General features: G+C 40.1%; 1 protein-coding gene, 1 long non-coding RNA gene and 1 pseudogene across 2 annotated transcripts; 2 read left to right on the plus strand and 1 right to left on the minus strand.

Annotated features, from left to right (window-relative positions):
• Window positions 1-8,297: 8,297 nt before the first annotated feature.
• Window positions 8,298-35,074, plus strand: LOC126617078 (isoeugenol synthase 1-like; annotated as a pseudogene).
• Window positions 35,075-43,101: 8,027 nt separating this feature from the next.
• Window positions 43,102-46,106, plus strand: LOC126615812 (isoeugenol synthase 1-like). The gene is made up of 6 exons (XM_050283719.1): window positions 43,102-43,384; window positions 43,540-43,674; window positions 43,828-44,056; window positions 44,677-44,880; window positions 45,248-45,437; window positions 45,809-46,106. Exons 1-6 carry the CDS (start codon window positions 43,184-43,186, stop codon window positions 45,813-45,815), a joined length of 966 nt encoding a protein of 321 aa, XP_050139676.1. The 5' UTR covers window positions 43,102-43,183; the 3' UTR covers window positions 45,816-46,106.
• Window positions 46,107-52,825: 6,719 nt separating this feature from the next.
• LOC126615813 (uncharacterized) lies at window positions 52,826-53,595 on the minus strand. The gene is made up of 3 exons (XR_007620908.1): window positions 53,187-53,595; window positions 52,980-53,055; window positions 52,826-52,895 (listed from the first exon to the last, which is right to left on the minus strand). It is a non-coding gene; the product is annotated as an uncharacterized LOC126615813 (long non-coding RNA).
• Window positions 53,596-72,089: the final 18,494 nt, after the last annotated feature.

The following is a 72,089-nucleotide window of genomic DNA, read 5'->3' on the forward strand; positions in this document are numbered from 1 at the left end:
TGACGAGGCATTCGTTACTATGATGAGCATGAAACTAGTGCCAAGAATTCATTCAACGCGATCGTTTTCAAGCGACCTTCACTACTTGTGATTATAAGATTGTAACTATTAGGTGAAACTCCCTCATAATCTAGCATCATATTCATGCATGAAAACTAAGCGTGCACTCTCAATCACCATACACAAATAAGTTATCAATCAAGTAGATGAACGAATTGAATCCGCAACTTATGAAATAACAACTGAATGTAATCAAATCATATTGCAAGCATGTACATGGTTTCGAATCACCCCCCAACTAAAGGGGTTTAGTTCCTCATTCTTGCAATACAAAGATACATAAAATTTGACATTAAAATCAAAGGAAAGAAAACACCTAAAATGCTCCAACTTGGAAAGCAAGTGCATCAATGGATCTCCCTTCCTCCTTGTTGCGGCATGAAGCTTGTGGACAGATTTTTGGGTGGATTTATGGTGTAGAATGGATGGGGAATGATATGGAGGGGTTTAGGGTGAGTGTGGAAGAGTGTTTGATGGTTGGAAGGTGGTGGAGAACTAGGCAAAGAGGGTGGAAGAAGGTGGAGTGGCTGTTATGTTTTCTAGGCACTAGAATGGTGTTTTTGGGGTGTTTTGCTTCCTAGGGTGTGTATGGACGAATTTCTGTGATAAAATGATGAATATGGGGGATTGTCCTTTGGCCAAGGGGTGTAAACATGTATTTATAGGCCCCAAAAACCTTAGAAAATCAGGTTAGGCTAGGGATGAAATGCATGGCAAGTTGGTGTGTGTGGTGTGCAATGGTCCAAGGGTGAAAATGAAGTGATGATGCAAAGTGTGAAGGGTAAAATGGAGTGGTGTTGTAGCTAGGGAGCATGAATGATTGTGTACATTGCATAGAGATGGAAAGGGAGGTGAAAATGTGTCAATAAATGGGTCAAAGGTGCAGCAACATGTGGTACACAAGGCATGGGATTCCAAATGTGAATGATGGAGCATCAATTGGTGCATGTTATGGTTGTGAAAATTGTATAAAATTTTGTGGGTGAAGGGAACAAGAGGTATCAAGCAATTAAGTGTAATAATTAAATGAATTGAAGCATGAAATCAGAAATTATGTAGGGGACAAGAGTGATCAAGCATGGCATGGAATCCAAAGGGAATTCTATGTGGTTTGCATGGCAAGGAATGCAAGTTGGGGTGACAGATTTTTGGGCTGTTTTCTTCATCTTTTGGACCATAATTCTTCACATTCTTGGCCTCTTTAGTTCTCAAATTCGTCCATCCACTTTGGCCCATGCATTTGCTATCCATTCCAAGCCCGAAACATGCTCCAAAGGCCTCCAAAATGCATCTTCTTGCATACTTTGTACTTAGAGTCTTTCACTTTGCATGTGGGCTTCTTTGCATGTGTATGAGTTGTCATTGTTTATCCTTGCAATTACACACACACACACTTGCACACACATATGCCCAAAACGTCCATCCTCATGCATGCAATCCATTTGAGCCCAATATTGATCCAACATGCACCAAAATGCACTTTTCTTGCCAAGGTTGTTATTAAGACCTATAAACAAATGAAAATGGCTTTAAACACTAAAATAACTAAAGAAACACTACGTAAACGCACAAGAACAAGCCAATTAAGTCGCATAAATATGCTCCTATCAAGTCTTCACTTCGACCGTTGGGGGCATACTCCAAGTCAAGTGAACTTGAAGGATGGAGTTATGTCACTCCGAAGAAACTGCACGAGAAGTATACGTTTTCTTCACAAGTGCACCAATCGGAAAGGGGGTAAAGCAGCTTTCGCCAACCTCCAAAGCAATGTGAAAGTGTTGAGGATAAGGAAATTTTGGCACAAAGATCGTTCATGCACGATCTCTTCTTCCTCGAAGATTTATTCAAATACTCGACCAAGGTTCCTTGCTATGAAGATTGCGAGGAGCGCCTCTCCAAGATCGCTTTGAAGAAATTGGACAAGCAGCAACCATCTCGTTCACAAGTTCATCAGTCGAAAAGGAGGCAAAACAGTTCTTGTCAACCTCTAGAACAATGTGAAAGTGTTGGAGATAATGAAATTTCGACACAAAGATCGTCCACCCCCATCATAATGCTTGATTTCTTTCCAGAAGACTTATTCAATTACTCAGTCAAGGCTCCTTGCTATGAGGATTGTGAGGAACGCCTCTCCCAAGTCGCTTGACAAATCCACAACAACCAAATGCTCCTTGTTCGCACGAGCCTAAGCTGCACGAACCAAAGCGTCTGGCCCGCAAGAGCATAAACTATGTACGGAAAAACCATCATCAAAATCACCATTAAAACCATAAAAAAAGAAGTATCTGAACTATGTTGTGACTTGATCTCTTCCTTGGAAGAGTATGGAGGCAACTTGAAACTTCAAAACTTCAAGTACAGTCATATCATCAACAAAAACACAAAAACTTTGAAGAATAAAAACAAAAATTCAAAATATGAATACTTTATTTCTTTAAAGGAATGATTTGGTTACAAAGCCGTATTACAAAGGTGAGCATTACGCCAACATCACCACCGAGGAAAGTTATGACCAAAAGGCACTATACATCATAAACTCGTTGCAGTCTTTTGTACAACCCCACAAGGTAAAGGTGACACATTGGAACAAGCTCCAAGCAGCAGCGGCAAAAAGCCCATGGCAAGCAGCAAGGTCAATGTGCACGGCAACGTCCCCACCGAGGAAAGTTATGACCAAAATGCACTACACAGCATAAACTCGTTGCAGTCTTTTGCATAACCCCACAAGGTAAAGGCGATGCACTGGAACAAGCTCCAAGCAGCAGTAGCAAAGAGCCCATGGCAAGCAGCAAGGTTAATGTGCACGGCAACGTCCCCACCAAGGAAAGTTGTGACCAAAAGGCACTACACAGCATAAACTCGCTGTAGTCTTTTGCACAACCCCACAAGGTAAAGGACACACTAGAACAAGCTCCAAGCAACACGGCAAATAGGACAGCTACAAGACGATCCTTCAAAGCACGCTACAGTAGCAAAGAAACCAAAATGTCACGCAATCGCACTACGCAAACCAGCATCGATTACACAAGCAGTTTCTTACACCGCATTATGACGTCACCACCAAGGGAAAAATGTGACCAAAAGGCATTACACAGTGAAGCCCCGTTGCAATCTTTTGCACAGCACCACACGGCAGCGCACCACCGAGGGAAAACTGTGATCAAAAGGCACTACACAACGAAACCCCGTTGCAGTCTCTTGCACAAACCCTAGGCAGCAGAAAGCACAGATATGCCCACGTCCTACTCACTCATAATACCACGTCTCTGAAAGCTTCGTGAGGGTTCCAGCATCATGCTCTGCCTTCTTCAAAATTAAAGATTCCTAGCATCACATCAAAATAAAAATAAATAAATGTTCTATTAAAGAAAGTCAATTTACACTAAAAATAACATAAAATAAAATTGTTTCATACAAAAACATAAGTAAACCATTAAAAAAAAAATCAGGCCCGTTTCCATTTCTTTTCGGCCCACAGTATGGCCCAGCAGCACATGCTCTCCCTTAACTCTGCCCTTTGTCCTCCTGACCCGAGCCTATCATCGGCAAACCCAAGAATATGGGCCCATCATCTTCCCTATTCGATTTCAAGCCTTCATCTCCGCTGGTCTCTCATGCTCATCGTCAACAGCTGTAAGATCACTTCAGGTCAGGCCCAAAACCACAGCCTCAATCCCCCATTCTTCCACTTCATTCCGTGACCTGCATCTCAACGTCGACTCTCCCTTCACTCATTAGATTACGGAGGTCATAAATAAGGGGAAATTGGTGTCTGATGAGATTCATCGAGCGATTCTGAATCACCCACATGATCTGTGCCCCATCGATGGTCGTGACTTTGTTGAAACACGAGGACAAAAACGAGATGGACGTAGAGCCATAGTTGCAAGAGATGAATCCACATCAGACAGGACCCAACTGTAGTGCACCTCTCTGCTACAAGGCTTCCATTAACAAACAGCAACCTCTTCACTGCGTTCCACTTTCTTTCTTCGTCTCTCTTAGACGCACAACAATGGCGTTGCTCACTTCAGGACCAGCTGCTCTTACACCTCCCGCGGTAGCACTGTCAGCCGCAGTACGTAATCTTCCTCCACCATAATCATTGTACCTCTCCCAGCTCGCCTTCGAAAAGTCAAAGGGTTGGGTCGCTTTTGGTTCTCCCCAGTCAACGCTCTACGTAGTGGTTGCGGTTGTAGACAGAGCTTGAGCCATGGAAGCCCAAACACTCAGTCGCCGCTGGCCATCTAAGATCTGTTGCAGGCAGCAAGCAAGTCTCTTTGGTCACGTGCGTTTCCTCTCCAACGTCTCTCTTCACAAACAGCGACAACAGTAGCAGTTGCACGGAAGTTCACAATCATCATCATATGTAGGTTGAACTTGATTTCGAGAGTTTTGGTTGGCTTTTTAAACCGATGCTATTTTCGAACAACTTCACAGGCGGCCTCTTCACTTCTTTGTCAAAATGTTCGTCTCTGACCAACAAGACAATAACTTGCTTCAAATTATGTACGACATGGAAGTTGCACAGGTACAAGCTCCAGCACACTCCGACCGAGACTGTGTCAGATGGTCAACTGGGTGAAGGTAGTTGTGTCTCGCAAATGGCTAATGCAATGAAGAAATTGGAAGCTCTTGAGAGCTTTGTGACCCAGGCTAATCATCTCCAACGGCAAAATTACGTCGTGGTCACTGGTTCTTCATGCTTGTCAATCAACCACTCCGCCTCCTCTTCGCCTTTCATCCTCCATAGCAAGGCATACATCCAAAATGCTTGACTCATCTCCATTGCCAAGAATACATCTGTAACCAAACCTCTCAACATACTCAGTTTTCTTCCTCCCTGAAAATACAAACGCCTGACTCTTCTTCCTTGCCAAGAATACATCTGCAACCAAACCTCTCGACATACTCAGTTTTCTTCCTCCCTGAAAATACAAACGCCTGACTCTTCTTCCTTGCCAAGAATACATCTGTAACTAAGCCTCTCAACATACTCAGTTTTCTTCCTCCTTGGAAACACCTCTTTAACCAAATCACACCAGAGCAAAGGTATCTCATATCATGCTTTTCCTTTATCATTTCCTGTGCCCTTGCTTTTGCCTGCAGAACAAGGAGAAAGGAAGCAATAAGTCGGAACCTGAAATTAAACGTCCGATCGGGAACTGATTGCCCGGAACCTTTGCCTAGTTGCTTACCTAGCATTGCTCTTGAGTGCTCATCTTCAACTGTCGACGGGTCTCGAATTTCCTCAACGAATACTTCAGGATAGTTGATATGATGTTGGCTCTTTACACTGAAGCTGCTAAGCATGGATGAATCGCTGAGAAGTGATGCTCCGAATAACCATTGAAAGGCAAAAAGTTGCGCACCACTTCTGCCAGGTGAAAGAAACAAGCAGAAGAGAACGTAGCACGATGAGCTGGAACAAAGCATTATAACAGGACACCTTTCTTGGCAGAACTGTATAATATAGAAAAATGAGTCTAAGTCAAATCCAAGCCCGCCATCGTTGCTATAGTAAAAAAGCTCGATAAGCTTCAACAACCTTTCGCTGGCACTATCGCTGAAGAGCAAAGTCTCGATAACTCTTGAAGATCATACCGTTCACCAAACTGCTCCGGGTTCATATGAAAATGCTGTGAACTTTTTTGCTCTTTCAAAGCAAATTCTTTGCAGCATCTGACCTTATTCCCTGACCTTCTTTAATATGAATTGGAAAGATTGAACAAATAAACAGACCATCACCTCCATCTTGTGCTTACTTGCCATGTGTCCAAATCCTGAAACCGCTCGTGGTCATGTTTAAGTTCAAGATCAAGCCCCGACGGCCCTTGAAGAAATCACAAGTCCGATTCAAGATTAAGTGTCCACCACTCTTGAGTTAAATCCTTCGAGATCAAGCCCCAACGGCTCTTGAAGAAATCATAAGCCAGATTCAAGATCAAGTGTCCACCACCCTTGAATCAAATCTAGTTCAAGATTAAGTCTGTGGAAAGTCCTTTGGAAGAAACCAGAAAATCCTCCAACCTAGTTCAAGATCAAAGCTATGGAAAGTCAATAAGCGTAACAAAATACGTGCCGATTCATCCATTACCAAAGCCAAAAATCATCTACCACATGAAGCTTATTGTGGTCCAAATTTCATCCAAGATCAAGCCTCAACGGCTCTTGAAGAAATTTCAAACAAAATTCAAGAACAAGCCTCAACGGCACTTAAAGAAACTCCCAGCCCAATTCAAGATTAAGCCTCAACGGCCCTTGGATCGACATCTACATTAAGGGACTTCAAAATGCATCTTCTACACGTGACAAGCTCATGTATACAACGCGCCTTGAAGTGGGGGCATTTGTAGACATTGAAATTTCGGTGAAATAAATATTGACAATTGTATTAAAATTACAACCTCCATTCATTTCACCTACATCATACACTCACCTCACCTACAATATCCACTCAATTCACCTACAACAATCCACCCAATCCACTTACAACATCCACCAAAACAAAAGGATGGTGGTAATTCATTCTCAAAGCCTATAAATAGGCCTCCCCATCAAAGGATCAAGGGAGGATTTTACATACATTTCTCTACTCCCAAATTGGAAGAGAATTCACATCACACCAAAGCCTTGAACCCTCGAAACTCTAAAGCTCTCAAGCAAATCCTGAAGAATCAAGAAAGCCCTCTTCGTTCTTCATCAAAATCCTCTTTCAAGATCAAGCCCCAACGGCCCTTGAAGAAACTTCAACTAATTCAAGATCAAATCCCGACGGCCCTTGAAGAAAGTGTTCATCATTCATCATCCATTCATCCTAAAGATTAAGCCCCGACGACCCTTTGGATCAACAACATCAACAAATCTACCCATTACATAGATAGAATCAGAGGATCAAATTGTAAAAGAGATTGTAACCCACAAAATCAATACAAAATATTATTTTGTACACGTGTTCTTGTCTCGTTCATCATGGGAATTCCCGTGTTTACAATGGTATAATGATGTTTGAGTGAAAAGAATAAACATTAGGCTCATTCATATCTCTATCAGTACAATTAATTTGATTAAATTGTCCACAACTTTCTTACAATAAAGCTCTATATTTCTGTTTAACCGCACTAAAAAGCCTGTTTTTCACTCAAGAATCCTGTCGAACCATCTCAGCAGTAATTTTTCGAAAAAATCACACACATTTTAATCTAACACCAACCAAGGAGTTGTCAAATCAGGAAAAATCAAAAAGAGAAAAAACTTACCCAAAAATAACAGGACCGCCGGAACCGTCGGTAAATCTGTGACTGACCAAGCAAGGAACCAAACCGCAAAATATCCTCTTAGCCAGGAAAACTCTAGCACAGGAACAGAGCCAACCCAAAACCAAACAGTTACAATTCCATCCAAAATTAATCAAAACACATAATAAAAATCAAAACACAACAATTAGAAAACATACCTCAGTTGTAACTTCCCAGCGATGCAAAAACAACCGGTGCTCAAACGGAAAACAAAATCAGAAATAGATCCGACCAAAATCGGTGCAAATCAGACATAAACAAACGCAAAAAATCTCTTGACTAGTCTTGGAAGCTACGAAATTGAAGAATCTATTCCTCATATTGATTCTACTTGATATATCATTAGTAGGATCGTGAAATCATGAAATTATCCAAAAATCCTATATCGTAGAAAATTGAAAATTGCAGGTAATCAAAAGCTCAAGAATTTTACATAGAAGAACTAACTTTCAAATAATTAAATATATAATTACGAGAGAAATGATACCTGTGTATAGAGGTGTTTCAATGGAGGGGAGAGAGAGAGAAGCTCCGAAATCGGGAGGAAGAAGCCGCGAGTAGGTTTTTTATTTTTAGTTGCTTCGGCAAACGAAGAGGTGGAAGAAAAGAAGAAAAAAGAGAGAAACGAAATGGAGGGTGAATCGGTGTTGTAGTTGGTTGCAAGATAGTGACAGAGAAGTCGATGGAAAAGATGAGTCTAGAAGAGGAAAAGAATAGCAAGGAAGCAGGTGGAACACCCTAGATTTTTCAGCCTGCTTCCATTTCACCGATGACAAACACATGTAAAACATGCCGCAATTGAAATTAAACAAACCAAGCAGAGGCAATTTCGTTAGATCACTGTTACTTTCACTGTTCATGAACAGTGTTCCACCAATTTGGGTTTTATAGAATAAATTTAACGTTTAGGAGAACGATTTTGATATGGTGTGAACTCGACATGGTGAACTCGATGAGCACGAAAAGCTAGTCGTAGTGCTTCGACAAGTTGACATTGTAATATCTACATTGTCTATTCCTCAGCTTATTCAACAGTTCAAAATTATCAACGCCATCAAAGATGCTGGCAATATAAAGGTGAAAATATATGTGAGAAATGGTCTTTCGGTTTGAATGTGAATCGGAACCATACAACAACAACAACAACAAAGCCTTTTCCCACTAAGTGGGGCCGGCTATATGAATCCTAGAACGCCATTGCGCTCGGTTTTGTGTCATGTCCTCCGTTAGATCTAAGTACTCTAAGTCTTTTCTTAGGGTCTCTTTCAAAGTTTTCCTAGGTCTTCCTCTACCCCTTCGACCCTGAACCTCTATCACGTAGTCACATCTTCGAACCGGAGCGTCAGTAGGCCTTCTTTGCACATGTCCAAACCCATTTTGTGTACGTGTTGGTGCTTCACCGCCCAACATTCTGTGCCATACAGCATCAGAACCATGATGTGGATATTCTTGGCTACATTACTCAGTCAAGTTCATTTTATATATATGCTCATGTCTAACTACGTACAATATATACATATTGCGATTGTAAAATCAGAGATTTATTCCGGCAGAGTTTTGAGATGATCCAGAAAAAGCAAGCGCGCTGTCGCCTTTTGAGGCGATACATGAAAATAGAAGGGTTAGAGAGGTGACTGAAGCAGCAGGACTTCCGTACACTTATGTGTGTGCAAGCATATTTGCTGCATATTTTGTTGATTATTTGCTTCATCCTCATGAAGAACCTGCGGAAGTCGTTGTTCATGGGCTGGTGAAGTCAAGGATAAGCATGCACGTGGTGCACTACTTTACTTCTGAACCACAAACACACTATTTTCCTAGTAGAATGTTACAAATTTTTCTTTTATTTTATTTTTTTAATATTTATATAAAAATAATTTACACCGATTACGTGGCTTGAGAAATGAAATGAAAAATATTTTTCCCCTGTGAAGTCACCTTCAGCTACAACAAATATTGATCGCTAAGGACTTGTTTGATAAATATTTTGTATTTAGTATCTTTAGTTCACATTTTTTTGGCTAGAAATTGCATGAAAGTGTATGAAAATAATAAGGTACGAAGAAAAGAGGAAGGAGGTGTTAGGATTTTGGCTCGTCAAATATGTCCTAGTTGGTTTAGGATTGTTTTAGGAGACCTAGAGGTATACCGATTCTTGTCCTAGAGGGATTAGGAAAGAATTTCAGTTTCCTTATTCAATTTAGGTTTGGATTTCTAGAAGTCTATTTGGATTTGGATAAGTGTAATTTCCTAATCCACTTAGAAATAGGAATTCAATCAGCTTTGGAACGTGTAAGCCAACCCTATGTCTATAAATAGGGTGCGGCAAGGCTGATTTTTTAAGAGAGAAAGAAAACAGCCAGACAACCAAGAGTTTTGAGATTAGTTCTAGGGTTTGCAAAAGTTCTGTAATCTATATTATTAATCAAAGGAGCGGTGATTTCTCTACCTAGAGAAATCACAACTGGACGTAGGTAAAAGTTCTGCTGAACCAGTATAATTCTTGTGTGTTTCTAAGTTTTCTAATATTTGCTAGTTTAGTCTATTGCCATTGGTTACATTAAAGAACAAGGTCTAATGTGCGGGTTTTTCAACAATTGGTATCAAGAGCTAGGATCAAGGTGTTCTACGATGTCAAAAGGGAAGATGAATGCGGATCAAGGACCTGCGTTAAAGCCCTTTGACGGCAAGGATGACTTCACGGACTGGCAAATGATGATGAAGAACGTACTGATACAACAGGATTTGGTTGATGCACTCGATGGTAAGAAGCCGGAAAATATGACCAAGGCAGCATGGACTAAGGTTCTGAAGAAGGCCCAGAGTTCCATCGAGATCCATCTCACAAGATCAGTTCAGTCACACATCACCGAAAAGATGACTGCCCAGGAAGCATGGGAAAAGTTGGAGAATGTTTATATGGGCAAAACCGTGTCTAATAAACTTTTTCTAAAGGATGAACTATTCGGGCTTCGACTAGAAGAAGGAGGTGATATTGAAGATCATGTATGCAGGTTCCAAAATTGCATAGCTAATCTTCAGAAGGTCGAATAAACTTACAAAGATGATGATATGGCTATCATCTTGCTGAGGTCTCTACCTTCGTCTTTCAAGCACTTTCGAACAACTCTAATGTTTGGAAAAGAGTCCCTGAAGCTTGAAGACGTAATTCAAGCTCTTTAGTCATATGCTAAATTGGATGATATAACTAAAAGCTCTTAAGGCCTTTATGCCAAAGGTAAGGAGAGAGGGCGGGAAAAGACAAAGGAAGAGAAAATCGGCAATAGAGGTAGGTCAAAATCCAAGAAGAAAAAAGAAAAAAGGAAGGTTGCTTCGAATGTGGTTTAGCTGATCATTGGAAGAGGAACTGCAAGATTTGGAAAGAGAAAAAAGCCAAGATGGAATGAAGCTTAGGTTCAGCTAGTGCAGTCACTGAGCATGAGAGTGACGGAGAGCTTCTTTCAATAACATCAGGCTTCAAAGCTTTCACCAATTGGATTTTGGATACCGGATGTACTTTTCATATGTGTGCAGTAAAGGAATGGTTTGATACTTATAAAGAAGTCAGCAGCTGGGAAGTCTTAATGGGGGACGATTCTTCATGTCCTGTACGAGGAATCAGCACTGTTCGAATCAGAATGTTCGATAGAATGATACGAGCTTTGGGGAACATTAGGTATGTCCCTAGACTAAGAAAGAATTTGATTTCCTTGGGTACTTTAGATCAGGCCGATTATGAGTACAAGTCTAAAAAAGGAAGACTCAGGGTAACCAAAGGATCGCTAGTGGTAATGCAGGGTAACCTACAACCTAATAAGTTGTATAAGTTAATTGGGACCACTTGAAGGAAGATTTTGTGAAAACATGTTCATTTAAGCAACATCTATTAGCATGCAATTAACAATTAAAGGCGGAATCATGCTAGCATGCACTTAAAAACAAAACATTAACCAAGAAATTCAAAGCCTAGTAGATTGGTGAACCAAGACTCAACTCAAATCAAAGTGAGTTGAGAAATTTATACCTTTGTAGATTCCTCTTTGCATAAGCAAAGGCTAATCACCCAAAGAGAGGGCCTTTATTCCTTTCTTCTTAGATCCATGGATTTGGATGGAAGAATAGATTCTCCAAGTTCCCAAAATTGAGAACCTCTAAGTTTCCACACCAAGGATGGATTGATGAAGAAATGAGTGACCTAGAGGAAGCAAGATTGCTAGTTAATTTCCTCTAGGGTGGCCGGCCTCTTTAGAGAGAAAAGAGAGCTTTGTGTTCTCATATTTTCTCCAAAAGAAACCCTTTAATGAATTTAGGCTATAAAGTCCTTTATATAGTCCCTTCAAATAAGTGACCTAAAGAACCAAAAAGCCATTCTTCTAACATGGCCGGCCACAAGGGTTTTATTAGGCTTTTGGGCCTTTGTGAATTAAGTTGTCATACAACTTAAGTCAACGGGCTTGACGTTCGAAGCCCATTGGGCCTTGAGGCCCAAAACTAACCCGTGGTCTTTTAACGAACTTATTCGTTTGATTAATTAACATATTAATTAATCCTTGCCATAAATAATTAAACCATTTAATTATTCTTACTCATCTCCGTTGTTTCTTCAATCTTTACCTTACACGGTGTACGATCCATTAGGTTCCTTTTAGCGAGGCAGTGGGCGATTAGAACTCTTTCAAACTGATTGTGAATTGAAACTTACTTTCAATTCTCCCTTTAGTGATTATACACGTTTAGGGCTTCCACAAACCATGAGTGACACCTAGCAGCATATCATGGTTACCCAAGCTAATCAGAAGAGGTGGAGAACCTATTCAGTTTAGGATTACAAATGCAATACGGTCTTTCTCTAATACAATACTCTTGACCACATTGTTTGGTTTGATAGTTTATTCATGTCTACTATCCAATGTGATTCGTTTACTTATATGATTACCTTGAATATGATTTGGAACGCCTTTCTAAATCTCATTCATACTTTGATCAGAGATTTTCAATCATATCACAGAGTATTCTCCCTCAAACGGTTTGAAGGTTAGAGATCCCTTGTTGCGCATTCAATTGCCTCCATGGCTAAGTGGCTTAACCCCAACGATGCCGTGGACACCCGCAGATGGGGTGACTTTGACATAATCAAAGATCAAGGACTTAACCACAAGACGACTGTGATGCCTCAGGTCAAAGGACTACTTTGCATTATCCCAACCATGAGTTCTCATGTGACATGAATATGAGAACTCTTCGTTGATCGTGTTCAGTGAACTCATTCTCTATTGAGCACCTACGTACTTGTCTTGATGTCACACACACCAATGACTCGAGACTAGTCACTCTCCCTGAGAGAAGACACAGCACGTACTGATCTTAACGGACTGTCAATGCCCAATTGACAATCCTGTTGGAAATATGCCCTGAAAGTCAATCTTTGGAAGAAATCTTTCAGGACAAATGAATCGATGTATGGATGATTCTTATACATCAAATGGCAAAGATACTAATTAGGACTATCTCAATAAACGAAATATGTCCTGAATAGTGAATCCATGGACAATGGATCGATTGAAGAAGTAATCTAATGATGTTAGACTACAGAGACCTTCTTCACATAAACAGATGTCCAAAAAGGTTCCTGGTCATTGGATTGTCGGAGGGATACTGACAATGCGTAGACCGGTACATACTATGTCTGCTTCAATTGGAAGGATGGAAAGTCTCATCCCATTCGTGTTGTGACACTAAGACAAGTATGTAGGTGCTCATTAAGGGAATGAGTTCACTGAACACAATCGAACAGGAGTACTTGCATGGAGGTCTACTCACATGTCAAGCAAGTAACTCTAATGGTTGGAAAGATGTAAGTAATCCTTAGACCTGAGGCATCATCGTTGTCTTATGGTTAAGTACTTAATCTTTGACTATGTCAAAGTCTCCCCATTCGAGGGTGTCCACGGCATAATTGGGGTTAAGCCACTTAGTCATGAAGGCAAGTGTATGCGCAACAAGGAATCTCTAATCCTCGATAAGAGAGGAAGAATACTCTAAGATATGATTCGGGAATCTTCGGCCGAAGTATCGAGCGTAATAAAGGAAAGCGTTCCTAAACGACTCAATTGGATCATATAAGAAGGAATAATCACATTAGGGGTTTGACATGATATATCCATACCCTAATGATGTGATTGAGAGTATTGTATTAGAGAAGGATTGAATTACATTGTAATTCCAACTGACTAGGTTCTTTGAATAAACTTCTACATTAGCTTGGGTAGCTATGACATATGGTTAGATGTCACTCATAACTTGTGAGTTCTTCTAGATGATTAGATGTAGTCGTCAAAGAAGAAAGGTGAATTAAAATGAGGTTTTAATTCACTAAGTGATTGAATTAAATATAAGCAATTGGATTAATGCCAATCACCTCACTGCCTTGCTAATTAGAACCTAAAAGATTGTTCACCACAACACTATTGTAGTGAGTAACTAATGGATGATGGAAACAATTAATTGGATTAATTATGTGTTGTGATTAATTTAGAAAAGTCTAAAGAAATCATAAAAGCGATAAAGATCGTTTTGGGCTTAAAGAAACGTTCGGGTTTAATTAGGCCCATTGGGCCTAAACCCATTGGGCTTTTATTCAAGCATTGGATGACTTGAAATAATAAAAGCCCAAAGCCCAAAAAGAACACAAGAGGGCCGGCCATATTATGTGGGTTTTGGAGAGATATTTAGTCAAGTGTTGACTAGGTTTTCTTTTTGTCTATATAAGCAACTTTATAAGATATTGTTCATTAAAGGGTTTTTGTGAGTTTTGAACAACAAAAGAGGCAAAAGAAAATAGCCATCTTGAACCACAAAGGCCGGCCACCAAAAGGGGTTTTTTACTAACATCTCTTACACCCTTTTGGTTATTCCTTCATCCTTCTCACTACACTAGTGGGTGAGGATCTTTAGAGGTTTCCTACTTTGGGAACTTGAAGAGAACCTAGGAGCACTCATTGTAACAAAGTGGAGGAGGCAAGGAGGGAAGCTAGGCTCAAGGATTTCAAGGAGCAAAGGCCTTGGAGGTGGTCCATCCTTGGTCTTAAGTCTAGATCAAGAGGTATAAGACTAACCTTCACTTTGTTCTTGATTCTAAAATTGTTTTGATGCATTATATATAAACCTATGAACCTTGAAGGGGATTTGCATGACTATAGCTTTGATAATATGTTATAAATGCTTCCGCTGCTTTCGTATATTAAATTTGATTTGTATATGCATGATAGTCATTATGAAATCCCATTCTAGAATCTCATAATTTTCCCTTCAAATCCTATGATCAGGAACGTTTAGGATGTGTCTACGAAAGAATGGTCTCATGAATCTAACTTCTTTAGATTGCATTCTCCCAATCACATATTCCTTGGACTTATCGTTTAAGCATATAGCCTTTATATGAGACGGCTCAAACAATAATCTTTGCCCTTTATATTTAAACTACATTAGTTTAACATGTGAAATGTCCGTAAAGTATCATCATATGATTGGTTTTAGGGCACATTTCCAACACCACTATAGTCGGGGGAGCAGTTGTTTCTATAAATCAGAGTGTAGAAGACAAGACTGAACTCTGACATCATAGGCTCGGGCACATAAGCCTAAAAGGGTTGCAAGAATTACACAAGCAAGGCCTGTTGGAAGGCATGTCATCTTGCAAACTAGACTTTTGTGAATACTGTGTTCTCAGAAAGCAAAGAAAGGTATCATTCGCAAGTAGCAGTGTAGATAACCGAAGCAAGGAGCAACTCAGTTATATTCACTTAGATGTTTAGGGCCCTGCACCAACTAAATCAAATGGTGGAGCTAGGTATTTTGTTACTTTCATGGATGATTTTTCTAGGAAGGTTTGGGTTTATTTCATGAAGCAGAAATTCGAGGTTTTTGCAAAGTTCAAGGATTGGAAAACAGAAACCGAGAATCAAACTGGAAGAAAGATCAAGTACCTGAGAAGTGATAATGGAGGTGAATATACAAGTAATGAGTTCACCGATTACTGCAAGCAGGAAGGCATCATAAGGCACTTCACAGTAAAGAAGAATCCCCAACAAAATGGAGCTGCTAAGAGGATGAATCGAACTCTCATAAAGATAGAGATGAGCATGCGATTTGATTAACAGGTCACCATCTACAGTTCTTGGGCAAAGGTTGTTAATCATGCAAGTTATTTGATTAACAGGTCACCATCTACAGTTCTTGGTTTTAAAGAGTGCATAAGAGGTATGGTCTGAGAAGCCGGTGGACTATTCCAAGCTCAGGGTGTTCGGCTGTAGTGCTTATGCACATATTCCAAGTGATGAAAGGTCCAAGCTCAAACCGAAGTCTACACATTGCATATTATTAGGTTTTGAGAAATGAGTTAAGGGTTTCAAGCTTTGGGATTTCAACAACAGGAAAAAGGTTGTAAGTCGAGATGTTGTCTTTTATGAGACAACCATGCCCTTAATAAAGTTGAGAGCAGTAGGGAGAAGATGGATGATGCTGAAATTGAAGCAACAAATATTCCATTAACCAATTCAAAGGAAGAAAAAGCTCATGTGGAGCAAATCGAGCAAGAGGCCGAATCTAATGGTTTTGAGGAAGAATAAGAGCATCAGCATCGTTCACCAGTTAGGAATCAGGTGGAGCAAGAAACAGGGCAGATTAAAGGCACTTCAATCCTCCAGACATCCCAAAGGGTTCGAATTCCAACAAACAATCCACCTGCATTCCAGAGATGCATAGCACTAGAAAAACCTAATCGAAACAAGAAGAAGCGTGATAGATTTGGGTTTGACCAAGACGAAGTTAATTATGCTCTTAACATTAGTCAAGAAGATCCAACTACTTATCGAGAAGCTATAGCTAATGATGAGAGAGATAGTTAGATAAGTGCTATGACAGAAGAAATGGAGTCTCTTTACAAGAACTTTGTTTGGGAGTTGGTTCCTAAGCCCAAAGACAGAAAGCTAGTTGGATACAAGTGGGTATTTAGGAAAAAGAAAAGACTACATAAACAAGATGCCGTGAGATTCAAAGCAAGGCTTGTGGCTAAGGGGTACTCACAAAAGGAAGAGGTGGATTATGATGAGATCTTTTCACCTGTAGTCAAGCATACTTCTGTCAGATTGCTTTTAGCTATAGCAGCTCAGCATGACATGTAGATTAAGCAGATGGATGTGAAGACAACATTTCTTCATAGAGATCTAGAGGAGACGATTTTCATGGCTCAACCAGAAATGTTTGTTGAATATGGGAAAGAGAAACTAGTATGTCAGCTAAGGAAGTTCCTGTATGACCTGAAACAGTCTCCAAGACAGTGGTACAAGGGGTTTGATTCATTCATGCTGAAAATCAATTTTAGAAGATGTTTATATGACTGTTGCGTGTATTATCAGGTGTTCCAAGATGGGATGATCATATTTTCTATATGTGGATGACATTCTAATTGCTTGTCAAAACAAGTCTAGAATTCAAGACTTGAAAAAGATGTTAAGCAAGGAGTTTGATATGAAGGATCTAGGTGCTGCACAAAAGATCCTTGGCATGGAAATTCAGAGAGATAGAACCGCTGGAAGGATCTGGATATCACAAGCCAAGTATATTAAGAAGGTTCTTGAGAAGTTCAACATGCAAGAAGCAAAGGTAGTTTCGACTCCTTTGGCGGCTCACTTCAGGTTATGTGGGCAACAGTGTCCTACATCCGAAGAAGAGCAATAAGTAATAAAGAATGTGCCTTATGCTAATGCAGTGGGCTGCCTCATGTATGCAATGGTTTGCACACGTCCCGACATAGCTCAAGCAATCAGTGTCGTTTCCAGATACATGGCAAATCCAGGAAAGCAACATTGGGATGCAGTCAAGTGGATTTTGCGTTATTTGAAGGGTTCTTGGCGATAAAGGATTATGTTTGAGAAGTAAAAAGAAAATGCAGGGGTGTTAGGATATGTGGATGCAGATTATGTAGGGGACTTAGGCAAGAGAATGTTAACTTCTAGTTATGTGTTTACGTGTGTAGGAAGACCAATCAGTTGGAGGGCACTACTGCAACCAATTACAGCTTTGTCGACCACAGAGGCAGAGTATATTGCTTTGGCCGAAGCTAGAAAGGAAGCGATTTGGCTTAGTGGCTTGGTAAGTCAAATGGGAATCACTAAAGATTGAGTAAAGCTGAAGTGTGATAGTCAAAGTGCCATTCACTTGGCAAAGAATCAGGTTTTTCTGGAAGATCAAAGCAAATTGAAGCAAGTTATCACAGAATCAGAGATTGGGTAAAGTCTAAGGAAATTTGGATTGAAAAGGTTCATACGGATGACAATGCTGCATATTTCCTTACAAAGATAGTGCCGGCCAAGAAGTTCAAGCATTGCTTGAACTTGATCAATCTCGTTGATTGATTAAGGAGAAGCACATCCTCACTTAAGGTGCAATGAGGCAAGAAAAAGATTGCCAAGGTGAAGAATCTTGAAGATTTTCAGAGCTGCTTCAAGAAGGTTCAAATATACTCTGGGGTGCAACGATCAAGACTTGGTTTGACTCACCAAGGTGGAGATTGTTAGGATTTTGGCTCGTCAAATATGTCCTAGTTGGTTTAGGATTGTTTTAGGAGACCTAAAGGTATACCGATTCTTGTCCTAGAGGGATTAGGAAAGAATTTCAGTTTCCTTATTCAATTTAGGTTTGGATTTCTAGAAGTCTATTTGGATTTGGATAAGTGTAATTTCCTAATCCACTTAGAAATAGGAATTCAATCAGCTTTGGGACATTTAAGCCAACTCTATGTCTATAAATAGGGTGCGGCAAGGCTGATTTTTTAAGAGAGAAAGAAAACAACTAGACAGCCAAGAGTTTTGAGATTAGTTCTAGGGTTTGCAAAAGTTCTGTAATCTCTATTATTAATCAAATGAGCGGTGATTTCTCTACCTAGAGAAATCACAACTGGACGTAGGCAAAAGTTCTGCCGAACCAATATAATTCTTGTGTGTTTCTAAGTTTTCTAATATTTGCTAGTTTAGTCTATTGTCGTTGGTTACATTAAAGAACAAGGTCTAGTGTGCGGGTTTTTCAACAGGAGGTAGGAATGAAGTAGAATGTATGAAACAAATATTGTCGATAATCACAATTATTGACTATTCAAATTAAATGCTCAATGTCTAGCTTGAGACTCGAAGACGCATCTTAGTCGAACGGGATTATTTTTTTCTTGTTTCCACAAAAAAAAAAGAAGGTTATATTGTTGAATTCATTTTTCTTACGTAGGAAATATACAGTTGAAAAACAAATATGCAAAAAATAATTTTTTTTCTTTATGTTCTTTGTTCTCTTATTTTGGATGTCTATAGTTGTGTTGAATTAGAGCAGCTCCACCAGAGCTGATAGCCCGATAGATTGGCTATCAAACAATGCATCCCATGTAAGAAGGTCCAGCCCAAGCTGGTGATTGAGCCTAAGGGGGCCCGAGGGAGAGGCTCGACGAAAGTAGTTGGCCCGAGAGCCCGATGCCCAGGTGATGCAAGGTTGACGTTAGGCAACATCAGCTACGTTTTCTCTCTTTTTTATGTCAGGTGCGTGCATTTCAAGCGCGCGTCATCCAACACGGTTTCAGACGTGGGGCCTGCGACGCTTTTCTGAAATGTTACCATTGGGGATGCCGCGTGGCTTCCATACGTTCGTTGGATTTCAACGACAACATTTTATGGACCATTGGATTTCCAACGGTAATTTTTTTTAAAACCTTATTTAATTTCAACCGTTGGTTCCACGTTATTCGCCTTTATAAATTAAAAAAAAAAACAGTTTAAAATTTTGAAATCTTACCGTTGTGCCACGTGGCACAATCTGGAGTGTTGGAAATCAATTTTTTTAATCCAACGGTAGAGATTTATTATGTGAATAAAATTTTTTAAAAAAATGTAAAATATTCAAAAAAATTCAAAAAAAAAAATTATTTTACTTTTCTATAAATACCTTCTCATTATCTTCTACCTTACACTACAATTTCATATTTTCTCAACTACTTTCAACCCCATTCCTATCTTTCTCTCAAAGTTTCAATCCACTTTTTTTCCATCAAAATGACTAATGATGCAGGTACGAATTGGACGCTTATTGAAGATGTTACGTTGTGTACTAGCTGGGTTGAAGTTACTCATGATCCGATTACGGGTAATGAGATGCAGTTGTGAGAAATGTGGAGTCTTATTCATACTAATTATCTTGGGAAAATTGGTGGGAAAAGAATCAAAGAATCGATGTCCAGTCGTTGGAGAATACTCAGCCAATCTTTTAGTATGTGGAGAGACGCCTTGGCACAAGCTAGTAGTAATCTTCGAAGTGGGGAAAATTTAGCGGATCAGGTAACAATATATTATTTATTTGTTTGTACTATACCCAAATTTACATTAGCTACTTTGATTATAATTTTTTCCTCTCCCCCATTGTGTGGACATTTCAAGCACAAGCTTGGTATAATGCCAAATCCAAAAACAAAAAGCAATCATTCACCCGATGTGAATGTTGGAATGTTGTCAAAGATTGTCCTAAATTCAGAGTTGTGTCCGTCGGTCCAGAAGTCGTCATGAACAGCACCCTTTTACAGTCTAAGCCCGATCATGCCTCGTATGTTCCTGATGATGATGTAGAAGAAGTGCTGGAAACGCCCCCTGAACAAGCGTCAGGGTCGACCTGTTATCCAATTAGGCATCAAAGTAAGAAGGCTTCAAAGAGAAAAAGGAATGCTTCCAAGAATGATTATGCAAAGTATATGGAAGAACTTGCTCGCCAAGGTGAACTGACTTTTGCACGAGAAATGGCAAAACTTGAGGTTGATAAGGCTAGAGATGAGGCAAAAGTTGCAGCTGTTGAGAAAGAATTTCAAGCTAATGAGAGAGAAAAAGAGCTGCTTAGGCAAGAAAGGGAAGAGATTAGAGAAGAAAGAAGGGCTCAACGAGATTGTGACATTATGAACATGCCTTTAGAAGGGAAGTCTCCGAATTCTAAATATTTTTTAGAATTCGGAGAAAGCAGACGTGGTGTGAAGAAGGCGTGCAAGAGAAGCGAGAGCAAGAGGAGATGGTCCTAGCACCACAAATTGGTTAAGTGATGATTTTCCATTCACGAGCCCATAATTTTCCAATCACTTTGTTTGTAATCGGAGCCTATAATTTGCCAATCACTTTGGGTTGTAATTTCTTATTTATTGAATATAGTACTTTATTTAAACTAAGAGTATATTTATTTAATTTGGTAATGTGTTTAAACTAAGACAATCTTTATTCAAAGGACATAAACACACCAAATAAAAACAAACACACTAAATGAACTTAAAAAACACACCAAATAAAATTAAACAAACACACCAAATATAAACAAACACACTAAATGAACTTAAGTATCTTGAGCTTGTTTCAATTCCCACTGGTGCTCTATCAAGTCAATTTGCCGAGCATTGTGCATATATGGCTCCTAAAGTGCAGTATATTGTTGAATAAGCCTTTCATTGTAACATCCATCCCTTTCTAATGGCTAGTGTTGCACGGGTTCTTCGGTGGCGTCATGAGCACAATATATTTGTGTTCTGGAATTGTTCATCGTGTCTAGCTCATATTCATCAACGACATCATAATCGTACTCATCTTCCAGAATTATGTTGTGAAGAATGATGCGCATCATCATGATGGATCAAAGCGACTCTAAATCAAACATTTTGGTAATACCTCTGACAATCGCCCAACGAGCTTGGAGGATACCAAAACAATGCTCTACATTCTTCCTGCACCCTTCTTAACAGCTTGCAAAGTGTTTTTCCTTTGCACTTCGCGGACATGGCACTGTTTTGACAAATGATGACCATCTTGGGTAAATGTCGTCTGCTAGGTAGTATGGCCCATATTACTTATGTCCGTTGACCCAATACGTGACTCTTGGTGCTTTTCCTTGCACGACATCATTGAACACTGGGGATTAGGCAAGGACATTGAGGTTGTTTGTACCATACTTGACCAATCCCAAAACTACTGAGCACCGGTCAACGTTCTACCGTCAAGGACCCAGAAGAGCTTCCTTTCAACCAGGAGGCCAATCACAATGCGACACGTGTCGACATCAGAAGCCAATCACAGCGCGACACGTGTCAACATCAGAAGCCAATCACAACACGACACGTGTCAATGTTAGAACAAAACTAGAAACTTTCTTCTATAAATAGGGATCATTCTCCCACAATAATCTCTAATGTCATTTTGTACTAAACTATTCACTAGAACTCACAAAATGAGAGCTTGAACCTATGTATTTGTGTAAACCCTTCACAATTAATGAGAACTCCTCTACTCCGTGGACGTAGCCGATCTGGGTGAACCACGTACATCTTGTGTTTGCTTCCCTGTCCCTATTCATTTACGTACTTATCTTAGCTAGTGATCGAAGCAACCAAGCGAAGGTCACAAACCTGACACTTTCTGTTGTACCAAAGTCCTCGCTGATTTTGTGCATCAACATTTGGCGCCGTCTGTGGGAAAGACACTTACTCCCACTCTCTTCAGCTTTGTTAAGCTGGTTTCCACCGCCCGTACACTTTCTTTTGGCCAAACATCTCTCTCCAACATGGGGAGCGAAAGAAGCCATAGCACACAGAATGACACCCCCATTGGACCTAGTATGAAGCAACGAAAGCAGGAAGGAAATAGAGTTACTCTTCAAGCTAAAGTCGATGAGTTAGAAGCTCAGAACAACAAGATAGTGATGAGGAACGAGGTCCTCCAGGAGCAGTATGAAAAACTTTTCGAGATGCTTCACGAGGCTAGGCATGCTCAAGCACACAAGCTCGTCGCCCCTGCTGAGGTCAACAATCATCTGAATGCCCCCCAACACGTAGGGTCACCGATATCCAACACGGACATCCTTGATAAGGATCGAGCTACACATCAATGTGATAATCAACATGAGACTTCTCTCAACCCAGCTGCTTCAACCCGAAGCAGAAGGAGTAGAGGAAAACACCTCCTCACAGAAGGAGTGGAAGGATCAAAAGCCATCTATCGCGATTGTCGAGACTTCCTAAAGCAACGTCAAGAGAATCCCATCCACATAAGCTCGAAGATCAATGACCCAAGAGTTTCTGAAAGACTCGGTCCTCTCCCAAGACCCAGGCCAGCAATTAATCTAGGGAATGGGCAACAAGTCCCAGAAGAACATGAAGGTACAGGGGACTCGAAAATGTTCCGACATACTCACTCTAGGAGTCAGTGTGACGAGTCCAAGGAAAAATCATGCTATCTTGATCAAACTTTCCTACTTCCAAGAGGCAATGGGGACTTATGGAAGAAAACTCCAGTGATGCACGACTCCACTCAGGACCACCTCGTCCTACAGCTCCTGGAGGAAGTAAACAAGTTGAAGGCTGAACGTCAAACCGAGATACCTGACTCGAACCAACCCAGGCCTGGCCCCCTCACAAGAATGATCCTCAACACCCCCATCCAAGTGAAGACAAAGCAGAAGCTTGACTTACAACTCTATACTGGAAGGGAAGACCCGATTGAACACCTTAACCTCTTTGAGTCCACCATGGTATACCGGAGACACACCGATGAAGAACGGTGCCTTCTCTTCCCCTCCACCCTCTCTGGCGGAGCTTTAAACTGGTATTGCCGTCTTCCACCTGAGACGGTAGACTCATTTGAAAAGTTGAGGAAGTTGTTTTCTCTCAACACATCTTCCAGACTGATCGCTTGCATTCCGTAGATGACTTGTACACTATTCGCCAGAAGCCGGACGAGTCATTACGAAAGTATGCTGGCCGCTTCAGCCATGAGTATTCCCGCTGCGCTGAGGCAGATGACAAGACCGCCCTCAAGGCCTTCACGGCAGGCTTACGTGACTGTTTCTTCAAGTACATGATCAATGCCAACACTTGGAAGACTTACTCTGAAGTGATGGCACAAGCTTACAACCATGCCTCTGCCGAGACAAGGACATATCAAAGGAAACCCCCTACAGTCACCCCTTATCAGCAAGTAGGGAGTGGAGGCCAGATCCAACCGAATGAAAAGACCTCAACCTTCCAAACGGTAGCAACACACCCCCCAACCAAATCCAAGTCACCAGACATATCAATCCCAGGGCAAAAGGAAAGATTTCCATCCTCACCAATCTCATTTTAATAAAAAGAATAAGGGGCACTATCACGATAACTCAGTATATCGTCACAATAACACCCATTCCCAGACAGTCAACGCAGTGGGCCAATCGCGTGTCAAGACAGGCCTTACCCTGAGGTATGAGACATACACACATTTGAACGCTACATGCGCGGCCATCTACCCCAGTATAGCTTACCTGATACCAAAGCCAAAGCCAAGGCAACCAGATTACAAGTCCACGAAGAACACGGGCGTGTTTTGCTGCTACCACGAGTATAATGGCCATGACGGCGAGAAGTGCATCATCCTCCGTGATCATATCGAAGCTTTGGCACGTGAAGGAAAAATTGATCAGTTCCTCATTCACCCTCCAAGGGATAACCGTAACCAACGCCAGGTGAATGTGATATACTCCATAAGCGGCGGCACACGCATGTCTGAATCTTCCAATAGGGCCATGAAAAACAGTGAACAAACTTTGAGACATGGCCATCAAGTGTTTCACGTGGAAGACATCAGGGGAGGCAAGTATCAAAAACCTAACTGGGATCCAATATGTTTCTACCCTAAGGAAGAAAGAGGTATCATCTACCCTTACAACGACCCGCTGATCGTGGAGGCTCACATAGCAAATTTTGATGTGAAACGAATCCTGATAGACACAGGTGCTTCAGTCAATATCATGTTTGCTGAAGCTTTTAAGGCACTTAATGTAGCTGAACACTTGCTCGATCGTTCGATTTCTCTTCTGATAAGCTTCTCTGGCGATATCGTGCAACCTTTAGGGAGTATACACTTACCCCTCACCATTGGTACAGGCCCCTACACAGCTACTATTACCACTAACTTCCTAGTGGTCAATTGCCCGATGGCATACAATGTCATCTTTGGGCGCACAGGCATCAATGATCTCAAGGCCATGGTATCCACACATACATTGTTGATGAAGTTTCCAACCCCTTTCGGCAATGGATACATCAGGGGAGATCAACTTAGTGCTCGATCATGTTACAACACTTCAGTTAAGCAACAACACCTGCCTGTCCTCAAGGAGACCCTCTCTATACATAACCAGGTAGTAAAGACCAGTCCAGATGAAGCCAACTCGGATCTTCATGATGGCAACAGTCAACCCGACGACCCTCGAGATGACTCATTCACCCAGGAAGCACAACCCGCTGAAGAGTTAGAGAATGTCTCTATCTCCAAAGACCATCCAGATCGCATGGTGAAGATTGGCACCACTTTGTCATCACCCATTCGGTTGTCGCTGATCTTCTTTTTGCAAGAGAATGCCGAGGTCTTTGCTTGGTCATATAAAGATATGCCGGGCATCTCTCCCGATATCATCTGTCACCACTTGAGTATTGATCCCAAGACCAAACCAGTAAAACAGAGGCGAAAATCTTATGATGTTGAACGATACGAGGCGATGAAAGCAGAAGTTGAAAAACTCAAGGACATAGGCTTCGTCCGTGAAGTCAATTACCCAACATGGGTAGCAAATGTTGTCTTTGTTAAGAAAAATCTGACCAAGGAAAGTCTCCTGCTTCAAAAGGCCTTGTGGAGAATGTGTGTCGACTACACCGACCTAAACAAAGGATGCCCGAAGGATAGTTTCCCCCTTCCTCTCATTGATAGACTTATAGACTCTACGGCAGGGTGTGAGCTATTGAGCTTCATGGACGCTTATTCAGGATACAACCAAATCCTCATGAACCCCTCAGACCAAGAACACACAGCCTTCACTACTGACAGGGGACTATATTGCTACAAAGTCATGCCTTTCGGCCTAAAGAATGCAGGAGCAACTTATCAGAGACTGGTCAATTCAATGTTCGCCGAACAGATTGGGAAGAGCATGGAAGTTTACGTTGATGATATGCTAGTCAAGAGCAAACATGCTGACCAACACATGACCAACCTATCTGAAACTTTCACCATTCTAAAGAGGTATCGAATGAGGTTGAACCCCAACAAATGTGCCTTCGGCGTGGGATCTAGCAAATTCTTAAGCTTCATGATTAGCCAACAAGACATTGAAGCTAACCCCGAAAAGATCAAAGCAATCCTCGACATGAAAGAGCCAGTAACTTCAAAAGACATCCAAAGCCTTACTGGCAAGGTGGCAGCCTTAACCAGATTCATCTCTAAGGCCACAGACAGATGTGCTCATTTCTTCAAAGCACTCAAGGGAAATAAGAAGTACATTACATGGACGGAGGAATGTGCCAAGGCATTCAGGAACCTCAAAGAGTACATGAGTAAAGCCCCTCTGCTCTCCAAACCAGAAGTTGGTGACACTATCATTATCTATCTATCGGTCTCGACTTCAGCAGTCAGTTCTGTTCTTATCCGAAAGGACAGTGGTGTTGAACGGCCCGTCTACTACGCTAGCAAGGCCCTACAAGATGCGGAGGCACGATATTCCAACATTGAGAAATTAGCTCTAGCATTGGTCATGTCTGCTCGAAAACTTCGCCCTTATTTCCAAGCACACGCCATCATCGTGCTTACCAATCACCCTCTTCGATAGGTACTCCAGAGTCCTGACACGTCTGGGCGAATGATCAAATGGGCAATAGCATTGGGTGAGTTTGACATCTCCTACCAACCAAAACTAGCCGAAAAGGGTCAAGCAGTAGCAGATTTCATCGCCGACTTCACATATCACGTTGACATTGCTTCTACACCTGAAGCAATAGCTTCATTACCATCGGAAGCTCAGAAGACAGAATCAACAACCCCAGCATGGAGTCTATATGTTGATGGCTCATCCAACCAACAGGGATGCGGATCAGGATTAGTCCTCACTACCCCTGACAAAGTGGCGATAGAATACGCTCTTCGTTTCAAATTCAAGGCATCGAACAACGAGGCCGAATACGAAGTCCTTCTACCAGGCTTACGTTTGGCCAAGCATCTTAGAGTTAAACAAATTGATATCTTCAGTGACTCCCAATTAGTGGTCAACCAAGTCATGAACAACTTTGATGCTAAGGATAGCTCCATGGCAGCATATCTTGCGCAAACACGACTTTTGCTCAAGCACTTCCACTACCAGATCACCCAAGTTCCTCGAGCGGCAAACAGTCATGCAGACGCTTTGGCCCGCCTCGCCTCTGCAGTGGAAGACAAGATTGGGAGAAAAATTCATGTCGAATTGTTGGCAGCACCAAGCGCCATGGTCGCAGAAGTGTGCAATTTACAACAAGGAGATAGTTGGATCACCCTAATTTATAAATTCCTTGCCCATGGCACCCTCCCAAATGACAAGTCCAAGCTAAGCAGATTCGATACAAGTCTGCTCGCTACCTGATCATTAATGACCAACTCTACAAGCGCGGTTTTACCCTGCCCTACCTAAGATGCCTTACACCTGCGGAGGCGGAAATTGTCCTTAGGGAAATACATGAAGGAGTCTGTGGAGATCATGCTGGGTCTCGATCCCTAGCACACAAGACTTTTCGCCAAGGATACTATTGGCCAACACTCTACCAAGATGCCATCAGAATATCTCGCTTATGTGATAAGTGTCAACGCTACACAACTATCCCTCACTCCCCTCCTGAGTCGCTCACTCCTATGATCAGCCCTTGGCCCTTCGCCCAATGGGGACTTGATTTGATCGGCCCAATGCCTACAGGGAAGGGCAAGGTCCGCTATGCAATCGCTGCAGTTGACTACTTCACAAAGTGGGCTGAAGTATAACCCTTGGCAACCATTACTGAGGCAAAAATAGAAGACTTCGTATGGAAGAACATCCTCTGCAGATTCGGCATTCCCAATGCGATAGTCACGGACAATGGGCGGCAATTCGACAACAAGAACTTCAGGATGTTCTGCTCTAAGTTCAACATCAACTTATGTTTTGCCTCTCCAGCCCATCCCCAGTCTAATGGACAAGTCGAGGCCGTTAACAAAATAATCAAGCGCACTCTGAAAACTAGCTTGGACAAAGCTAAAGGTTGTTGGCCAGAATTCGTACCCCAAGTTCTTTGGTCATACCGCACTTCATATCGGACTTCCACAGGAGAAACTCCATTCTCACTTGCTTTTGGTACAGAAGCAGTTGTCCCGGTTGAGCTTGAGCAAGCAACATACCGAATCCAGAACTACATGCAGAGTGAAAATGACAAACAACTCACCCTCAACCTGGATCTAGTCGAGGAACATAGAAATCAGGCTCACCTGAGGAATGTCGCCTACAAGCAGCGCATCTCCAACTACTACGACTCAAGGGTCAAACCTCGCTCCTTCAAAGTGGGAGACTGGGTACTGAAGAAAAGATTACTCTGTGATAGAGTCCCGAATGAAGGAACACTCAGTCCTAACTAGGATGGACCGTTCGAGGTCGTCAGCATCAGCCGCCCTGGCTCCTACAAGCTCAGAAGCTCCGACGGCAAGACTCTTGGCCATCCATGGAATGCTGACCACTTGAAGTACTATTACAAACAGACTCACACTGTACAAGTGTTAAGCTACAGCCGTTCGGCATCCTATGTAACAAAGACCATTTGGTATGAATTCAATAAAGAGGTGATTTAGCCAACTTGGCCCTAAACTCTTTTACATTCTGAACAATGAAACACTCAAGTGTTGAAGCTTCAACGCAAATGTTTCCAATACAAAACAAAATCTAAGTATGTGTCAACAAGACTATACAAAGGATCTACATCATACATTCCAACACATTCATACATAAACATCATACATTCCAACACATTCATACATAAACATCATACATTCCAATACATTCATACATAAACATCATACATTCCAACACATTCATGCATAAACATCATACATTCCAACACATCCATACATAAGCCAACTGTGCTTCGAAAGGGTTCAACACACTTTGTGTCATTCGACATTTGCCACAATATGCCTCGACACCTTGCCCTTATTCTCACCAACTAGGTGATGAAGGAACTCACCTTCGTACCACCAACTAGGTGATGAAATGTACAACCCGTACTCTAATATTATTTGGAAACCTGCCACCCTTATCACCAATCAGGTGAAGAAGGAACTCATCTTCATGCCACCAACCAGGTGATGAAATGTACAACGCGTACTTTCCTTCATGCCACCAACCAGGTGATGAAATGTACAACGCGTACTCTCCTTCATGTCACAAACCAGGTAATGAAATGTGATGAAAGGTGATTAAGGAATTCACATTCGTACCACCAACCAAGTGATGAAAGCAACCCACCCTTCATTCCACTAACCAGAAGACGAGTGGTACAACTTGTACATGTGAACTCCTAGCATTCACAAATAATCAAAAACCATCAAGCTTTACAACTCAACTAGGGGAGCACTTATGCCTAACAAGAGCTATAGTCACCAACAAAGTCTTATTGCAAGCCAACAATGGCTTCAGTGCATGGTATACGAAGATCAAGCTCTTCAGCCCTCTTGCATCTGCTTCAGACATTTCTCCTTTGTAACAATGCAAACACTACAACTCATAAAAAGCTTCACACACTCTTAATCAAGACTGTTTGAAGCAAATTCAATTTATATGGTTCATCCAAACCTTCGACTACTACAAGATGTGGCTTGCATCACAATCTCTCGCTTAACAGTATGGAAGCAAAATTTGTATACGTTGTCTCTCCCACATTTTCAAATTTCTAGTTTTCCCAAAAAAAAAAAAACAAAAACAAAAAAACAAAAACAAAAAAAAAAGAAAAAAAAAAGAAAAGGAAATTGGAAATTGGGAAATTCAACAAAGCTTCATCAATGGAACACAACTACAATCTCAAAAGCTTTGCACTATCTTCATCAAGATAGTGTGAAGCAAAATCACTTTATGGTGCCAACAGAAGCTTCATCAATGGAGGACAAATATCAATCTCAAAAGCTTTGCACTATCTTCATCAAGATAGTGTGAAGCAAAATCAATTTATGGTGCCAACAAAAGCTTCATCAATGGAGGACAAATATCAATCTCAAAAGCTTCGCACTATCTTCATCAAGATAGTGTGAAGCAAGATCAATTTATGGTGCCAACAAAAGCTTCATCAATGGAGGACAAATATCAATCTCCAAAGCTTCGCACTATCTTGATGAAGATAGTGTGAAGCAAAATTAATTTATGGTGCCAACAAAAGCTTTACCTATAAAGCTTCAACCCCAAAGCTTCACCTATAAAGCTTCAACACCAAAGCTTCACCTATAAAGGTTTCAACACCAAAGCTTCACCTATAAAGCTTCAACACCAAAGCTTCACCTATCAAGCTTCAACCCCAAAGTTTCACCTACAATACAAAATTTCAACACCAAAACATATAAAAGCTTCACACACTCTTCATCAAGATAGTGCGAAGCAAAATCAATTCATGGTGCCCAACAAAGCTTTTCGGAAATTCAAAAATTTGAAAATTCAAAAAAATAAAAAATAAAAAATAAAATTTGCCTAGGCCTCCTCTTCTTTGGGCCTAACAACTTTCATAACAAATATATATGAAGAAGGAGTTTTGGGCTACCACTTCGAAAGGAAATGCCTCATTCGTCAACTCCCTCGACCAGAGACTTGGGGGACTCCTACCATATGCTACTGCACCTTGATACTCGGAAGTCTCACGACCACTCAGTGACTTGGATTTTTCAAGTCTCCAAACGAGAAGTTTTCCTCACTCGGGAAATTAAGGGAGCACTACCTCAACCTACATGCTTCACTCACAAAGTTTCAACATATAAGCTTCAACAAAAGGAAAAATTCAAAGAACTTAGTGAAGAAGGCCTTGGTGTATTTAACACAATACGTTGAAATGAACCAAATCTTGTTTATTGATATTTCTGATAAGTTACAAATATGTACATATACATGAATCAAAATAAACAAACAAAAGGGAGCCTTCACAAAGGTTGCTCAGCACCTGCTTTTTCAGCCTCGTCAGCACCTGTCACATGCACACTCAGCTTTGCGGAAATTACAGGCAATCTGTCGAAGATTTCTGGTGAAGTAGAAAGCACGTGAATCTTACTGTTCAATCACCACTCTCCACATGCACCATCAACTCCTCGGGTACCACATATAACTTTGCCAAAGATCTCTGACAAAGTTTAGGCACGAGAATTTCGAAGTTCCAGCTACCCTACTATTACCCACAAGGGTAAAAGAACAGCACCACTGCTTGACAACTAGAAAGTCCCTATGTGTGTCGACCTCCGTGTTCTGTGGAAAGACATGCTGGCAAGAACGTCCAACCTTTACTCACCTTCGAGAAAAGACTCCCAACATAATTACTTTCTCAAAAACCGAAGCTGTACCGCTTTCCGAATCTCGAGAGCTAGATCCCCGACGGGATTGCTTGTTCGAAAACTGAAGAAACACAACTCTCAGAACTTCGAGAGCCAGATTTCCTTAGATAAAGCTTGTCTGTAATCTTTACACGCAACATCAGCTTTCCAGATACCACATACCAATTTTTCAAAGTGCTCTGACAAAGTTAAAACACGTGAAGCTGGCAGCTCCCACTGCATTGCTGTGACCAAGAAGGGTAAAGGAATAGCATTACTACTTGTTATTGGGAAATCCCTATATACATCGACCTCCCTCCTCAACGAACAGGCAAACCTACAAAAATGCTCAACCCTTTCTCACATTCGAGAATGCACCCTCAACATAACCTCTCGAAATACTCAGCTTTATTTCCCCCCGATAATACCTCAGCAAAAAAGCCACACCAAGAACAAGAGTATCTCATATCATCAGGGTCGAAAGCAAGAGTATCCCATATCATGCTTTCTCCCTGTCCTTGTCTTCGTCCTTGTCCACACCTGCAGGACAAAGAGAAAGAGAGCAGTCAGTCGGAACCTGAAATCAAACCTCCAATCTGGAACTGACTGCCTGAGACCTTTGCCTAGTTGCTTACTTAGCATTGCTCTCGAGAACTCATCCTCAACTGCTGTCAAGGTCATGAATTCCACCGGCACATACCTCATGACAGTTGATCAGATATTGGCTCTTTACACTGAAGCTGCCAAGCATGGATGAGTCACTATGAAGGAATGTTCTGAAGGACCATTTAAATGCAAAGGTTGCACACCACTTCTGCCATGCAAAAGATTGAAGCAGAAGGTTCAACGGTGAGCTGAAACAGATCACTACAGCACGACATATTTCCATACCACATTCACTATTCCGTCAACAGCAAAAGTATCCCATATCATCAAGGTCGAACGTACTCTAGATTTGATGGACTTGTTTTGACCCTCAAATTCTTGAGTCGGCCTTATACTCTGAAGGGAACCATTAAACCCTCCAGCACAGTTCAAGAATAAGCCTGTGGAAAGTTACTTCTTCAAAAGCAAAAGTATCTCATATCATCTCTTCTCCATTTGCTTCTCCTTATCCCGGCAGCTGAATGAGAGACAAGGAGAAGGAGAACAATCAACCGAAAGCCGAAGTCGAACCTCCGATCCTAGGTTGCTTGCTTGGAAGTTTGACTGCTTACCTTGTCTGTCACCTCTTTCGGCAGATCTCCTAGCTCGGCGACTTGGGGGACTCCTACTATAGGGTTTGTATCGCACTTGACCAAGCCCGAAACTACAAGTAAGCTTCAAGTGAAATTGATACATTACCTTGTGCATCTTCATCGGTTAAAGATACCACCCATGGATGAAGGAAAAGTACTTCCAAAGAAGATGCCACATCTACATATGAGACAGATAAGGCACATGAAAATGATACCACACTTCGGTACTTAGAAGTTTCGTGATTACTCAGTGGCTTGGATCTTGCAAGTCCCCAACCGAGGAGCTTCCCTCACTCGGGAACTTAGGGGAGCACTGTTTGTACCATACTTGACCAATCCCGAAACTACTGAGCACCGGTCAACGTTATACCGTCAAGGACCCAGAAAAGCTTCCCTTCAACCAGGAGGCCAATCACAATGCGACACGTGTCAACATCAGAAGCCAATCACAGCGCGACACGTGTCAACATCAGAAGCCAATCACAACACGACACGTGTCAATGTTAGAACAAAACTAGAAACTTTCTTCTATAAATAAGGATCATTCTCCCATAATAATCTCTAATGTCATTTTGTACTAAACTATTCACTAGAACTCACAAAGTGAGAGCTTGAACCTATGTATTTGTGTAAACCCTTCACAATTAATGAGAACTCCTCTACTCCATGGACGTAGCCGATCTGGGTGAACCACGTACATCTTATGTTTGCTTCCCTGTCCCTATTCATTTACGTACTTATCTTCGCTAGTGATCGAAGCAACCAAGCAAAGGTCACAAACCTAACACTTTCTATTGTACCAAAGTCCTCGCTGATTTTGTGCATCAACAGAGGTCATTTTGAGCTCCCGGGCCAAAAAAGGCATGCCAAATCCATGTATCAAAAGATGCAACCACCTCCAAAATGATACTTTTTGCTCATTTTCTGTCCCCATAAGCGCCTTACCATGCACGTGGATAGTTTCTCCAGGTCCAGTGCATACAGTCGATGCTTCCAATCATCCCGGGAAAACCTTGCATCTCGCCCTTCTGCAGAAGCTTTAGCAAGTCCATCTCAGTAGGTTTCTAGAGGTATTCTACAGTGTAGATAGATTCGATTGCTCTGCAAAACCTCATCAAGGACTCAAGAATGGTTGATTTCCCGATCCTCGCTATCTCATCCACTTGGTCTGCAGATGCTCCATATGCAAGCATCCGCAAGGCAACAATAATTTTTTGCTCATAAAGGAGACCCATAACACCAAAAGCATCATTCTTTTACACAAAGTAGGAATCATGGTTGCAAATAGCAATCATGATTCTGTTGAACAACTGTCGTTCTAAAACGACGTCTAAAGTACGTATTAGGGAATGCACTGTTACGGACAAAATAATCGTCCAAGAGATCTGTACCTCGTCGTTGCATGCTTCTATCAAGGTTTGCGGAACGGCTGGGCCTGCAGATATGAGCCACAACTTGGATGACTCGACGGGAATGTAAGGCTTTAACCATTCTTGCTTGGTCATCTCTCCTTCTATGCTCCTCATCCTCTTTCATCTCATTTTGGGCCACCTGGAGATTGAACATTCCTTCTGATTGGTTAAACAATTCTTTCTCCTGCTGATTGATTTCCCGCATCATCCTTGAAGAATAAGACATTGTAAGAAGGAAGTAGAAATTATGAATAATGATACAGATTTTGATTTTGGTGAAGAATGAAGCAGAAACTATGAATAATGATTGAGATCTTGAAAAAATTGGTGTGAGATTTCTGAGGATGGATGGTGGATTATATGGAGGATTCAGAAAGGATTAGGCTGTAGATAATGTCACGTGGCATGCCGTCATTCGTTAAAAATCTAATCGAAATAAACAGATTGTGACACATGGCGTGACGTGATTGGTTAAAAATCTTATCGAAAATCTATCCTCAACTATTCTGAAAAGGTAATGACATGTGGCATTACGGCATTGGATAAAATTGTATCGAAATCCATCACCAATAATTGTCTTTTCGGTTAATGACACATGGCTTAACGAGAACGATTAAAAATCTTATCCGAAATTACAAATAAAATTATTTTGTATTATTTTATAAATAAATAAATACTAATATTTTATTGCCTATTGTCAGGGCTATTCAGTGTAGGGGTGGAGATGCAAAAGATAATTATTATTCATTAAAGGCAATTACTGTTCACTGGGTGGATTAAATAGTGAATAGCCCTAGGGCATTTTGCAACAGTAGAGTTGCTCTTATGAGGAAGACATAGCCACCTACACAATAAAAGCAGTAATAGATCTAAGGGCAGACAATCACGTCCTCACTTGTAAACCATAAGGAAACATTATATCTCAGCTGGATTTGATTTCTTGTTGGGAGAAGAAGACATGACGGATTCTAAGAAGGATTCAATAAATCCTAAATCACTTTGACAGTAAGAATATTTATAATCTACATACAACTGCATATACGAAAGTAAAGATTACAGATTCATGCATTACCTTTTCTCCATAGATACACAGATAATGTTTCTTTCACATTTTCTTCGTTATGTGAGAAGAAATCAAACTTAGCCCTATCATAATCCTAATTCCTAAGTCACTACCGCACCCTCCCTCACCACTTCAATTAGCCACAATGATTTCTTTTATTTCTAGAAAAAAGGACCAGCTGATGGTTTCGCCACAACAATCCACCTTCTGGGGGCCAAGAGTTAGCCACAATGACTTAATGACCATCTAATTCAATTTGATAATCAAACAATTCTTACTGTAATAATAAAAATAATGCCATTAACTAGTTGTTTGATTTTGTGAATCAAATGGATGGTGATGACCTCATTTATAATGATTTTTTAAAACCATTTTGCTTCAATTTCTTGTAGCCCTTCCTCCCCCAGACAATGTATGAGCAGCAATCATTTACAGCATATTCATCAAAGGTCAAATGAGAATTGAACTCACAGCAAACGATCTAGAGGCCTCAAAATTATATCCTGATTATAGCTCCACTTCCATTGATAACTTCCTTGATATTTGCTTGGCTGGTCCTCCCAAGCCAAGATTAGCATCATTGTAACTAGTTTCCTTGATATTTGCATGTTTAAAGTACTATTGTAATTTGTTTTTCATTATTACATTTTTGTGATATGCTAAAATATAATATAATAATAATAATAATAATAATAATAATAATATAAGAATAGCCTGCTATGATCTCATGATAAACTTTATAGGTCCATGCAGGTTTTATCACAAAAGATCTGGGTGATATTGGAGGTGGTAACTCCTATGTATTAGTTGTATATCATTTTGTCATAGGATTGATGTGAGATTCTATTTTCCAACAATACAGTCCAGAGAAGTGATTCCCTCACACTCATTTTCTCCTTATGCCACTCGTGCTTATTTTTATACCTTGATTCTCCGTTTATTTTATTCAATCCAACAACCAGAAATAAACAGAGTTGTACACATAAAGAAAAAGAGTAAACAATAATCACTTCCCCATCATTATGTTCATTTTCTCTCAGTTTGGCAGCTAGTGGTCAATTTTTCTCAGTTTTGCTCCATAATAAAATTTTGAGGTGCCTATAATAACAATCTTCACGAATCGCTCATACACTGCCTATGCACTTTCATGCCAAATAACATGCCTACTGGTCCACATGATATAAGAACTCCATCAATTTGAGCTATGTCCATTGCTTTAAAATTAAGATGATTGCATCCCATTTGTTCCTCACCCAATAAAAAATATTTCAAAATATTTGATATCTTTAAGTAAGGTATTTTCAACAAAAATCCAAAGATAATTATCATGATTAAAACACAACAAAACTTAAACCCACAGAATTTGCACCTAAGATCCTCTCTCATCCAACGGCTTAAAATTCATGAGTCGAGCATGCAAAAAATGTGTACAAGCACAAAGTATATAAGGAAATACCGAGAAATATGGCAATTTCTTAATCTTGGTATAGACATAGGACATTTCGAATATGCACACGCCATGTACAACAATCGGACATAAATAGGATTTTTCCTACACCTTGAAATAACCAAATTGTCCTCCCATGTAAATGAGTTATCCATAAATTTCAATTCTCATTTCTCATTTGTAGAGAGAGAAACAAAGAGGCCAAGTGCTCTATCTCTAACCCACCCATCTTCTTCATCCAAGCTCTCTCTTTCTCTATCCCCTCTCTCTACATTTTCATTTGTAGGTTTTGTGAACCAGGTTTGCTTAATTTTGCCTTTTGATTAATGGATTTTTGGAGTTGAAGTGATTGATTTGGATTTTTGGAGACTCAAATCCTTCATTTTTTATTTTTTATTTTTTTATTGTTTCTCTTATTTATATGTGGATTTTCATTTCTTCTGTCTTCTCATTCCCTCTACTCCCTCTCTCGATCCAAATTTACAACTACAAGACAATAGTTCATCTACAACGACAATTCCATCACAATCTTTATGAGCCTATTGTAAAAAATACAAATTTACCACGGACATGATAAGCACGTGTTTAATAATAATTTTTTACCATGTGCAAATCTTAACCCGTTATAAAATTGCAGTTAATGATCATGCACAGAGTTGCACATTGTAAAAATAATAAGCCACCATAGGTAATGCTCGTGGTCAATATTGATAGTATCCACAACGTCTTTTTATTACAACGGGGATAATGTGTTGTATAATTATATATATTTTATTAAAAAATCAGGAGGCGGGAGACCAAAATTTTAAATTTTAAATTCAAAATTTTTTTATTGAAGCCCCTTAATTGGTAAGAATTTCAATTTAGGTTTGATTCTATGCTTCATGATTTAGGTTTTACAATTTATTCTCTTAATTTTCTATGTGAAGTATTGGTTGATACTTGATAGTGCTTTTCTCCCGTTAAGCCTCTCGAATTCAGTTGGTGCAGATACCAAATTGGAACGATGGGTAGAATTTTGTTCGCATAAATGTTCTTCCTTCAGTCCTTTTATTTTATTTTATTTAATTAACTTGGCTTCCTTAAATATTTTGTGTTGTTCAATTTCAATGTGATAGTTGATCCTCGGGTTCAGCATTTGATACATGTCGATCCCCTACCTGTCTTAGTAGTTTAATATATCCCTGGCACAATTGGCACTTGGACATTTTGTTATCACTTAGATGATGGATTGCTTGCCTTTTGGGAATTGACTTTAGGGAATTTTAACAAAAAGCTCATGGTACTGTTCATTTGGATTAAATTTTTTCATGTATCATGTCCTTGAGTTGAGACATGAGTTTTGCTTTGTAACATATATATTTTTTCTTGTTTTATCTCATAAGTGGTTGGTGGTTCTAATTTACGAGGGTCCATAACTCTAATGTCAACTATTATATTTACCGGCAACTGCGAATTTGAACTTTGAAGTGTGTGCATAGGCGAGCAATTGCACATTTGAAAGGATTTTGTTTTGAGGTGTTCAAGGAAAACTAAAGTCTTCTAAGTAACAATTTCCTTGTAAATTTCATATTTCTTAGGTTAGCTTGTAGGTTTTTGTTGACCCTAAAAACTACCAAGACTACGTGACGTGCAGGCCGAGTAACTAATGAGCTAACAACATCCTTCGGTTGCGTGCGGGGTGTGCCAACTCGTCAGCCGAGCTCGGCCGGTGGGTAAAATTTGTTGATGTTGCGTTGGGTGCGCTACTGACTTCTTGATTTTGCGATTGCGGCCGAGGAAGGAACATGTCTTGTCCTTCAGGTTCTAGAGCCTGAAGACAAGGCTGCTAGATCTGCGAAGTTCAATATCAAATTCAGCTCTCAGGGTACCGAATCTAGAAACCTGGTAACACCTCACTTTACCGAGAAGGCTGATGAGATGACCTCTGCCAATAAGGATTTGAAAATCCTTCTCGATTGAGACTTGGATAGATAACTAGTTGGCCTCGTCGCAATGTTATTTATCCAAACTGAAGGTGCTTCACGGTCGGCTGATTCTATGGCAACAGTGTTGTTTATCCAAACTGAAGGTGTTCGTCGGTTACCTTCACAGTGTTGTTTATCCAAACTGAAGATGTGTTGGCGAAAAAGAAAGTAAAAATCTCAAGGTTGTTGAGAGGTTTCGCGTAGAGCGAAAGTTTGAGCATGGTAATTTGTGTGTTGAGTTGGAGAGGCTTTTTCTGTTGCCACTGCATCTATATTTATAGGGACAAGTACGTGGTTGATAAACTTTGAAGTTCCACCACACTACTAAAATTCTTTCACTGTTCAAACCTTGGTCAAATCCTAATCTCGTTAGTGTAATCCGCATGCATCTTTATCATGTGCCCATCACTGTTTAAACAATATTTCATGATGAGGCCATGTGCTTGATGAGATGTGTTTCTATCTCAAATGGGACTCTAGATTGATAACAATGAGCCATGTGGGCTTGTCTTTGCTTCACATGTTGCATGCATGCCTATCTTCATGAAATCTTCATTAATTCACGTGGAAATTTATATTGATGAGATGTGTTTCTTCCATATGATGCCATTTGACAAGACTCTTAGCAGGATGCCAAGGATATTCGGTCCCACCATAACCTTTATTCATGCATGCAAGCCAACATTCTGCCACATCACATCACCATTTCCTTATCCCATACGTAGGCTAAAGCCTATCATGACCATCACATCCCAGCCATGCCATGTGATAAGAGTCCCAACTCGAACTATGTTGTTTACTTCTAGATCGCAGATATAGTTTGCATCCCATTTATCTTGGATAGGAAAACGTTAAGATAATTCCTTATTAAAAGATAATTATTATGATAAATCAATAATAATATACTTTACCAATAACAAAATTATCTTCACTTTCTCATTCCATGGTCTAAAATTCTACTCATTCAACGGTTTAAAATTCTGCCCATTCAATGGCCTCGATTACTCGAGCCGATAGTGTAAAATCGGGTGCAAACATTGCCTTCCAGTTTCATTAAGCTTTGGCTCATAAGCCGAATGGTCAAGGAAATTATTCGTCAACGCATATCAAACTTTGTTGATATGCTTTAATGATCCGGTCAAGGAGTTTGTTATACCTTTCGGCCGGTGAGTAAAATTTGTTGATGTTACATTGGGTGTGCTGCTAACTTCTTGATCTTGCAATTGCAGCCGAAGAAGGAACACGTCTCGGCCTTCGGGTTCTAGAGCCTAAAGACAAGGCTACTAGTTCTGCGAAGTTCAATATCAAATTCGGCTCTCAGGGTGTCAAATATAGTAACCTGGTAACACCTCACTTCACGTAGAAGGCTGATGAGATGACCTCTGAAAATAAGGATTTGAAAATCCATCTCGACCGAGACTTGGATAGATAACCAATCGGCCTCATCGCAGTGTTGTTTATCCAAAATGAAGGTGTTTCGCGGTAGGCTGATTCTATGGACAATAGTGTTGTTTATCCAAACTGAATCCAAACTGAAGGTGTTTCGCAGTCGGCTGATTCTACGGACAACAGTGTTGTTTATCCAAACTGAAGGTGTTCGCCGGTTGCCTTCACAGTGCTGTTTATCCAAACTGAAAATGTGTTGGTGAAAAAGAAAATAAAAATCTCAAGATTGTTGAGAGGTTTCGCGTAGAGCGAGAGTTTGCGCAGGGCAGTTTGTATGTTGAGTTAGAAAGGCTTTTTCCATTGCCACTGCCTCTATATTTATAGGGACGAGTACGCGGTTGATAAACTTTGAAGTTCCACCACGCTACTAAAACTCTTTCACTATTCAAACCTTAGTCAAATCATAATCTCTTTAGTGTAATCCGCATGCATCTTTATCATGTGCCCATCACTATTTAAACAATATTTCATGATGAGGCCATGTGCTTGATGAGATGTGTTTCTATCTCAAATGGGACTCTAGGTGGATAACAAAGAGCCACGTAGGCTTGTCTCTACTTCACATGTTGCATGCATGCCTATCTTCATGCAATCTTCATTAATTCACATGGAAATTTATATTGATGAGATGTGTTTCTTCCATGTGATGCCATTTGACAAGACTCTTGGCAGGATGCCAAGGATATTCGGTCCCACCATAACATTTATTCATACATGCAAGCCAACATTCTACCACATCACATCACCATTTCCTTATCCTAGCCATGCCATGTGATAAGAGTCCCAACTCAAACTGTGTTGTTTACTTCCAGATCGCAGATATAGTTTGCATCCCATTTATCTTGGATAGGAAAATGTTAAGATAATTCCTTATTAAAAGATAATTATTATGATAAATCAATAATAATATCCTTTAACAATAACAAAATTATCTTCACTTTCTCATTCAACGGTCTAAAATTCTGCTCATTCAACGGCCTCGATTACTCGGGCCAATAGTGTAAAATCGGGCGCAAACAATTGTATATGTGACTTTTGTTGTAATTTAGTGTAATGCTTGTACATAATTCTATTTGAATATGTGACTATTTAAAAAGTTATTGTATTATAGTTAATTAGCAATTTTTTGGGTATTTCTAATATTATTTTTAATTAAAATGTTTTTTATTTTTTTATTTTTAGAAAATTTTTTACAATGGGCATTGGCCTTGGACAATTAATGATTCACAACAGTTTTAGCATGTGGTGTTAGGTTACAATTTAACACGGGTCATGTCTGTGATTATTTGCTTATTGACATCGTACTTTGCCCGTGGTAAAAACCCGAACTTTTTATCACATCCAAAATATTAACAGGCAAAGTGTCTGTGGTGGATTTCGATCTACAATAGGCATCCATTATGGTTGATGACCTTTTTTCTCCTAGTATAAAGGTCATTTGCTTTTTGGAGAAGAGATAAATTGGAGGGAAAAGAGAGAAATCAGAGTGGAAATAAGGAAGAGAGAAGGATATGGATGAAATTGTTTCGCGTACTTATTCGTTCTGTTCGTATTAAGCTTGCTCATACACTGTATGTACACGACATGCACATGTTATGCTCACAAATCTGAGCTCAAACCCATAGCTCAGAACTCTCTCTTCGAAATCAGAAAAATGATGCATTCAGATAAATGACCTAAACTTTATATGAAGAATCGAAAATTCATTAATTTGAATTTGGTATCAAATTTGATTGAGTTCAAATATTTCAAGGATTTAAAAATTGCAGTTTGAATGGGCACAAAAGAACCCAATTGAATCAAAGAAAATTGTTTCACGAACTCGTCGCCTACCTATAAATCAAAGGAAAAAGTAGTAAACTACATTAATGAGAAGAGTATCAAAGATGTAAATACGCATCATATACATTATATGTGCACCACATGCACATAATATGTACAATACATGCACATAACATGTCCAGTACATGCACATGATATGCACATAACAAGAGAAACTTTAACGGCAACATATTGGTATAGTGGATACAATTAAAATATAATTGTTACGTATATATGGTTACAATGACAATTTGAAAAGTCTTGTTACGTATATCAACCACTGCTTAATCAGGCACATGGAAAACATGATACTCGTTGTCGTTATTTCATGGACATGCATGACCATTAACGTCCTCTAAGCTTTTTTTAATTTTGTTTTTCGCCGAGGCCAACTAGGTTGTTGTCATACTTGCCAAATTCCGGGGCACAACATACGTGCATCATAACTAGTGAACATTCCTGCTTCTCATATTAAGATGTAGCCATGCACACCATATGCACATGACAGAAAAATTTTCACAAATTTCTGCAATTGGACACTTGAACCTGAAATTGTTCCATCCCAGTTTTGTAGCATGTCAAAACTTGAAATTTATTCCACAACCAATACGCCCCAACATGAAACACAAACCCTAATTTAACTTATAAGTATTAATTCATCTTACAAACAACCCATTTATTTCATGAATCATTGATGAAGGAACTTGGAACTAAACATTGTACCTTACTATGCATGTCGAAGCTTTAGTTGCCGGAAAAAATGAAACTTTCTGGCCAAAACAGAAAATATGGTACAAAATCCAGCTCACTCTTCTCACCTCTCTCTCACATCCCTTTATTCGATATTAGAGGTATGAGGTCAACCCAAAACCCAACTCATTCCCTCTCTTCGAAATTGGAGCTCAGAGATCTGAGCTCAACCCAGAAACCCAGAGCTCACAAAGCTCTCTTGACATCCCTCTCTTCTAAATGTGAACAATGATGCAATGTGTTGGTGATTTTTAGTATTTATATGCGAGTATTTTAGTAATTTTGGTTTTGTGCATGGTGTGCATGGCTTGTGAATGATTGGTTCGTCCTATTTCTGTCCCAAGATTAATGAATTGTCCCATTTTGGGGTATTTCCCAAGTATATAATGGCATAAGGAAATATAAAAATACATAGCTATGTGTATAACTATTGACTTTGTATCAAAATTATTAGAAACCTACATTTGAGTGTCGTAACAATGATGTGATACAATTTTTTCCGAATATGAGAACACAGTCATGGACTATGTAAATGAATGTATGATAATTTTTTTAAGCTTCTTTTTTATAATTCCATGATTGTAAATCCTTGACTCCGCCACTGCAGCAGCAAAACTTATTATCTAGTACGAACTCGGACGAATGCTAAGTTCCATTAGAAAACTTCAGCTTATATTATTTGAGTCTCAAGCAAAAAGTTGAGTGTCGAATTGGATAATGTGGAATTTGTGGCTATAAAGAGTGGAACTTTTAATTTATGGCTGTACGCAGTGCAGCTTTTATCTTTTGGTCTCTTGCCAATATTAACGTGAAACGTACATTCTAGGGAGAAAATCCTCATGTGAAGTACGAAGTATCAAATATTAAATCCACATTATTACTGCCAACCCTATTGCATAATTCACAGGTGTAATAATCTGGTCAGCAATCGAAGTATCAAATATTAAATCCACATTATTACTGCCAACCCTATTGCATAATTCACAGGTGTAATAATCTGGTCAGCAATCGTGACAATTCATGTACCTATTTCCATCTTTGAGATTTTCCATGATCCTCTCGAGTGCCATTGGATATTCCGAGTTTTTGACCATTAGATCTGTGATAAAAAAAACACTAAAACCAAAATCCAACGGTTCAAATGCTCAAAATATCATGTAGTTTAGAGCACTGTGGAATTTTTGTTCCATCTTCATCATGCACTCATTTTCCCTATATAAAACACAATAGCCCTTACAAGTATCAGCTGGGAAGAACAATATTAATGAAGAAGGTTATGGCTTGTGAGAACAAGAAGATACTGATATTTGGAGCCACAGGGTACCTAGGCAAGTACATGGTGAAAGCAAGCGTTTCATTGGGCCATCCAACCTATGCTTACGCCCGATCAATCAAACCCAGCACTCACCCTTCCAAGCTTGAGCTGCATAAAGAATATGAAGCCATGGGAGTCACCATCTTCCAAGTAATTAATTATATATATAAATATATATTACTTATGCTAATTAACCTCTCATTTCTTAATTGGCTAAACTCTACTAATTCACTGCTCATATTTCGTATATAGCTAATCAATTTAATGTTTAGGAGAACCAATTTGATATGTTGTGAACTGGACAGGGTGAACTCGATGAGCACGAAAAGCTAGTCGCAGTGCTTCGACAAGTTGACATTGTAATATCTACATTGCCTATTCCTCAGCTTCTTCAACAGTTCAAAATTATCAACGCCATCAAAGATGCTGGAAATATAAAGGTGAAAATATATGTGAAAAATGTTCTTTCACGTTGACTGTGAATCTGAACCATGATTATGTGGATATTCTTGGTTACATCAGTCAAGTTCATTTCATATATATGTTCGTGTCTAACTGCGTACAACATATATATGTTGGGACTATGAAATCAGAGATTTATTCCGGCAGAGTTTGGAGATGATCCAGAAAGAGCAAGCGCGCTGCCGCCTTTCGAGGCTATACATGAGAATAGAAGGGTGATTAGAAGGGCGACTGAAGCAGCAGGAATTCCGTACACTTATGTGTGTGCAAACTCATTTGCTGCATATTTTGTTGATTATTTGCTTCATCCTCGTGAAGAACTTGAGGAAGTCATTGTTTATGGCACTGGTGAAGCCAAGGGTAAGTATGCAAGTGTTGCACTTTACTTCTGAACCACAAATGCACTATTTTCCTAGCTAGTAGAATGTTACAAGTTGTTTTTTTTTTTTTTTTTTTTTTTTGTTTATTTATATAAAAATAATTTACACCGGTTACGTCGCTTGAGAAATGAAATGAATAGTATTTTGCCCCAGTGAAGTTGGTGATCGCTAAGGACTTGTTTGATAAATTTTTTGTTTTTCGTATCTTAATTTAGTTCACTTTTTTTTGCTAGAAATAGCATGAAAGTGTATGAAAATAATAAGGTGCGAAGAAATATGGCAAAGAGGGAGGAGGTAGCAGTAGAATGTATGAAACGGAGACGTTATTGATAATCACAAATATAACTGTTAAAAACAATACATTTTGTGGTCACACATGCTCAGTGTCTAGGTTGAGACTCATAGACACATCTTAGTTCAACGGGATTATTTTTCTTCTCTTCGTGGTTGTAATTTACATTCTTGTTTCGACCAACAAAAAGGGTATATTGTTGAATTCATTTATCTTACATAGGACATGTATAGTTGAAAAACCAATATGCAATACAATAATTTTGATGTTCTTTGTGTTCCTTATTCTCTTATTTTGGATGTCTATAGCTGTGTTGAATTACGAGGAAGATATAGCCACCTACACAATAAAAGCAGCAACAGATCCAAGGGCAGCCAATCACGTTCTCACTTGTAAACCGCAACGAAACATTATATCTCAGCTGGATTTGATTTCTTGTTGGGAAAAGAAGAAAGGACGGATGCTCAGAAGGATTCATATCCCAGAACAAGAAATCCTCAATCACTCTAAGAGTAAGAATATTTCTAATCTGTATACAACCGCATATATGAAAGTAAAGATTACAGATTCATACATTATACCTTTCTCTATGGATATACAGATTATGTTTCTTGCACTTTTTCTTTGATACGTTAGAAGAAATCAAACTTAGCCCTAACATAATCCTAATTCCTAAGTCGTTACCGCACCCTTCCTCACCACTTCAATTAACCACTATGACTTAATTACCATCTAATTCAACCTGATAATCAAACAATTCTTACAGTAATAAACAAAATAATGTCACTAACTAGTTTGATTTTGTGAATCAAATGGATGGTGATGATCTCAATTATTATTATTTGTTTTTTTAAAGCATTTTGCTTCATTTTCTTGTAGCTCTTCCTCCCCCAGACAATATACGTGCAGCAATCATTCACAGCTTATTCATCAAAGGTCAAATGAGGATTGAACACACAGCAAACAACCTAGAGGCCTCAGAATTATATCCCGATTACAACTACACTTCCATTGATAACTTCCTTGATATTTGCTTGGTTGATCCTCCCAAGCCAAAATTAGCAACATTGTAAGTAATTGTAATTTAGTTTTATTTAATAGATTTTTGTGATATGCTATGATAATATAATATAATTACATATTTATTACATTGAGCTTATGTAGTCTATAGAAGTGATTCACTCACACTAATTTTCTCCTTATGTCCACTTGTGTTTATTTTTATACCTTGATTCTCCGTTGCTTTTATTCAATCCAACAACTGGAAATAAATAGAGTTGTACACATAAAAAATAAAAAAAACTAGTGAACGGAAATCACTTCCTTGTAGTTATGTTTAGTTTCTCTTAGTTTGGTAGCTATTGATATTTGAAATGATTTTGACTATATAAATGATAATGATCTACTCACACTTTGTTTTTTTTTTCTTTTGCCCTTTAGGACCTAGTGAGCACAAGGCAAAGTTTGATGACAAGTGGGCTTGGTAGGAGTGCCAACTTCCTACTGTGTAGGGTGACTCCCTTTAGCTATGTTTATTTGGTTTTTGTAACAATGCATGATAGTACTATCGATTATGCTTGGCACAACACATACTTTGTGATTACCGTTGTGTGCGTAACTATTATGCTCTGAACTAATGTGATAATAATAGGGTTGAACCCTAATGTGTTCCCAAGTGAGAAGGTTGCGTAAGATAACTTTTAATATTTTTAATAAAGAGTCATTTGGTTTAAATTTATTCACATTTTTCTTTCCTTACTGATATCTTCGTCATTAGGCTGATGGTACCCATCACGTTAACGGTGAGGTTAAATTGTTGATTTAGTGACAGTCATCACATCTCCACCTTTAGCTAGGTAGTTATTTGAGTTGGGGTGTGTCAATGTGACGATGCTTAGGTTCATCAATCCCATTTTGTTGAGGAGTGTGAGGGCAAGAGTAACGATGTTCAATGCCCAAATTCATGACAGGAGGTAGAAAATATGGTAACAAACACAAGACTTTACCGGGGACGAAATCGCTGATGCCATGTGGAAGAAAAATATGGTAACAAAAGCTTTGGGAACAGGGGAGGTGGTAGATGATAGGGTCAATAGATAAAGCCCATCCTGACAAAGGCCTTGAAAAGGTCAAATACCAGTGCGAAAGTAATAGATTTAATAGAAGTTAAGAGCAAACACAAAAAGACTGGATTTTCTTGAGTGAAACGGGCAACAGAAAGAAGATTTTTGCGGAGGTCAGAATGAGAAAAACATTACGAAGATGGAATTTAATAGGACCAAGAGTTAGAGGAATTGTACTAGTGTGGGTAATATTCATCAGATAGCCATTACTCAAATAAACATTCAGCGGATAGGGATGGGATCGGGTTGAGGAGTTTAAAAAGCAGAGGATTGGCCCGTCATATAATGAGTCGCATCGGTTTCAAAATAATAGTTCAGATGGTATGGAGGTGTAAATTGGACTCTGGTGAAAGGATGAGCGGTATCGAGCCCATGGTACTTGTGAGGACATGTTGCGTGGGTGTGTTGAGAAGTGAAAACATCGTTAACAACATGGAGGGCCTAAAAGGCATACAGTAGCAGGTCTGGTTGCCCTATATCAAGCGCTATTGGGCCAAGCACCAGGTTAACGCATCTGGGCCGTTGCGGCAGGCTTTTAGGGCTGGGGCGTAGGCCAGCCATAGTGCTGGGTCTGTTGCTGAAAATGGAGGATGGGAATGGTGTTTGGGCCAAGAAAAGAAGAAGAGGATGACACCATTATAAAAGAAAAACCTTGAGTAAACTAAAGGACAAAGGAGAAAGAAGCAGGAAATACCAAGGTCATCTCCAATCGAAGGAGTATATTTAGCTTTCGTTCAGATTATAGCCATGCGAGAAATTATTTTTTAATGAATAATGTCAAGCCATATCTATATACAATCTCCAATCGAAAGGGCTATTTTTTAGCCCTTAATAATTTATTATTTTAAGTTTGTTCTTTAATTTAATCCCGCCTGTGTAAGTTTATCTTACATTGCCGGTCCCAAGCCCGGGTAAAGGAGGAGAGAGAGGGCGTCAGGTAGTCGACAACCGGCACTCCTCGGTTACGTCGAATCCTTATGAAAATGAATCCAGAACGAAATCGTGCTAAAGCTAGGGCGTCACCCGTAAGTGGCGCGTTGTGTGGCCCGAGCACAGTAATAAGTGAGTAAGGGTCGCTGTATCTCCATCGGCACCCAGATGCAGTGTTAAATGAGCAAGGGGGCCAAAGAAACTTCTTTTCGAACGACTCCACTCAAAGTTGTTTGGGAGCATATGCTCCTATCAACTTTACACAGGACACACAAAAGAAGTACTTTGATCCTATTGGATAGGGGAGGGTGAAGAAGCTAGGACAGAATGGTAGAGTTCAAGAGAGTAGAATGCGTTTAGAAACGTGGAATATAGGAACCTTAACGGGAAAATCTATGGAAGTGGTGGAAGTTATGGTGAGGAGAAGGATAAATATTATGTGCCTACAAGAAACTAAGTGGGTTGGTCTTAAGGCAAAGGATCTAAAAACTCAGGGTTTAAACTTTTGTATTCGGGCACAAATAGAACGAGAAACGGGGTTTGCATCATCGTGGACAAGACCTTGACACAAGATGTTGTAGATGTCAAGAGGGTAGGAGATAAAATCATGGCAATCAAGATTGTAATTGGACAAGAACTCATCAATGTGATTAGTGCGTACGCACCTCAAGTAGGGTTGGATACGAGTTCGAAGGAGAAATTTTGGGAAGACCTTGGAGACTTGGTACAAGGAATTGCCCAGACGGAGAAGTTATTTATAGGAGGAGATTTAAATGGACACATGGGCAGGGAGACAGGCAACTATGGAGGTTTTCATGGTGGCCATGGTTTTGGGGAGAGAAACGAGGATGGGGAAGCTATCTTGGATTTTGCAATGGCATATGATCTCTTCTTAGCCAACACATTCTTTAAGAAGAGAGAAGAACATGTGATCACCTACAAGAGTGGGTCGTCAAAAACACAAATAGATTTTCTTCTAATGAGGAAAGGGGATTGTATAACTTGTAAGGATTGCAAAGTTATACCGGGAGAGAGCTTGGCTAATCAACATCGCTTGTTGGTGATGGATGTACATATCAAAAGAGTGAGAAAAAAGAACAAGACTTGGAAGTGCCCAAGGACTAGATGGTGGAATCTAAAAGGAGAAAAACAAGTCATTTTCAAAGAGAAAGTAATCACCCAATGTGTGTGGGATAGAGAGGGGGGAGCTAGCCAAATGTGAGATTCCATGGCTAGTTGTATCCGAAAAGTAGCAAAAGAGGTATTAGGAGAGTCCAAGGGCTTTGCTCCACACCAAAAGGAATCTTGGTGGTGGAATGAGGAGGTACAAACAAAGGTAAAAGCTAAGAATGAATGTTGTAAAGCCTTATACAAGGATAGGACGGATGAAAATGGTGAAAGGTATAGAAGAGCGAAGCAAGAGGCGAAGAAAGCTGTGAGAGAAGCTAAGTTAGCGGCTTATGACGATATGTATAAGCGACTAGATACCAAATAATGAGAGTTGGATATCTATAAACTAGCTAAAGCAAGGGAAAAGAAGACAAGGGACCTAAACCAAGTGAGGTGCATCAAGGATGAGGATGAAAAGGTTCTTGCTACAGAGAATGTGGTCAAAGACAAATGGAGAGGTTATTTTCATAATCTTTTCAATGAAGGACATGAAAGGAGTACTTCTTTAGGGGAGTTGAGTAACTCAGAAGAGTGTAGAAACTACTCCTTTTATCGTCGAATCAGGAAGGAAGAAGTGGTTGTAGCTTTGAAGAAGATGAAGCATAGAAAAGCAGTGGGCCCAAACGATATACCGATCGAAGTGTGGAAAGTCTTGGGAGAGACAGGTATAGCATGGCTCACTGACCTTTTCAATAGGATTTTGAAAACGAAGAAGATGCCAAATGAGTGGCAAAAGAACACTTTGGTGCCTATCTACAAGAATAAGGGCGACGTACAAAATTGCATGAACTATAGGGGTATTAAGCTAATGAGTCATACAATGAAGCTCTGGGAGAGAGTCATTAAGCATGAGTCATTGAGCATAGATTGAGGCAAGAGACACGTGTTTCGGACAACCAATTCGGGTTCATGCCAGGGTGCTCAACCATGGAGGCAATCTATCTCTTAAGAAGATTGATGGAAAGATATAGAGATGGGAAAAAGGATTTACACATGGTCTTTATAGATTTGGAAAAAGCATATGATAGGGTCCCAAGAGACATTCTTTGGAGGATTTTAGAGAAGAAAGGAGTACGAGTAGCATATATCCAAGCTATAAAGGATATGTATGAAGGAACAAAGACTGCCGTAAGAACTCATGAAGGACAAACCGAAAGCTTCCCCATAACTGTAGGATTACATCAAGGTTCATCCTTAAGTCCTTACCTTTTTGCGTTGGTAATGGATGAGTTAACAGGACATATTCAAAATGATATTCCTTGGTGTATGCTTTTCACAGATGATATAGTGTTGATAGAGGAAACTCAGGAAGGGGTAAATGCGAAGCTTAACCTTTGGAGAGAAGTGTTGGAATCTAAAGGTCTTCGCCTAAGCCGATCAAAGGCAGAATATATGGAGTGCAAGTTCAGTGCAAATGGAGGTCAAAATGAGTTAGGGGTGAGGATCGGAGATCAGGAAATACCAAACAGCGATCGTTTTTGCTACCTAGGATCTATCTTGCAAAAGAACGGAGAATTAGATGGAGATCTCAACCATAGAATACAAGGAGGATGGATGAAGTGGAAGAGCGCATCCGGCATGTTGTGTGACCGTCGTATGCCACTGAAGCTCAAGGAAAAATTTTATAGGACGACAATAAGGCCGGTGATGCTGTATGGCACAGAATGTTGGGCGGTAAAGCATCAACACGTACACAAAATGGGTGTAGCGGAGATGAGGATGCTCCGTTAGATGTGTGGGCACACGAGAAAGGATAAGATTAGGAATGAGGATATCCGAGGTAAAGTAGGAGTAGCCGAAATTTTCAGAAAGCTGAGAGAAAATCGGTTACGGTGGTTTGGACATGTGCAAAGAAGGCCTACTGACGCTCCGGTTAGAAGATGCGACTACGGGACAAAGGTTCAAGGCCGAAGGGGTAGAAGAAGACCTAGGAAAACTTTGGAATAGACTCTAAGAAAAGACTTAGAGTACTTGGATCTAACGGAGGACATGACACAGGACCGAGCACAATGGCGTTCTAAGATTCATATAGCTAACCCCACTCAGTGATTTGGATTTTTCAAGTCTCCAACCGAGAAGTTTGCCTCACTCGGGAATTTAAGGGAACACTACCTCAACCTACATGCTCCACTCACAAAGCTTCAACATACAAGCTTCAAAAAAAGAAAAAAAATCAAAGAACTTAGTGAAGAAGGCTTTGATGTATTTAACACATTATGTTGAAATGAAGAAAAGCTTATTTATTAATATCTCCGATAAGTTACAAATATGTACATATACATGAGTCAAAATAAACAAATAAAATGGAGCCTTCACAAAGGTTGCTTAGGAAAAGTCTCAGCAGTCAGTAGAGCCCCAGAAAGAGAAGGCATCGGAGGGGGATTATTCGGAGCCTCAGTACTGGACAGAACCCTAGAATGAGGAGGCATCGGAGGTGGATCATTTGGAGCTTCATTACGCGGTATAGCCCCAGAAGAAGAAGGTAATAAATGCCTTTGGAACAAACCCACAAACTGCTGATGATCAAGTAAAACCTGACCATCAAATTCCTTCATCTGGTCAATCTTCCTCTTCATGTTTGTAGCATAGTCATGTGCTAGCCGGTGCAACTGTTTATTCTCATGCTTGAGCCCTCTAATCTCCTGTTTGAGACTCATCACTTCAGCCGCCAATGATTCAACTTGGCAGGTTCGAGCAAATAGGCGTTGGGCCATATTAGACACAGAACCTGCACACTGAACACTCAGAGCCAGAGAACCCTTAATAGCCAACTCATCAGACCGTTTGGAAAGTAGTCTGTTATCTTTGAGAATGAGAAGGTTCATGGCCACCACCGCAGCGGTCATATCATTCTTCATCACGGAATCCCCAACGGTAAGAGGACCAGTAGGGGATACCCAGGATGGGCGCCATATGTTGTCTGGAGAAGGCGTGGCTGCCTCTTCAACAAGGTTCAAGTCAAAACGACGGTCGGAGGGGCCAGACATTTTCAAAGGTGTTGAAGAGAGAAGAGGTCGGACAAATCAAGATCTTAGAAGTGCAAGAAGGGAGCTTCTACTGGTGGAGATTCAAGTGTGCTTTGGAACTTAATGCCAGCCTCTATAAAAATTTGAACTCGACAGAGCTTCAGAAATCGAAGAGGCACTTTCCCAGACATCGAAGAGGCGTTTTCTTTCTCAAAAGCTAGGCTGCTGAGAGACCACGATGGCCGATCTCAGAAATCGAAGAGACGTTTGGTTTCTCAAAAGCTGGGCTGCTCAAAGACCACGAAGGCCGATCTCAGAAATCGAAGAGGTGCTTGCTTTCTCAAAAGCTGGGCTGCTCAGAGACCAGGAAGGCCAATCTCAGAAATCGAAGAGGCACCTGCTTTTTCAACCTTGTCAGCACCTGTCACATGCACACTCAGCTTTGCTGAAATTAAGGTCATTCTGTTGAAGATTTCTGGTGAAGTAGAAAGCACGTGAATCTTACTGTTCAATCATCCATTTTCCACACGCACCATCAGCTCATGGGTACCACTGATAACTTTGCCAAAGATCTCTGACAAAGTTTAGACACGTGAAGCTTGCAGCTCCCACTACATCGCTATGACCAAGAAAGGTAAAAGAATAGCAAAGAAACAGCACTAACAAAGTTTAGATACATAAATTTTGAAGGTCTAGCTACCATATTATTACCCACATGGGTAAAGGAACAGCACCACTGCTGGATAATTCGAAAGTCCCTATGTGTCAACCTCTGTGCTCCGTGGCAAGGTAGACTAGCAAACATGCCCAACCTTTACTCATAATCGAGAAAACACTCAGCTTTCTCTGAATCTCGAGAGCCAGATCCCCTATAGGATTGCTTGTTCGAAAACCGAAGAGGCACCGCTTTCTCAACTTCGAGAGCCAGATCTCCTTGGATAAAGCTTGCCTGTAATCTTCACACGCAACATCAGCTTTCCAAATACCACAAACCACTTTTTCAAAGTACTCTGACACACGTGAAGCTGGCAGCTCCCACTACTATGCTATGACCAAGCAGGGTAAAGGAATAACATTACTACTTGTTAGGGAGACTCCTATATATGTCGACCTCCATCCTCAACGGACAAGCAGACCTGCAAAAATGCTCAACCCTTCCTCATATCTGAGAGGGCACTCCTAACGAAGCCTCTCGAAATACTCAGTTTTCTTTCCCCCCGATAATACCTGTGCAAACAAGCTACACTAAAGCAAGAATATCTCATATCATCAGGGTTAAAAGCAAGAGTATCCCATATCATGCTTTTTCCCTGTCTTTTCCTTTGGCCTTGTTCTTACCTGCAAGACAAGGAGAAAGAGAGCAATCAGTCAGCACTTGGAATCAAGCTTCTAGTCAGGAACTGACTGCCTGGAACCTCTTACCTGATTACTTACCTGGCATTGCTCTCGAGTACTCATCTTCAACATCTTATGCTTCCAGAGAAGATACCACATCTGCCTGAGGAACATATAGGGAAAGTGAGAAGGATACAAGGAAACATGTGGAGACAAACGTAACAGAACACGTGCCGATACATCCACTAGTTTGTCAACAGCAAAAGTATCCCATATCAGCAGGGTCGAACGTACTCTAGATTTGATGGACTTGTTTTGACCCTCAAATTCTTCAGTCGGCCTTATACTCTGGAGGAAACCAGAAAACCCTCCAGCCCAGTTCAAGAATAAGTCTGTGGAAAGTTACTTCTTCAAAAGCAAAAGTATCTCATATCATTTATTCTCATTTTTCTTCTCTTTATCCTTCATGCTGCCTGCAAGATAGGGAGAATGAGAACAATCAACCAGAACTCGAAATCAAACTTCTGATATGGGATTGATTGCTTGGAGCTCTGATTGCTTACCTTGTCTGTCACCTCTTTCAGCAGATCCCCTAGCTCGGCGACTTGGGGGACTCTTACTACATGGTTTGTATCGCGCTTGACCAAGCTTGAAACTACAAGTAAGCTTTAAGTGAAATTGATACATTACCTTGTGCATCTCCACCAGTTAAAGATACCACCCATGGATGGAGGAAAAGTACTTCCAGAGAAGATGCCACATCTACCTATGAGACAGATAAGGCAAGTGAAGCCGATACCACACTTTGGCACTTAGAAGTTTCATGATTACGAGATCATTATCCCACAACATTTCCTAATGTCATTTGTACTAAATCATTCACTTGTACTCACCAAAGGAGAGCTTGAACCTATGTACTTGTGTAAACCCTTCATAATTAATGAGAACTCCTCTACTCCGTGGACGTAGCCAATCTGGGTGAACCACGTACATCTTGTGTTTGCTTTCCTGTCTCTATCCATTTACATACTTATCCACACTAATGACCAGAGCAATCTAGCGAAGATCACAAACTTAATACTTTATGTTGTACCAAAGTCCTCACAGATTTTATGCATCAACAATCCTTAAGTCCTTACCTTTTTGCGTTGGTAATGGATCAGTTAATAAGACATATTCAAGATGATATTCCTTGGTGTATGCTTTTCGCAAACGATATAGTGCTGATAGATGAAACTCATGAGGGGTAAATGCGAAGCTTAACCTTTGGAGAGAAGTGTTGGAATCTAAAGGTCTTCACCTAAGCCGATCAAAGACATAATATATGGGGTGCAAGTTCAGTGCAAATGGAGGCCAAAATGAGTTAGAGGTGAGGATCAGAGATCAGGAAATACCAAAGAGCGACCGTTTTCACTACCTAGGATCTATCTTGCAAAAGATCGGAGAATTAGATGGAGATCTCAACCATAGAATACAAGTTGGATGGATGAAGTTGAAGAGCGCATCCGGCGTGTTGTGTGACCGTCGTAGGCCACTTGGAAAATTTTATAGGACGGCAATAAGGCCGGCGATGCTGTATGGCACAGAATGTTGGGCGGTGAAGCATCAACACGTACACAAAATGGGTTTGGACATGTGCAAAGAAGGCCTACTGACACTCCGGTTCGAAGATGTGACTACGGGATAGAGGTTCAGGGCCGAAGGGGTAGAGGAAGACCTAGGAAAACTTTGGAAGAGACCCTAAGAAAAGACTTAGAGTACTTGGATCTAATGGAGGACATGACACAAAACCGAGCGCAATGGCGTTCTAGGATTCATATAGCCGACCCCACTTAGTGGGAAAAGGCTTTGTTGTTGTTGTTGTTGTTGTTGTTGTTGTAAGTTTGTTCTTTAATTTGATCAGTTTATTGAATTAAACTACCATATTAAAATAAGGTTTCCAAACATATTTTGAGGGCCGCTTGTGCTAAATGTTGTTTAAATTTTCATGTTTTTTAAGTTTCATGTTATTAAATATTTTAATTTTACTTGCATTTAACAACTTAGACATTAAAATAAGGTAAGATAGCATCGAAGGGTGAAAAGGATGTGAGAAATGGTGTATAAATGACTTAGGTATGTATAGGAAAAAATTAGAATTTTTAAATTTCATCTTAAAAAAGCTAAATAAATAAAAAGGCTACATGACGTCAGCTAGCAGCATAGTTAGGCCCAACTTTCAGGGCTAACTAGCTGGCTATGTTTGCCCAACCCTTTGGCCATTTGACTATATTTTAGCCTTGTGGGTCCCAAATTGTTTTGGCCCAACCCTCCATTGGAGATGAATTTTGTGTCAAAACGGACTATGTTGTGGCATATAGTCCTTTGGCCGACTCGATTGGGGATGGCCTAAAGAGACTAAAAGGATAAGAGATTTGACTTTGTAAAGTCAAAAGAGACCAAAAGGATGAGAGGTTTGACCGGGAAAAGAGAAAAAGCACAGAACCCTAGCTAGACCAAAAATGATGGACGATAATAAGCTTGTGTTTTTTTTTTTTTTTTGTACTATATTGAACAAGAAAAGAAGAAAGAAAACCCAAGGACCAAAGAGAGAAACCTACACAAATGATACAATGTAAAAGTATGACCCCTTGAATTAATATATGAAAAATATTACAATTTATAGGGTTATATTAATCCTTATTAAGGTAGGAATCCTACACTAATTACAATTGAAAATTACATTACTACAATACATGCCAAAATTACGCAAAACGTCCAGATTAATTAAATCTAGTCTAATAGCAAGGAAGAAGAAAAAGATACCAAAACTTGCTAAATAAACGCTTCAAAATTAATGATTAATTGACGAATAATTAGAAATGTGTTGCATACCTATTTTACTAAGGTAAAAAAGCAGTAGAAATTTGACGACAAAGAGAAGAGAGAGAAGGGCTTGAGGAATTCTATGTGTTATATTCCTCATGTATTGTGCCATTATTTATACTAATAAATGAGAGAGAAGCTTGCTTTCCAAGTAATAAAAGTTGTGCAAGGAAAGATCATCTCGATCTCATAAGATTTTCCTATACATAACCTACTAGGATTTACACAATCACACTCCTAATAGAATTAGAAAGGCAAGACTCCCCTTGAGTGTCTAAATACTTAATAAGTAGCACATTGGGTTTTCGTGTGATGATGTCTAAATAGTTGATGAAGCCATCTCGGCTAGTCGACGGAATGAGCGAATAAGAGTCTAAAAAATAAACAGAAGAATGCATACATAGTAAAACACACAAAACCTCACTATAGTAAACCTCACTATGGTAAAAGTAAAACACACAAAACCTCACTATAGTAAACCTCACTATGGTAAAACCCAAGGTAGGTAAAAAAACTCATAGTCCAAGGAGAAAAGTGAGAAGTTGCATTAAGTCAGAACTAAAAGCCTTTAAAACGCAAGTAGAACACACAAGGTATGACCAGCCCAAGATGGGCGCCTCGTTAAAGCGTCGTTAGATAGCAAAACTCCAAAGGGACAAATGCTCCTAATTGTAGGAAAAAAGAGTACACTAAGGTCAAGTGAGTATAGTTCTGGATACTCCTCCTAACTTTGATAAAACTTCCAAATGAGAACTACAAGCATGGTAAATGAGATAGTTTCACATACCAAATCCTCAGACAAGATGCTGGGACGTTGGCTTAGGTAATGACTTTGTGAAGATGTTGGCAAGGTTGTCTTGGGATCGAATCTACTTGCCTTTAATCTTTCGATGCTTTGTTATGTGATCAGAGCATAATATGCTTGGTGTTGACTTTGTTGATGTATCATGTCTTGGTATGGTCGATACATGCGACATTATCTTCACGGATCGTCGTTGTGACCAACGATGGATGAAAAACTATAGGTACTTCGAATATGCTCAACACAAGCTCTCAACCCTTTTTCTCACATGTGGGACAGTGAGGCACATTGAGCTGTGGAATGATTTGAAGACTTTGTAATTAAGATATATTTCATGGATCTCTAAGATATTGCGATTGATGCGAAAATTAACTTAACACACAAATTAAACCCTCTTGTTGACAATTGTAGTATGGATAAGTAGGGATCGTTCTGAAACTGGGGATTATAAGGGATTGCTAAAACACTCTAAACTGACTCAAATATGTAAAAAGAGGCTAAAAACACTTAACTAGACTCAAAGAACTCAAAACAAACTCAAAAGACTCAAAACAAGCTAAAAACACTCAAAACTGCCTAAAATTTTGGACGAATTTAGGTTTTATATTGATTCAAAACACTTAAAAACACAAACTAAACATATTCTAAGTAATTAGACACTCTAAAGTAAAGGGGGATTTGGTTTTGGACAAAAATAAAGTAAAACAAATCAAGAATTAAAAGTAGACAGATTTGCACGAAATTGGTTGAATTAGTTGGATGATGGGCTAGCTAGATGGTTCTTCTCCACACATGACACACTTGCATTCAAATTGATTTCCAATTGCTTCTTTCAATAAACCATGAAACTCAATACTCCAGGTTAACTGTGACAACACTTTTTTAACCTTCAAGTTCTCCTTAAGTTAATGAATTAGATGGGAAAGCACATACAACAATTCAAAACATTCTCTAAAAGTCCCCTACGTGAAAAGCACAATAAAGGTACAATTAAAGATCATCGAGCTTCATGAAAACTATAAGTATTGACGAGGCATTCGTAACTATGATGAGCATAATACTCTTGCCAAGAATTCACTTAATTCGATCGTTTATAAGCGACCTCCACTACTTGCAAATATAAGATTGTAACTATTAGGTGAAACTCCCTTATATTTTAGCTTCAAATCCCTGCATTAAAACTAAGTGTGCACTCTCAATAAACATACAAGAATAAGTTATCAATCAAACGGTTAAGCAAATTGAATTCACAACTTATGAAATAACAACTGAGGTGATCAATTCATAATGCAAGTATAATCATGGTTTTGAATAGCCCCCTAGCCAAGAAGGGCTTAGTTCCTCATAATTGCAAAACAAAGATAAACAGATTTATACATTGAAAACAAAAGAAAGAAAACACCTAAATGCTCCAACCAATTCGACTTGGACAACAAGCACATCCAGGCACTTTCCTTCCCTTCCTTTGTTGCGGCACAAGGTGTTGGTGATGTATTGAAGGGTTGTTTGTATGGAGGAATGGATGGAAACAGGTATGGTGGTGTTTTGGATTGATAAGGGTTACAACCAAGGTGTATGGAAAGGTTTCTGATGGTGTAAGGATTCGGCTAGGGTGTATGGAAGTGGGTGATGATGAATGGTCTGATTCCCATGGCAAAGATGAGTATTTAAGGCCTTTAGGGTAATTAAGGTTAGGAAAATAATTTAGGTAACAGGAATTAATTCAAAACTTAAAGGGAAATAGGAATTAAAGTCAAAATCCTAAGGAAAAGGTAAGGAATGTGCGGCTGGGTTTAGGAAAGAAAGGGAAAAGCTTTTAATTGAAAAGGGAATGTGATTTATGGCAGAAAATAGGAAAGGGATGGCTCTCATGCACGGCAAGGAAGAGGAAAGGGACATAACCCATGGCAAGGCCTTGTATGGTGCAAGGATACTTTGGTTTGCGTCCTAAAATGCATAAGAGACCTTCAATGTTGCTGGAACTTAGGGACATTTAGGATTAAGAAAGGTCAAACCAAAATAGGAAACCTTGGCTTAACTTTCCTACTTCAAGTAGAAATCCTCATTCTTCTAGGAATCCATCTTCAATTAGGAATCCTTCTTCAATTAGGAATCCTAGCATCTTTAGGTCTTCAATTTCATCCATCTCTCTTGCTCCAAACAAATGATATTCCTTCCATGTCCAAAATTGCTCCAAAAAGCTCCAAAATGCACTTTTTTGCTTCTTTAATCCTTTAGACCTACAAACACACAAAATTGGCTTAAAGTACTAATTTAACTAAGAAATAACAACATAATTGCATAAGAACAAGCTAAGGAAGTCGCATAAATATGCTCATATCAGCGATATCCCTAATGGTAAAGACATAATCGTTAGGGAATATGCCTTATGCTGGTTTAATAAGTAACCAGCGTCAACATAACAATTAAGGCAAGTATAATTCTGAGGAACAGAGGGTTGGATCCACTCGAATGTGTAGGGATAAGGCCACATCTGTAGTACCTTACATAAGGGAAAAACATCTTTAACACTAATTCAGTGGCTGTGTGTAGGCGCAGTAATGTATCTTGTCAATAGATCAATAATGAAGGATATCATGTCTAATGCAATAAGCTAAATATAACGAAATGCAAAGTTGAACTTAGATATGGAACTTTGGGTTCCACAATCTCTTCAAGGTCTCATTTGCATTTACCGTATGGATGATCATGGGTATACTCAAAAGGCAACACCTTCAGGGTGTAGTTCGACTAGTAGACTAGAATATTGTGAGAACAATGCTTGAACTTTAGGTCAAGACATAAACGAGTTTTTGTAAGATCCTTTATCTTAAATTATGTCTTCAGGTGCAAGACAGTTTTCTTAAACTCTTCCAGAGTCTTAGTGATATTCATGTTATCGACGTAAACTACAACTCTAGTAATTCAAAAAACTTCTTAGTTAACACGCAATGGCATAGTTTATTCTCATATCCATGATTGATCAAATAATTGCTTAGACGAGTATACCACATCTGCCTGGATTGTTTTAATCCATAAAGTGAACGTCTTGTTTGAATTGAAAGAGTGTTATATGGTCTAGAACTATTTGAACTAGTCTATGTAATTTGTTATACCATATATTGGGCCTCAGTATTTGGGCTTTATTACTTAGCCCATGATTCATGTAAGAGGGGAGGAAACCCTTATTCTATAAAAGGGCTCCCTTACACTCACTTAAGAGAGGGAGAAAAACAGAAAGGAGAGGGGAAACGGGAGAGCAAACACTGCCCCTATAGCCTCCATGTATATTCAACATTCATTTAGATAGTGAAACGGAATCAACACCAGTGTGGACGTAACCTCAACTTGAGGTAAACCACAATATATCTTTGTGTTCTTGTGCGTTTATGTGATTCACGATCGGATTTACGTTGGTCTAAGATCGACCAGATTTTGTGCATCAACATTTGGCGCCGTCTGTGGGAAATGACACGAAAAGCTATGTCGGTTCTCTTTCATTTTTTTCATCTCACCACCGTGAAACCCTCACAACCTTACCACATTCCACCGTGAATCTGCAAAACCCAAGAAACCAAAACTCCTCTCTCCACTTTCCAGCCCTCTCTCACCTATTCACAGTCATCACACACACACTCTCTCTCTGGCTTTCATCTTTCCATCTCAACCAATATGCACAGGCTCTCATGATGCTCTGTCTCCGTCTTCTTACGCCACGGTGACGCACGGTACCGGAACTCGACGACACCTATCTCCTACGCACTGTAGTTCGGTGGGAGAGATTGATATGCAAGTCAGATGGCACTCAGTGTTGGTCCTTGGGAAGTGTAACACTACCAATTCCGTAACTTTTAACTTGGCAAATAGCCTGTATTTCGGCAATCGGTATGAGTCCACTGCTGCAGCCTCTGACGCATCAATCGCACCTCCTCCTGAGACGTACAAGTATTAGGGTGAGGTCAGTCACCTCATGGACCTCATCGTTAACAGCTTGTACAGTAACAAATAAGTTTTTCTTCAACAGCTTATTAGTACGCATCAGATATACCAAGAAAAGCAAATGGGTGGTGTTAGAAGGATTTTCATTTTGGCTTAGAAGAGACGGAACTGCCTTCATCGAACCTAGGTCGAGGTTGCTGCCTGCGCGATTGGTGGAATTCCATTCATCTGCTTGCAACGCCACCAAAACTAGTGGAATCGGGGGACTCGAACTGTCATCACCACTCAACCTGAATGACTCCAGCGTTGGCTACCTCGCAGGGGAAACTCTCTGAAATTGTCGGAGTTGAAAAAACTCGTTGAGGAGTGACGCCGCCGTACCTTTCCACCTTCTGAAGAAAAATAAAACCACGGGACAACCAACGAAGAAGATAAGTTTTCTTCTAATTCATTAACTTGTTTATTATTTAATATTTTATTATTATGTTTGTCACATGAGTGCGGCACTCACAAAACTTTCACTAATATATATATATATATATATATATATTGGTTGTGTGCCCAAGGTTACATGATTACCTTTATGTGCTTATTATGTCGGGTCACATGGCCTTAGATTCCTACTTTTACTACTTTATTATTATTATTGTTTGTGATGTTTACCATTACTTTGATCACTTTATGACCATTACTATGATACGTATATAGTCAGTATACCCACTATCCCACTATCTGGAAAAACCCACGGGAAAACCAGGATGAAGATAAGAACCTTATCTTTTTATTTAATATGTTATTAATATATATTGTGATATTTGTTACAAGGTGTCGACCATCTCCTTTTAAAATAACATAGCTTTTATTATGATGATAATCTTTTGTCGCATCATTACTACTATGCCAACACAGGCTGCTAATACCATGTACCATGTGCGTCCATGCTTGTCATCATAATGCCACTTTATCATGATTATTCCACATGACTATTCCACTGTGTGGAAAGTCTGACACATGACATATTTTCACTCTTTCACTGTTAAGACACGGTCCACACTCCACAATACAAAGTTGTACATATATACATATACGCACATTATCCCTACATTTATCTTATTAAGATTACATGCTACATGCTACAGTAATTACATATGCTCAAGGTGCCGTGCAAATAATAACTCATTTAGTGATCGCAGAAATTCACATAGTCAATTACTTGTGCAAATTTTTATTCATTGCCTAGTGATATGTGATTGTCTTTCACTATGTCACTTATACAACATATGATTTACCACACAACTGAATAAATTATTTACTTGTAGTAGGCACATAGTACAATATTTTGCCTTGACAAACTTTGTCAATTTGATTTATTCATTATGCGTTCATACTTATACTATCATTTATTGTTAGGAATTATTGGGCAACTAGCTCTATTGATCAATATTGTTGTTAATTAAGGAAGCCTATTGACACTATTGATCAGCCTATAGATCGATGAGCCACATGCTTATGGTGACAAAGATTTAGTCTGAATGGTGATCTCTTATCTGACCGAACACCCACTTGCTCGGACACTCACTCATTTGGACACCTATGTGCTTGGACACCCTTGAGCTCGAACCCCGACTTACGAACCTAACGGATGGCCCTAAATCAAAGACCCGACAAGCGGACCCAAGTCATGTCAAGAGTTAACTCATAATGAGCGCACACTGACGTCGAGTGCATACTCACAATGAAGAACGCCACAAGCCAAGCCGCCTCGTAACGAGTACTGTCTGCAGCCGAGTAACCGCCTCGCCGAGAGCATTGCCTCTAGTTGAGCAGCCTCGCAACGTGTGTTACCTCAAGCTGAGTATTACTTGACATTAAGCACCATCTCATGTCGAGTACTAGTTCTGGACAACATCTAGTCACTTCGGCCCGTACATGGATTAGATTTGAAGTCTCTAGCCAACGCATCGACCCATATGCAAACCCAACAAGCGGATCTGAGTCATGTCGAGAATTAACTCATAATGAGCTCACACTGATGCCGAGTGCATACTCGCAATAAAGAATGCCACAAGCTGAGCCGCCTCGCAACGAGCATCGCCTCTAGCCGAGCAACCGCCTTGTAGAAAGCATTACTTTTAGCTGAGTAACCTCGCAACGTGTGCTACCTCTAGCTGAGTATTGCTTGACGTTAAGCACTGTCTCATGTCGAGTACTAGTTCTGGACGACATCTTGTCACTTCGGCCCGCACATGTATTGGATTTGAAGTCTCCAGCTAAAAGACTCTCTTGATTGAAAACTTGGGGGACTTCTGTTATACCATATATTGGGCCTTAGTATTTGGGCTTCATTACTTAGCCCATGATTTATGTAAAAGGGGAAGAAACCCTTATTCTATACAAGGGCTCCCTCACACTCACTTAAGAGGGGGAGAAAAACAAAATGGAGATGGGAAACAGGAGAGCAAACATAATAGCAAAGAGAGCAAACATTGCCCCTATAGCCTCCATGTATATTCAACATTCATTTACATAGTGAAATGGAATCAACACTAGTGTGGACGTAGCCTCAACTTGAGGTGAACCACGCTATATTTTAGTATTCTTGTGCGTTTGTGTGATTCACGGTCGGATTTACGTTGGTCCAAGATCGACCTGATTTTGTGCATTAACATAATTCTTCGAGAACTTACATATAGATCTGTATATTAGTGTCCCCATGGAGAAACACTAACCACATTCATAATGCTACAATCAATCACCGAACATTATGAGAAAAACATTGCACCATAAGGCATGCATCATATTGCACTATTTCATTCCTCTCATTACACTTCCTTTTGCCCTTGTAACGCAACAGGGTTACCTTGAATGGTGTAGAAACAACAGGTTCAAACACAATTTGGTAAGGAATCTAAGATTCAACCTAGATTGTTTATTTCCAATTGGCCAATTAGTTCTTTGTTGTCAATAATCAACAGAACGTGGTTCAATATCGTCATTTTTCATTTATGTCGATAAATACCATATAATTGAAACATCGTCAATGATAATCTATATGTTACCAAACTAGTATACTGGACTAAGAACTTCAAGTTTCGGGATAATTTGAACTAATCTCATAAGAAGAAAATGGTTGAGACAGCGATCGAGTATGGATTTGTTTTCTACCATATTCTTCTTCTAGGGAAGTGAATCCTACGAACTGAGTGATTTGTCACGCTTCAAGCTAAAGAGAGATTTATTGGCTAGCCGTCGAGGTATCGGGCCGGCCAACAGGGGCTATCAACCATCCTTGAGGGGTGGCACACTCTTTGAGTAAGTTAACTTAACGTACATTAGGTATGTCTATCTTTGCAGGCATGTTTGCAACTCGTATATTATCTAGTTACTTTAGCTAAATCATGGAATTGCACCTAAAGCAACATTCTGAAAGTAGAATACATCGTACTTTCTTATCATACTTGTGGGGTACAAGAATTAAGATGAGAGGGCAACGTCCATGCTAATTCGCGTCGTTCTTCATGAATGTTAATGTTCTTATCTCCCCTTCACATCGAAGTGAAAATCTGCAAAATATAGCTATAAAGAGATCGCTTTCAAGGGTTTTAAAAAGCTAATTTGAAAGAGAATCATAATTGACAAATATTCACATGCTTTTTTAAAGGCCATATTGGTCTCATTGCAGCTGCGCAACTTGGTACATAAAATGCAAACACCAATGCAGAAGTATGAAACGTCACCCAGTAACTAACTGTAACGCCAAAAATAGGTTAGGTGGTGATTGGCCTCAAGCAGACCAAAATAACTGCATACAAGAAAGATGAGACTAGTGAGTTGACATCAACTAATGTGTAAAAAGGGCCGAAAGGTTAACAGCAATATGTGTGGTAAGCCCTGCGACCAGTGTATCGATACATCAACCAAAATCATTAATATTTAAATGGTCCGCATATTGGTTGGATTAGTCCACAAGTATTCCCTTTAGGGGGCGTTTGTTGTACCGGACTGTCTCGGACTGGATTTGCTTCAGGGACTAAGCTGGACTGGCTTAGACTAGACTAAGCTGGACTAGTTTAGTGAAGTGTTTGGTGCAATGTCGGACTAAATACCAGAATAATAAAAAAATAAAAAAAAATTATTTTTTTTTCTCTTCTTGCCGTATTGGAATTGTCATCAATCTCACCATTGTTAACCGCAACTGCAAATAAAAAAATAATTAAAGGAATCAAAGAACACTAGAATGATGTTTGTTACACAAAAAAAAAAGATTCCAGTAAGTCTCTCTGTCTCTCCCTTTTTCTTTAGTCAAACTATCTCTCCTCTTTTTCTCCATCTCTTCCCTTTCCGTTTCCCGTCCAGCTCCTTCTGCCCCACCTTTTCACCATCTTCCCTCCCTCTCACAATTTATAACCAACTGTGCATATCTTCAAAATCAAACCACAAAGCAAAAAATAGAGTGTAAATTAAGGAGTTGGGGTAGGGTGCATATGCAATTGGCTCGAAGGTGAAAGATAGGTAAAGTTTGTGATCAACAATTTTTATGTTTTCTGGGTTTGATCTACATCACTCCCATCGTTGATTCAAGCTCATCTCACAGATTTTTTTTTGGGTTTTATGGGTTCGGTCTTTTGGGTTTTATGGGTTTTATGGGTTCGATTTTCTAGGTTTTCAGGTTGTGGGAAGCCAGGAATGAGGAGATGGAGTGGGAAAAGCGGAGCGGTGGTAGCAAAAGATCCATCTTTGATGTCGTTCGGGTCGACCCAGATGGCAAAAGACCCCAAATCAAATTTCCCCAAGAGCATGCTCGGGAAATTGTGCTTGTACTCACAAGATCCTTACTTCGGATAAAGAGATGCGCCGTATAATGCATGGAGTCACTGATCGACCTAAGTGTCCCAAATGGTCATGTCGAATCAAGTAAAGTGCTTGACTCACTCGGCTCCAGGCTGGCCTTATAATGCATCCTAATTGGGAGGTAGCTTATTGGCCCTAGAAATAGCTTTGGGCTTCGTATTTTGTTGGTAGTGCAAAGATATTTCACTCTATTTTCCTAAGTTGTTTCATTCATGATCATTGTTTTCTCGAATATCCTTCCTTAAGATTCGATGATGTTCTTATGGAACTGGGAGAATATAAGGCCCCTTAATGGTAACGTAGTACCATTCATACAACTAGGAGCGGTGATAAGACCTTTAATCAAGTTGGATAGATCATTGTTAGAGAGTTGCTTTAGATATGAAGTTAATGTGTGTAGTAGCACTTTTATCCAGACAACTAACTTCCAACATTTATACCTAATCAAATGTTAATTGAATTTGCCACATGTATAAACGAAACATGATTCAATTAACTGGTATTCACGGACAATATCCATAACAAAAACAAAACACCAAACTTGCATCTGGGAACATAGAAAATCGTTCACAAAGTAAACCAAATTGTGCTCAGGGAATTCAAGCATTAAGGGCAACCATGTCAAAATTCTACTCATCTATATGTAAAAGTTGGAGCAAAATCAGTCTTACAAATTGACTACGGAATGGTACTCCTTACCAACATTGGTAAAGGTACAGATATGTACATAACCAATGATCTCTTATTTCAAAATAGAGATAGATTTTACAGGTTTAAGGTTTAAGAATATTGTTCATGCTATTTTTGCATAGCAAAAACAAACATAATAAAATAGTTTCTTCAACAATATGTATAATTGAGAAATATATGCAGTATAAGCAAAAAATAAATTCGAGGTTCATGCATTATGGTAAATGTTTTCATGACACCAGGGCTTATAAAATATTAATTTCACATTTTAGAAGAAACTGGATTGGATGGAAACAATAAAAGCCTTTAAATGTTGTCTCCAAAATTCTTCAATTCCTTAGTGTAGCAACAAAAGCGTGCTGATAGCATATTGTACGCCTATTTCACTGAGGGAAAAGAGAGGGAGAAATCGGCGGCAAGAAGAAGAGAAAGAAGGGCTTGAGGAATTTTGTATGTGATATTCCTCATGCCTTGTGCCTTTATTTATACTAACAAAGGAGAGAAAAACTTGCTCTCCACGTTCTACAAGTTGCATAACGAAGAATCATCTAAATCTCATAGGATTTCTATACATAATCTACTAGAATTTTCATAATCACTCTCCTAATGGAAATAGAACTACAACAAATCTCTATTGATCAATCAACTTCTTCAAAATATCCGACATTTTAGAGATATGTAACTCACTTTTGACGACATAGTCTTCACTTAAATTATGCTCCTTAAAGTTTCTTTTCAACACTTCAAAATAATCTTAAAAAAAGCATGTTTCTTTACAATATTCCTTTGTGCAACGGTGAAAATATTGTTTAGCCCTCAAAAGTGAGTTACATTTCTCTCACAATACACCCATTGATTATGTTAGTACCATACTTGACCAATCCCGAAATTACTGAGTACCGGTCAATGTTATACCGTCAAGGACCCAGAAGAGTTTCCCTCCAACTAGGAGGCCAATCACAGCGCAACACGTGTCGACATCAGAAGCCAATCATAACGCGACACGTGTCAACATCAGAAGCCAATCACAACACAACACGTGTCAATGTCAAAATGAAACTAGAAACTCTCTTCTATAAATAGAGATCATTCTCTCACAATATTTCCTAATGTCATTTGTACTAAATCATTCACTTGAACTCACTAAAGGAGAGCTTGAACCTATGTACTTGTGTAAATCCTTCGCAATTAATTAGAACTCTTCTACTCCGTGGACATAGTCAATCTAGGTGAACCACGTACATCTTATGCTTGCTTCCCTGTCTCTATCCATTTACATACTTATCCACACTAGTGACCGAAGCAATCTAGTGAATGTCACAAACTTAACATTTTATGTTGTACCAAAGTCCTCACTGATTTTGTGCATCAACATTTGGCGCCATCCGTGGGAACGACATTTATTCCCACTCTCTCCAGCTTTGTCAAGCTGGTTTCCACCATTCATACACTCTCTTTTGACCAGGCATCCATTTCCAACGTGGGGAGCGAAGGAAGCCACAACACACAGAATGACACCCCTCTTGTACCTAGTGCCAAGCAACGAAAGAAGGAAGGAAAAAGGGTTGCTCTTCAAGCTAAAGTCGATGAGCTAGAAGCTCAGATCAACAAGATAGCAATCAAGAATGAGGTCCTCCAGGAGCAGTATGAGAAGCTCTTTGAGACGCTCCATGAAACTAGGCGTACTTAAACATGCGAGCTCGTTGCCCCTGTGGACATCAACCATCATCTGGGTACCCCCAACACGGAAGGTCACCTTCCTTCGACATGGGTATCCTTGATGAGGAGCGAGCTAATCATCAAAACATTGATCAACATGAGACTTCTCTCAACCCAGCTGCTTCGACCTGAAGTAGGAAAAGTGGAGAACCTTGCAGAAGGGTTGGAAGGATCGAAAGCCGTTTATCGTGACAGCCGAGACTTCCTAAAGCAACTCGAGAGAATCCCCTCCACATATGCTCGAAGATCAATGACCCAAGGGTTTCTGAAAGACTCGGTCCCTCCTATGACCCAAGCCAGCTGCCAATCTAAGGAAGGAACGACAGGACCCAAAGGAACATGAAAGTACAGGGGACTCTGAGGTATTCCGACAGACTCGCCCTAGAAATAAGTACAACGAGTCCAAGGAAAAACACACGCCCTTGCTCAAACTTTCCTACTTCCAATAGACGATGAAGACTTACGAAAGAAAATCCCAGTGGTACACGACTCTACTCAAGATCCCCTTGTCCTACAACTCTTTGAGGAAGTAAACAAGTTAAAGGCTGAACGTCAGGCCAAGATACCTGACTGGAACCAACCTAGGTCTGGCCCTCTCACAAGGAGGATCCTCGACATCCCCTTCAAGCGAAGTCAAAACAAAAGCTTGGTTTACAACTCTATACTGGAAGGGAGGACCCAATTAAACACCTTAACCTTTTTAAGTTCACCATGGCATATCGGATGCACACCGACGAAGAGCGATGTCTTTTCTTCCCCTCTACCCTCTCTGGCGGAGCTTTAAATTGGCATTGCCTTCTTCCACCTGAGACATTAGACTCATTTGAGGAACTGAGGAAATTGTTTGTCTCTCAACACATCTTATAGACCGATCACTTGTATTTTGCAGATGACTTGTACACTATTCGCCAGAAGCCGGACGAGTCACTACGAAAGTATGCTGGTCGTTTCAGCCATGAGTATTTTTGCTGCGTTGAGGCAGATGACAAAACCGCCCTCAAGGTATTCACGACAGGCCTACGTGATTGTTTCTTCAAGTATATGATCAATGCCAACACTTGGAAGACTTACTCTGAGGTGATAGCACAGGCTTACAACCATGCCTCTGCCGAGGCAAGGACATATCAAGGGAAACCCCCCACAACCACCCCTTATCAGCAAGTAGGGAATGAAAGCCAGATCCAACCAAATGGCAATGGTGCCTCACTCCGCCTTACTTAATACTTTGCCAAGTCTACAGACATATCAATCTTAGGGCAAAAGGAAAGATTTACATCCTCACCAATCTCATTTTAGTAAAAAGAGTAAGGGACACTACCGCGATAACCAAGGGTATCGCCATGATAATCCCCGACCCCAGGCAGTCAACACAGTAAGTCAAGCACGTGTCAGGACAGCCCCGACCCCGAGGTATGAGGCATACACACCTTTGAACGCCACATGCGTGGCCATTTACCCCAGCATAGCACACCTGATACCGAAGCCAAAGCCAAAGCACCCGGATTACAAGACCACGAAGAACACGGGCACGTTTTGCTACTACCACGAGCATAACGGCCATGACGGCGAGAAGTGTATCACCCTTCGTGATCATATTAAAGCTTTGGCACGTGAAGGAAAAATTGATCAATTCCTCCTTCACCTTCCAAGGGGTAACCGTAACAAACGCCAGGTGAATGTGATATATTCCAAAAGTGGTGGCACACCCATATCTAAATCTTCCAATAGGGCCATGAAAAATAGTGAACGAGCTTTAAGGTCTGGCCACCAAGTGTTTCACGTGGAAGACATCAGGTGAGGTAAGTATCAAAAGCCTAACTGGGATTCAATATGTTTCTACCCTGAGGAAGAAAGAGGTATCATCTACCCTCACAACGACCCATTGATCGTGGAAACTCACATAGCCAACTTTGAAGTACGATGAATCCTGGTAGACACGGGGACTTCGGTCAATATCATGTTTATTGAAGCTTTCAGGGCACTTAATGTAGCTGAACACTTGTTCGATTGCTTGATTTCCCCTCTGATAAGCTTCTCCAGTGATATCGTGCAACCTTTGAGGAGCATACACTTACCTTTCACAATTGGTACAGGCCCTTACACAGCTACCATTACCACTAACTTCCTGGTGGTTGATTGCCCAACGGCATACAATGTCATATTCAAACGCACATGCATTAATGATCTTAAGGCCATGGTATTCACACATATGTTGTTGATGAAATTTCCAACCCCCTATGGCAATGGTTACATTAGAAGAGATTAACTTAGTGCACGATCATGTTACAACACTTCGGTTAAGCAACAGTACTTGCCTGTGCCCAAGAAAACCTTTTTTGTACATGACCAAGTCATAAAGACTAGCCCAGACGAAGCCAACTGGGATCTTCACAGTGGTAACAATCAACCTAACGATCCTTGAGATGACTATTTCACCAAGCAAGCACAACCTGCTGAAGAGTTGGAGAAGGTCTCTATCTCAAAAGATTATCTGGATCGCATGATGAAGATTGGCACCACCTTGTCACCACCCATTCGGTTAGCATTGATCTATTTTTTGCAAGAGAACACTGAGGTCTTCGCCTGGTCATACGAGGACATGCCAGGCATCTCTCCCAATATCATCTGTCATCGTTTAAGTATTGACCCCAAGACCAAGCCAGTGAGACAGAAGCGAAGATCTTATGACGCTGAACAGTACGAGGCAATGAAAGCAGAAGTTGAAAAACTCAAAGGCATAAGCTTCGTCCGCGAAGTCAATTATCCAACATGGGTAGCAAATGTTGTCCTTGTTAAGAAGAATCCAACCAAGGAAAGTCTCATGTTCCAAAAGGTCTTGTGGAGAATGTGTGTCCATTACACTGACCTAAACAAAGGATGCCCAAAGGATAGTTTTCCTCTTCCTCTCATAGACAGACTTATAGATTATACGGCAGGGTGTGAACTTTTGAGCTTCATGGTTGCTTACTTAGGATTCAACCAAATCATCATGAACCCTCCGGACCAAGAACACACAGCCTTCACTACTGACAGAGGACTATTGCTATAAAGTTATGCCCTTCGGCCTAAAGAATGCAGGAGCAACTTATCAAAGACTGGTTAATTCAATGTTGGCCGAACAGATTTGGAAGAGCATGGAAGTTTACGTTGATGATATGCTAGTCAAGAGCAAACATGCTAACCAACACATCACGAACCTATCAGACACTTTCACCATTCTGAAGAGGTATCGAATGAGGTTGAAACAAATGTGCCTTCGGCGTAGGCTCTGGTAAATTCTTAGGCTTCATGATAAGCCAACGAGGCATTGAGGCTAATCCCGAGAAAATCAAAGCAATCCTCAACATGAAGGAACCGGTAACTTCAAAAGATATCTAGAGCCTTACTGGCAAAGTGGCAGCCTTAACTAGGTTCATCTCTAAGGCCACAGACAAATGTGCTCATTTCTTTAAAGCACTTAAGGGAAGTAAGAAGTACATTACATGGACTGATGAATGTGCTGAGGCATTCAAGAACCTCAAAGACTACATGAGTAAAGCCCCTTTACTCTCCAAACCTGAGATTGATGACACTCTTGTTATCTATATGTCGGTATCGGCTTCAGCAGTAAGTTCCGTTCTCATTCGAAAGGATGGTAATGTCGAACAGCATGTCTACTACGCTAGCAAGGCCTTACAAGATGCAGAGACACGATACTCCAACATTGAGAAATTTTAGCATTGGTCATATCTACTCGAAAACTTTGCCCTTACTTCCAAGCACACTCTATCATCATGCTTACAAATCATTTTCTTCGACAGATACTCCAAAGTCTTGACACTTCCGGGCGAATGATCAAATGGGCGATAGCATTGGGTGAGTTTGACATCTCCTACTAACCAAAGCCAGCTGAGAAGGGCCAAGCAGTGGTAGACTTCATCGCCGACTTCACATATCCTGTTGATATTGTTTCTACGCCTAAAGAAGTAGTTTCATTACCCTCGGAAGCACAGAAAATAGAACCAATAACCCTAGCATGGAGTCTATATGTTGATGGCTCGTCCAACCAACAGGGTTGTGGAGCAGGACTAGTCCTTACGACCTTTGACAAAGTGGCGATGGAGCATGCTCTTCGTTTCAAATTCAAGGTATCGAACAATGAGGTCGAATATGAAGCCCTCTTAGCAGGCTTATGTTTGGCCAAACACCTTGGGGTTAAACGAATTGATATCTTCAGTGACTCCCAATTGGTGGTTAACTAGGTCACCAACAACTTTGACGCTAAGGATAGCTCTATGGCAGCATATCTGGTACAAACACAGTTGTTGCTCCAGCACTTCCACTACCAGATC

Source organism: Malus sylvestris, chromosome 3, assembly GCF_916048215.2.
Source record: "Malus sylvestris chromosome 3, drMalSylv7.2, whole genome shotgun sequence".
NCBI lineage: Eukaryota > Viridiplantae > Streptophyta > Magnoliopsida > Rosales > Rosaceae > Malus > Malus sylvestris.

Excerpts from the sequence above, each read along its gene's own strand:
- LOC126615812 (XM_050283719.1), top strand. The coding sequence starts at position 43,184 with ATGAAGAAGGTTATGGCTTGTGAGAACAAGAAGATACTGATATTTGGA. Across the intron at positions 44,057-44,676 it reads TGGCACTGGTGAAGCCAAGG|CTGTGTTGAATTACGAGGAA; the intron begins GTAAGTATGCAA and ends GGATGTCTATAG. Across the intron at positions 44,881-45,247 it reads AATCCTCAATCACTCTAAGA|CTCTTCCTCCCCCAGACAAT; the intron begins GTAAGAATATTT and ends ATTTTCTTGTAG.